This window comes from Rattus rattus, chromosome 8 (assembly GCF_011064425.1).
Source record: "Rattus rattus isolate New Zealand chromosome 8, Rrattus_CSIRO_v1, whole genome shotgun sequence".
NCBI classification, from domain to species: Eukaryota; Metazoa; Chordata; class Mammalia; order Rodentia; family Muridae; genus Rattus; species Rattus rattus.
In genome coordinates this window covers 113488854-113560942 of record NC_046161.1, presented here as the reverse complement: position 1 = coordinate 113560942, position 72089 = coordinate 113488854, and the positions used below count along the sequence as shown (strand labels likewise).

General features: G+C 45.3%; 1 protein-coding gene across 3 annotated transcripts; it reads right to left on the bottom strand.

Moving 5' to 3' along the window:
• Positions 1-34179: 34179 nt before the first annotated feature.
• Abhd5 (abhydrolase domain containing 5, lysophosphatidic acid acyltransferase) lies at positions 34180-66694 on the bottom strand. 3 transcript variants are annotated; one of them, XM_032911249.1, is made up of 7 exons: positions 66575-66694; positions 50768-50853; positions 47065-47437; positions 39555-39709; positions 37702-37813; positions 36668-36854; positions 34180-36183 (listed from the first exon to the last, which is right to left on the bottom strand). In XM_032911249.1, exons 1-7 carry the CDS (start codon positions 66625-66627, stop codon positions 36094-36096), a joined length of 1056 nt encoding a protein of 351 aa, XP_032767140.1. In that variant the 5' UTR covers positions 66628-66694; the 3' UTR covers positions 34180-36093. The 3 variants fall into 3 exon arrangements, with proteins under 3 accessions (XP_032767140.1, XP_032767142.1, XP_032767143.1); XM_032911251.1 differs by lacking the exon at positions 50768-50853 and having other exon boundaries at positions 66575-66644; XM_032911252.1 differs by lacking the exons at positions 50768-50853; positions 66575-66694 and adding an exon at positions 47620-47725.
• Between the last annotated feature and the right edge of the window lie 5395 nt (positions 66695-72089).

The following is a 72089-nucleotide window of genomic DNA, read 5'->3' as shown; positions in this document are numbered from 1 at the left end:
TTATACCATGCACCTTCCTCGAATCTTTCTAAATCTACATGCCATGGAGTTTGCCCTGCTTCGAGTCATTCTAAATCTGTATGCCATGGAGTTTGCCCTACCTCAAGTCATTCTAAATCTGCATGCCATGTAGTTTACCCTACCACCATTTTTGTTTGTTACTGATTTTAGGATAAGGTCCCATGTAGCCCAGGATGGCCTTGAACTCCCAATCCTCTGTCTCTGTCTCCCAAGAGGTGGAGTTACAGGTGCAGTGCTTCTCCCTCAGCTTATGCATCACATGGGGTGGAGCGCAGGATTCAAGCATGCAATTCTCCCAACTGAGCCACATCCCCTAGTCTATCTCATGAGGCTTTAACAAGTACTCCACAGAAGAAACTCTCATTCCCAAATAAAGAGTTTTAATACAAAAGAGTGACTGAAGCCACCCAGCTTCCCTCTCCTATAGCCCTCTGTGGTAATGAAGTTAGTCGGGTAAAAGTGCCGCTGTCCTCCACGAAGCTAACTGTTTTTACCTCAAAGGTAAAAACCTTAAGGATGAAGACCCATCTCACAGGTCAGTGACTAAGGTGCTGGCACAGCTGTCAGAACTAGAATCTGCATCCCCTGAGCCCGTGCAAATTCTCGTTGGATGTTGTAGCCCACCTGTAATTCCAGCCTCTAAAAGGCAGGGCAGGAGATCCCCGGAGCAAGCTGTCTATATAGACCAGTTATGTCAACAAAGCCCTGGGTTTGACTGAGAGAATTTGCCTCAAAGAATAAGAAAGTAGATATGTAGTGATTCCTGACACTGGCTCAGGGTTCCACATGCACATGTATGCACATACATACACACAGGTGGAAAGGCATATACATACACATCACACATCACACATCACACCCATGAAAAGGAGGGATCCTCTCGAAGTATGGACATCAAGAGGTGTAGACTGGAATCCCATCCTTGCTGCTGAATACATGAGCAGACCTGGAAAGGTCGCATTACCTAAATCCCAGTTTTCTTTTAATGAATGAGCTTCAGACAACAGACCTTATGAATAGCCATGGAGCTGTGTGCCTAAAATGGGGACACTTTTCTGTTTGTAAATCATACTCTATTTAAATGTTTCATTTTTAGTTTTCATTCGATAGATATGTATGAATAGGTACGTAGACATGTAGTGCCTCAGGAGGCCAGAAGAGGGTGTTGGATTCCCGAGAGTTGGAGTTGCAGGCAGGTGTGGACTGCTCAATGTGGGCATGGACACCCCACTTGGGAACATTAAGCTTTAATTAAGTGCTGGTATTAAGCTTTACAAGCTCATTCTTGAGACTAGGGTGTGACTCGGTGGTAGAGCACTTACTTGCCTGGCATATACAGAGCCCAGGTCATCTCTAGACATGAAAAAGAATTAAGAGATTAAGTCTGTTTTTCTTCCCCCCTCCGACCACACAGTTAACCCTTGTTCAGGTCTGCCTTTACCTCCGTGTGCTGCAAGAGTCAAATGAGCCAATAGCCTTGAGAACACTCTCTAAGCCGCCGAGTGTCAGGAGAGGACAGCTATCACCATGGAGCCGTCAGCCTCATCCACCCACACCATCAGAATGGGGACTGGCAAAGGCAGTGTGACAGCATTTCGAGAAGATTCTGGAAGAAGGCGTTTCCACTCCATGCCAGCTGGGCCACTGAGGTAGTTATTCTCATTCCCAAGTTTATCTACGTACGAGGTAGGCACCTTTACTTCACCGGGTAAATATGTACAAGAGGCTCACCGCGCTGTCTGTCATAAATACCAGGTCTGTGAATGCTGCCCCCAACCCCACATCTAGCCAAGCCCACGGCCTGTACTACAAGGGCTGAGCTGGAGTTTGTTAGCCCATGCTGGTGATTGTGTCTTGAAGCTGAGCAAGATTGGAGGGGTGCAAGTACCCTTGGAATTTGGGGGTCCATCTGGGGTCCTGGGTCCAGCTTTCCCAGGTCTCTAGTCTCTCCTTGTCTAGAGTCACAGACCCTTCTCTTTCTTCACTAAGGTGCTTTTCCTCCCCAAGCCTCCCAACTCTTGTGTGTGAAATAAAAAGCAACAGGCTCAAGAGAGCAGGCAATAGGGTGAGGACAGAGGCAGGAGGTTCAATGTTGGGAGCATCTTTTCCAGCTCTGGTGTGATACTGTCAGAGTCATAGAGACAGAGCCTAGTGTCCAAGATTTGACCCAAATGGCCTGACCCCAAAATCTTGTCTCTCTCTCTCAGTGTGGGATGAAGAGAGGCCGTGGGAGGATGCCAGACCCAATCACTTTTCTCACCGAGCATCTGGTCCAAGTAACAGCAGAGTGTTTCACACGGCTTCAGAGAATACACCAGGCTTCCCTGAATGGCCACCGCAGCCAGCTCCTTTTCCTCTACCTGGATTCAGAACCAGGAGCTGTGCCAGCCTGGTGATGTCCCAATGGGAAGGTGTGGGAGGTAGAACTCACAGTTTTCCCGGTCCTGATATATAGGCCACCCCCCAATCTCTGGTGATGACTCACTCCACCCCTCCATCGTGGTCTGATGAACAACTTGAGCCATTAAGAAATGGAACAAATTACTAAATGGGTACACGAGAAAAACCCAGGATAAATCTTAAATGATGCGCTCGCTCTCCCCACCCCCCCTCAATCATATCTTACTCACTGGACTTGAAAAAGCAATAGGCTACCATGGCAGAAGTACAGGGGCTTAAGAGGCCCTTTTCTGAGGACCCCAGGGATGGAGAGTACAAGAGCTAAGCTGCTTTCAGCAATGTCTTGGAACTAATTCAGTGGCTTGAAGGTAGGTGCTGTAGGACATGCTTGACACCCGAAGGCTGGGTATAAATGAGCCTCGATTCATATACCACCTCTGTGAATTATATCGCCTCTGTGAGTGTATGTTATCTCTGTAGCTCATAGACTCTGTGGAGCGTGTTGCCTTGGTGAGCCAGGTCACCTCTGTGGCACATGTTACCTACCGCTGAGCCACATCTACGCAACTGTGACATTAGCCATCACAGAGCCAAGGACACTAGGACCCTTGTTCCCCAGCCTAGAAGGAAACCTTGCCTTGCTCTTGGCCATGATGTCCTCTTGCATGTATCTAAAACCTTGACCGATGGAAGGAGAAAGCACCATGAAGGTCTGACAGGGTGGGGAGTCAGGGAGCCTTGTCAGTATTGTAGGAAAGGACACAAGAGGAGGTCTCCCCCTGCTGGTCACAGCTGGGAAAGGCATATCAACAATCCTATCCCAGGTAGGGCATCAAGGGAGAGAGAGGGATTGCAGGGGTTGTAGGCAGGCATCTGCTTGCCGCTTCGAGAGTCAACCAGCTGCATGATTCTGTGTGACCCTGCATAATTTATAAGCTCTGGGTCAGGAAGTTCCAGACAAACAGCAGTGTTATTCTGGAACTGGGGTTATGGGGGGCGAAGGAGGGGGGATTTCCTAAGCAAAGTTTACAAATTGTGCAAACGTTCAGAAGTAGTGTCACTAATATCTTCCCTGCCTCCAAGGCACCAGCTGTGAGCCAAGACAAGAGCGGGAACTGGAGAGGGGGAGGGGAGGGGCAGTGCCCAGAGTCTCATTTACGTCATAGCAGCAAGTGACACACCCGGTAGGGTGGCCATGTATGGGTGGCACCCATAGCCTCTACATCAAGCAATGACCCTGAGCTCATCTGACAGACGAGGAAATGGAGTCTTGGGGAGTGATCTGTCAAAGCAAGTTCTGAGGCAGGATTTTAACCAGAGTCTAAAGGTGGTGCTTTATTCACAGTGCCTAGCTACCTCTGAGTCTGGGCCTATTGTATGTGATGGCCGCGGGCCTGGTATCTTACCTGAAGCCAAAGTAGGCTTTGGTGGTGCCCCCACAGCCTTGTTACACTGCCTTGGCTCCTCTCACGTTCAAATGGGGAGCAAGGTCAGATTTTTCCACATTCTCACTATTCCGGCTCATCTTGTGCATTTGTATTCTGGGATTTGATCTCTCCTCACCCCTGCCTCTTGCTTAACTGTTCCCTAGATGAAATTTTAGTCTTAGCCAAAAGGGCACAGCTCCTAGTGCAGCCAGAAGTCAGAGCCTCCTCCCTTGCAGCCTCAGTGCGTTCCTTCACAGCCTTCACAGACGGCTTGCTGCCAACACCGCCCTGGCCTGTCAGCAGGGCTCACTGGGACTCCACAAGCCACCCAAAGTGACACTGATCTTCACAGCTTTTCTGCATGCTCCCTTGTTCCCTTCCCTGCATGCATTAGAAAGTTAACAGAAGAACAAGAAGACTTAAGAAACCCCCAGCCATCGTAATTAACATGCAGAATGCTTTTCTGGCAGTGCACAGGCTGTGGTAAATCGGGAAACTTCTTAGCACAACATATATTTAATCTGTGGCACTCGCTTTCACATGAAAGTCAATCAGATATTTTAAGGGAGCTAACGAGGACTCTCAGATTGAACTAAGAACAAACACAGGTGCAACAAACTCACCTGGATCTATTTTTCTAGGATTTTTTAAAAAAAGATATGTCTTCTGCATGCCAGGCTGGTCTTGAACCCATGTAGCTGAGGATGACCTTGCATTTCCAATCTTGCATCTACCTCTCTCCCTAACACTGGGATTTCAGGTGTGCACCATAACCCCCAGGTTTATGCAGTGCTGCAGGTTAGGAACCCAGGGTTTCATGAACTCTAGCAACTGAGCTACATCCCCAGCCCTCCTGGAAATGCTGTGTGCCAGGCACTGGGAAGTGACTGGCTGTCTAGTAATAGAGTTTGCATGAGCATTTCCCAGTCTACTGTGGAACTCACATCCCGTAGGGGGAGAGGGAGTGGGCAAGGAAAAAACAGGGAAACTAATAAATTCCCCAGTTGTGTGAAGTGATAGGGAAGAAGGTTCAGGCAAGTCATTTATGAGGAGTGGCTGTTGAGGTGAGGCTTGAAGCTCCAGGAAACAGAGGTGAGAGGGTCCCACCCACGCCCAGGCAGGTGACTCGGAAGCCTCCAGCAGCGTGGATTGCTGATGCAAACCTTCCAAAAGATTATTTTTCTAGAATGAAAGATTCCATTAACTACAAGCTTGGGAGGAAAGGTTTGGTTGGTTGCTGGGTGAGAAAAATAGCTCACTACAGGGAAAAGAAGCAAGCTGCACCTCACATCACAGACAAGTGGAAAGATCCGAGACCTCACAGCATGAAAGCCAAAAGAAATCAGAAGCTAATCAGAAAAAAGAGGGGGGAAGAGCAAAGGATCATCACATAATCTGAAAGCCACAAATCACAATCTCAGACGAAAGTCAGATGAATTGTGCTACATTGAAATGAAGGATTTTAGCCAAAACAATGCTGCTGACAAATAGAGCTAATGTGTAAGCTCAGGGAGACCGCTTTACATTGCATAAAGCAAGAGATTACGGTGTAGATTAAGGGCAGATGGCAGGACCCAGGGACAAATCCAGCTGGTTGTTTGTCTTTATAAATACAATTTTATTGGATCACAATTGCATTAATCCATGTCCCTGCTACCTCTGCAAAGCTGCAGGGGTGTGATATAGACCCACAAAGCCTACAATATTTACTATGTAGCCTTTTATGAAAAAAAAAAACATTGTATCACCCCCACCGGATACTAGAGAGTAATGAGTAGGAGATACACCATAAAAATTAACAGCCAAGGGCTGAAGAGATGGCTCAGTTGTTAAGAAAACTTGTTACTCTTCTAGAGTTTGGGAATCTCTTCAAGATTCAGTTCCCAGGACCCACATGGGAACGTCTGGCCTCCATGAGCACCAGGCACGCATGTGGTACTTGTGCATATACACGTAGGCAAAATGCTCATACACACAAAGTAATAAAATAAAATATATGAAAAACAAATTTTGATCGGCAACTATATCCTGGTGGTGTAGGGCAAGGGCAGCTCATTGAGGATGTTGCTGACAATGAACTCAAGTCCCTCAGAAGTTGGCTGTGTGCTCCCCACCCCAGGCAACTGATCAGGGAAGTCAGACCAAGCAGGTTTTAGAGCTTGCTCCACTCTGCTGGAAGTTTTGAAACTCATATAGAAGCATTCTGATCGTTCCCTCGAGCCAGCGCTGCAGCTAGGGGTGAGACAACACCTAAGCCTTGTCCGTTTTGACAGAAAATGGCACTAATACTTGGGAGACCATAAAATGGAGGGGTTGCTGGGGAAGCACAGAGTGGCTGGCATCTAACTTGGCCCCGAAGTCACCCAATCCCTGGGCTCCCAGTTGACCTATTTGAGGCTGCTTGAGTTTTAGTGGATAAGTCAAGGCAGTGGGAAAGCATGGGGGCAAACAAGCTTTGGGGCAGAAGTGGTGTGAAAGGGAAGGGCAGAGTAGTCTCTTGTCCATTTCTCTGCGGACAAGAAAAGAGGTCGGACAGGAAATGAAACAGGTTATAAACCTCGGCATGGCACCTCTGCAGAGATCCACTGCCCCATGGGGATTCACTGGATCCTTAGCTCCTAACCTTCCAAGACGATACCATCAGCTGTGTGTAGGGACAACACAGTTGCTCACTGTTAAAGCTGGGGAGTGATCTTTATATACTACCCAAGACGGTTGTTAGCCCTGGGCAACCCTAGGGGAGATCAACTTGCCTTCCTCCCATGGAAAGTTGGCATCTCCCACTGACCAGAACAGTTGTTGACAGAGTAAGCAACATCCAGAGACCCAGAGAAAGGATATGGGGAGCAGGGGTTGGGGGGGACAATGTCCTTTGCCCCCTCTATTAAGGCAAGGAAGGAAGTGGCAGCACACCATAAAGTATAAAGACAGACCGGCAGGATGTCAGCAAACCCATCAGAAGCCCAGTATGGGCGGAGGCAACAGGAACCAGATGCCCTACTAAGCACCACTGACACCTGGACCCTGAACATCCTCTTCCCCACAGACATGGGGAAAGAATAAAACCTAGAGCTAACTGGGATTGAGCTTTCCACCGTCCAGCAGAGAATGAGATCCAGAAAGGAAAGGTCCCATGGTCCCACTCCACTAGTTTGCCATCACTGCACAAGCTCCCACCCAAGGCATAAAAGAACGCCATTAACAGGACAGACTGTTAACAAGTTCATTAATCATGGGCCTTTTCACACTTCCACAATCCTGGTGGTTTAAAGGGAGGCCTCCCCACTTAATTACAGTGTTTAGCAATTAACAGTCCATCAGCTACCACAGCCCATCCCTGGCTTTCAATAAAAGACAAAGGGCTTGAATTCCACAAGCGTTCCCTGCAGGGGTCTTCAGCTCGGGCAGAGAGCCTGGCTTGGTGTGAACAAGATAATTATATTTGGTGTCAGCAGAGCAGTTAGGCCAAGGCAGCACTCTTGGTTCGAGCAGGGGTGCTCCTCGGGGGTGCTTCTCCCCTCCCTGACAACACTGAACTGGATTTGAAGGTTTATTCTGCAGCACCCCATGTCCTGCCTGCGGCTGGATGGACAGGTCCATTTTTGTGGGTGCTGGTAATGGCTCAGACCCAACCTCAAGGTGATAAAGACCATTTGCTCATGATTTCCAGGCTTCAACCAGGGCAGCTGGGTAACCCTATAAAATGCCTCACACCTTCAGCTTTCTCGCCTGCACAGTATCAGACGTCTCAAAAACAAAGAACAACCAAAAAAAAAAAAAAAATCCAAGGACACGCTGCATGTTAGGTGCCATGGGGACCCCGGTCTGTAACACTCAGAACAACAATACATGCGCTGGACACTTTGAGAAAGCCTTACAGAGGTGGGAATGAAGGCTCAGTCAGCAAGGTGGACCCAGTCTGATATCCCAGATCCACATAAAAACCACACTCACACAAAAAAGTAGGGGTGGTGGTCCAGCTTGTAGCTCCACTTCTGGGCATACAGAGACAAAAGGGTCCCTGGGGTTTGCTGGTCAGGTCAGTCAGACTAGCCAAGTGGGTGAGTTTTGATTTCGTGGGAGGCCCTGTCTCAAAAAGTAAGGTGGAGAAATGGCTCGGTGGTAAGAGCTCTTCTAGAGGACCTGAGCTTGGCACTCAAAACATCCTCAAATATACAACACACACACACACACACACACACACACACACACACACACACACCAATGAATGTAAACAAACCAGATAGAGGCCCTCAACACTGAGCACGCTGTACTCATGTTGGTGTACACATGAACACGCATACACACACATACAAAGCTTTCATCGAGCACCTGTGTACAAAAGAGCCCACACTATCACAGTGCACTCGATGTATTTCCTGACCAGGACATACTTCTCTAAACAAGACTAAGGGGGACCTAACCAGGGCTCCAAAGTACCTGTGTATCTGTACCGGTGGCAGCCTTGCAGCTGCTGGGCCTCCTGCTTGGTGTTCTAGGGCCACTCTTGTGCCTGTCGTTCACCCAACATCGCACAAATGAGATTCCCTCACAGTGCATGTAGATGCGCTCTCTCCCCGCTCTCAGTGTGAACCAATCACTGTGCAAGCATACGGAGTTTCCTTTCCCATGCTTCTGCTCTATGGGCCCAAAGGTGGTTTATAGAGTAATTAGGAGTAGAGATGCTGTGAACAGTCGTGTTACAATCCTTTTCAAAACTTAAACTTTCAATTTTGAGATAATTGTAAGTGTTTCTGTGATTGTGAGGAAAGGTGTGGATCTGCTGTGTATGCACAGTCCCCTTGAATGGACATCTTACTAAACTATAGTAAAACGTTACACAGACAGACCGTATTGACATGGACCACAGGTGCTCCTCGGATTTCCTTTACACTATGTGTGTGTGCGCGTGTGTGTATGTGTGTGTATGTATATGTGTATATGCATTTATGTGTATATATGTGTGTGCATGCATTTATGTGTGTATATGTGTGCATGCATTTATGTGTGTATATGTGTGTATGCATTTATGTGTGTATATGTGTATGTGTATATGCATTTATGTGTGTATATATGTGTGTGCATTTATGTGTATATGCATGTATGTGTTTATGTGTATATGTGTGTATGCATTTATGTGTGTATGTGTATATGCATTTATGTGTATGTATATGTGTATGTGCATGCATTTATGTGTGTCTATATGTGTATGCATTTATATGTGTATATGTGTGTATATGCGTTTATGTGTGTATATGCGTGTGTATGTGTTTATATGTGTATATATGTATGTATGTGTATGTGTGTATATATGTATATATGCATGTGTGTATATATGGGCATGTGTGTGTGTGCATTTATGTGTGTATATATGTGTGTGTGCATTTATGTGTGTATATATGTGTATATATGTATGTGTGTGTGTTTATGTGTGTATATTTGTGTGCATTTATGTGTGTATATATGTGTATGTGTATGCATATGTGTATGTGTGTATATGTGTGTATATGCATGTGTATATATATGCATATATGTATGTGCACGTGTTTATGTGTATATATATGTTTATATGTGCGTATGCATATATATGTGGGGGAGTGTGTATGTATGTGTGTCCGTGTGTGTGTGTGTGTGTGTGTGTGTGTGATTCTATTCTTTCTGCTATCTGTACAGGATCATACAGCCTCACCACAGTCAACCACTCGACAGTTTCATCCCTAACAGTAAGGGAGGAACTTACACAGGAACCTGAAAAAGGATTGGGCAGCTGTGTGATTCCTGACCCTCACTTACTATGTGAAGTAATAGTTTTTGTTTTAAGCTAATACATATGAATATTTTACATTTTTTGTGTATGTGTGTTTTGCCTGAATGTTATGTCTGTGTGTCACACGTGTGCCTTTTGACTGTTGGAGGTCAGAAGAGAGTGTTTGGAGTTACGGACAGTAATAAGCTGCCACATGGGTGCTGGGAATTGAACCCCCGTCTTCTGGAAAAGCAGCCAATGCTCTTAGCTGCTGAGCCATCTGTCAGGGCCCTGGAGGGTTTTTTTGTTTGTTTGTTTGTTTGTTTGTTTGTTTGGGGTTTTTGTTTTTGCTTTTATTTGGATGGGTGTTTTGCTTCCGTGTATGTGTATAAACTGTGTGCATGCAGTGCCCACGGAGGCCAGATGAAAGCCATCAGATCTTCAGCAACTGGAGTTAAAAACAGCTGTGAGCTACTTTGTGGGTTCTGGGAATCAAACCTTGGAGCTCTGGAAGAGCAGCGAGTGCTTTTAGCTGCTGAGCTGTTTCTCTAGCCTCAGCCCTGAGATACTTGTATAATGGGATATTTGGGTATGGCCCTCAAGCCTATCTGCTTACTTGTGTTTCAGACATAACCTGCACATGTAGTCTGCAGTTTTATCTTATAGTCTGTGTGTGCTTGCATCCTGACTTGTCTCGTGAGGCCACGGATGAAATTTTCCACTTGTGACACCAGGTTAGTGCTTACAAGCTTTGGAATCTTTGGGATTTTCAGATTTGGGATGTCCAAGCTGTGCCTCTATCAAACCCTTGATTTAAAACTAGACAGATATCTAGTTTGGAGAGACTCGCTGGTCAAGGGTGTTTCTGGTCTTTTGTAAGATTTGAGTTTAGGTCTCAGCTTCCACATCAGGGGGCTCACAGCTGCCTGTTAAATTCCAACTCCAGGGAATCTCTTCTAGCTTCTAGGAGTACCAGCACACACAGGCACATGCACAAATACATAAAATCAAGGTAAAACCTTTTAAAAATATGTTTAATTAAAAAGAAATGCAAGTCTCAGGGTCTCCTTCAGACCTGTGCTGGGCTGTTAAAGTCTCCATGACCTCCCCACCCCAGACAGCTCAACTGTACATTTTTTTTATTTTTGATTCCCTGCTGTATTACTAACGTGACATGGCCCCTTTGAAATGGACATAGCCATATGGGCTCATTACATTTCTCATCGCTGCAACTAAATACAGGACAGAAGAAACTTGAGGGAAAGGAGAATTCATTTTGGCTCATGGCTTTAATGGTTACAGTTCACTATGAGGAAACCTGTGTCCTAGTTAGGTTTCCATTGCTATAACAAATACCAGGACTAAAAGCAACTTAGAAAAAAGGGAAAGGGTCTGTTTGTCTTACATATCCAGGGTCACAGTCAGAAACCAAGGCAAGAACTGAAGCAGAGGCCATGGAGGAGTGCTGCTCACTGGCTGCTCTCCATAGCTTGCTCAACCTGCTTTCATACACCACCCAGGGCTGCCGCCAGCCCACAGTGGCAACACCTACAGTGAGCTGGGCCCTCCCATGTGAATTATTAATCAAGAATTTATCTCTTGCCTACAGACAATTCAATGAAAACATTTTCTCAGCTGCAGCTCTTCTCAGATAACTCTTGCTTATGTCAAGTTGACGGAAGGCTAACCAGGATTCGTGGCAGCCAAAAGGTGTAACTGGGACCCTCACATCTGAGCAGAGTCAGAGAGCAGAGAGAAGTGAATGCTGGCACTTGGTGACCTTTCTCCCTTTTCTCTCTTTATTAAGTTGGGGGCCCCCAGCTCATGTGGTGATACCATCTACATACAGGGAGGGTACTACCTCCTTGATTAAACTTTTCTGGAAATGCCCACGTGCACACCCACAGGTGTGTCTCCTAGGTGATTTCAAGTCCAGTCAGGTTGACTACTAAGGGATTTGACTTCTGGATTTATGATAACGTGCATGACACAATAAAGCGAGCATGCATTCCCCACCTCTACTTGTCTGAGTCTGGCTCCCCCTGAAGCTGATCCTGACACTAGGATAAGGGCACGAGCAATTTATTTGGTTAGTGAAAGTAATAAGTTATGGTCCTGGGGGAGTGACCTGAGGAAGGGGGCCAAGCTAACGAACGTCATGCTATCAATCAAATGAGGTACCTTGCTAGCTACTTGAACCCTAATACTGTAACTTTGCAGGGAATTCTGGGATATGCAAGGTGGGAGAGGGGGTTAAATACCCAGCACTTCTCACTTATGCCAAGGCAAAGGAAGTTCTCCAGGAAAGCAAGATGGGTGTGGGCAGCCTCCAGCACCCTAGCCTTCATGCGGGCGCTGACACGATGGAGGTCGAACGAGCCAACTAGAGGCAGGAAATGCATGCCTTCAGCTAACATTTACACTGTGGGTGCATGCACATGTGCACACATACACTGCCTTGCTTTAGTAAAGGCTACAGGGAAAAATACTAACCTCCTGGGAGAAGACATCTGTGGTATCAAAAATCCAAGGATGACTGCTTCTGTTCTCAACTAGACAAATCTATCAAATTAACCACTTCCAACAGGAAACAAGTAGAAGGTGATCATGAGGCAGTCTGCAGAGGAAGAGGCTCTCCAGTCAAAGGCATGGACAAAAGTAACCGAGGGGCTCCACTTCCTTTCCTTTTAATTAATTTATTTATTCACTTTACATCCCAGTACCAGCCTCTCTCTCCTCCAAGTCCCATCCCCCAGTTCCCACCTCCCTTCTTCTCTGAGAAGGGATAGTTCCACCCCCATAACATACACACACACACACACACACACACACACACACACACACACACACACACACACACACCAGCCACTGCAGGACCAGGAACATCCTCTCTTACTGAGGACAGACAAGGTCCAGTTAGAGGAATGGGATCCACAAGCAAGCATCAGATTCAGGGACATGCCCCACTCCAGTTGTTGGAAAAACATGCATGAAGACCAAGCTGCATATCTGCTACATATGTGTGGGAGCCTAGGTGCAGCCCATGCTTGCTCTCTGGTTGGTGGCTCCGTTTCGGAGAGCCCCGAAGGGTCCAGATTAGTTGACTCTGCTGGTCTTCCTGAGGACTCCACTTTAAACACCCACCCTCCAGAGGACAACAGGAGACGTGTGAGGGGGTGGGACCCATGCACTGCTGTCGGGTGTAAGCTGAAACCAAGCCTCTGGAAAGGTTCCTGGTGGCATTAAGCTATATTCAGAAGCCATTGGCCCCCACTGCCCACACAAATACCCACAAGCACCAGGAGTTCACTTCGTGGTTTTATCCTGGGAAGCTACATTGGCGTGTTTCCCTAGGAAGTAGATGCAGATGCTAAGACAGTGCCGTCTGAATAACAGAGTCCACCGCACAAGATGCAGAGTGGGAAAAACAGGAGCTGTAGCCGGAATGAGATTTACAGAAAAATCCCATTATGTAAAGCGAAAACAGACGCAAGGCAGAGCATGCGTGAGAGTGTAGAGCAAACAGATTTGAGAGAGCTGTGGGCAGTGGGGTGGGAGCGTGCTATAGAACTTAAGGGAATTACAACCTGTGCCCCAAATCAGCTCTGGTTACCTGTCCTCAAGAAACCAATTTTAAAAAAAGAGCCTAATTTTTAATAGCAGAAAAAGATTTATTCAATATGGCCACACTGAGAAGAGGGATAAAGAGATTCAGCAAACCCCCAAGTCCATCTTCAGGGTCGTGAAGGGAGATCAAAGTTTAAATTGAGGGACTAAGACAGGTTCATCTAAGCCGTCCTGGTCATGGTGCAATCCCGCCCACATGAGTCTACCTGTCACTCTCGGCTCATCTGTTAGAACTGTGTGAAATGTCTTCAGGAGACACGCTCCCACTCGAGCTAGCACACTTTCCTTCTCACGGCATGAGTTTCCTGGGGAAATTCTCATTTGGGGGCTGGGGGTGGGGTCCAATGTTTCAATAGTCTGATAGTATCATTAGAATCTCTTCTTTACTACAAGGACACTCAGAGCAGCTCCGAAAACGTGATTGGCGGAAATGAATGGCCATTGGGTGGGAACGTTTTCTTAACTGTTTCTAACCATCTCTGGCCCAGATCTTACACATGAGGGGGGTATATTACTTGTGGACAACAGGGGGCTCTACAGGCTTTAAAAGACAGCAGCTGTCATGACATAGGCACACCTACACCTACCTCTCACATACCACATACACATACATACCACATACATACCATATGTATACATGCCATAAACACGCCACACATACGTGTACATCCATATCTACACATGTACATACATATCACACACATACATACATTCCACACACACCCCTACACACTACAAAACACAAACACATGCATCACTACTACAAAATCCCCACCACACACACACACATATACACCCCACAAACCACACTCATAGATCACAAACCACATTAACACACACACACACACACACACACACACACACACACACACACACACACACACACACTTGCATGTCAGGCAAGACGGCCCTGGACTCTGCTCCGGTGGCAGCAGCTGAGTCACAGGTGGAGTGATATGTTCTAACTTGCCTCACCTTTCCCCTGGAGTTGCCAGCAAGGAAGATGTGGGGTATGGGATGTTCAGGCACTAAGCTCAGCTTCACCGGTTTGTGGAGATACAAGGCCAGCTGCCCGAGGTGTCTCCTCATGAGAGTCTTCGAGGGGATCCAGGGAGAAGGGGCTGGTCAGGGCAGACAGGAGCACAATGAGGGCAGTCCTCCGGGCCTGTGGGGCAAGAGCAGCTCAGGAAGCCAGCTCTTGTCTTCCTCTCCCTCTGCCCACCTGCCCTGCAGGCTGACCTGACTGCTGTCCCCTTATCCTGGCCACCCATCCTGCATCCTTGGCTCAGTCTTGACTGACTGGCATGTTCTTGTTCAGTGGGCGAGGTGACTGCGTTAGTAGTGACTGAGACGAGTCAGGAAAACCTGTGGATTCTGTTCGTCTGCTTTTGCTGCCAAGCACCTCGTCCTTCTTTTTATCTGAAAGCCTTTAAAGCCTCTCCCATTTATCAAGATCTAAAAGGGCCAAAATGGCTAACATGCAAATGCTCCCCAACTCAGCACACCAGTGAGAAGCGCACAGGTGACAGCACACCCTTCTCCTCAGCCATTTCTCTGTATCCACAGTCCCCGGTGAGATCTGTGTCTCCTCAACTTCGGTCAAGCAAGGTGTTAACATCTCCCACTGAGGCCTCGGTTCTCAGCAACACCTTAACAACAGGGAAATGTATGTGGAGGGGACAAATCTAAGCCAGTTTCCCTTGGGGAGAGGCAGATAAAGCTAGATTTGAGCAATGTAATCCAGAGGGAATGTAGCAATTTCATCCAGTGGCAGTGCTGGATCCAAAGGGAGTTTTTGTGAATATTCAGCCGTGGGACAGGCCCAGAGGACTCCATGACTATCACTAGGGATCCAGGGCTTGGGAGCAGAGAGAGCTCTCAGGTGGGCAAGGCCTGTGCATCCGTTATCTTCACCTTGTCAAGATGCTTGTTGAGATAGTGGTGCATGCTAAAAATATTTTGTGTTTTGGAACAGGTTCTCATCCTGCTAGAATGTTTAAGTGGTGGTACCTAGCTCTCACACTGCTGTGAGCATTAAGCAGTTAATGCCTGTCACGCCCTTAGCAGAACGTGCGGCACACGGTACACGCTCAACAAGCCATGACTATGCTGTGGGCATTCGTGAGCTAAGTGGGCCCTGACGGAAAACGAGGAGTTTTTCAAAAGACAGTTGCTTGTTTAACACAGGGTCTCCCTGTGAAGCTCTGGCTGACCTTGGACTCACGGTTATCCAACTATCCTCTGCCTCTCGGATGCTGGAATTAAAGATGTATCCTGCCTCGCCCAGCTCAAAAATATTTTCTTTTCTTTCTTTTTTTTAAAAATGTATTTATTTATTTTATGCATATGAGCACACTGTAGCTGTCTTCAGACACACCAGAAGAGGGCATCGGATCCCGCCCATTACAGATGGTTGTGGGCCACTGTGGGGTTGCTGGGAGTTGAACTCACGACCAATGGAAGAGCAGTCAGTGCTCTTAACCGCTGAGCCATCTCTCCAGACCCTCAAAAATCTTTTGAGCACTGTCCATATCTTCAAAGTAAGCAACTGGTCTCTCAGCATAGAGCATCTAAAAATAGGCACACTTGTGGGCAGAAGGGGGAGCACTCACAGGGGACCTGCCTTGCCTCTGAGGGGTTTCTGTCTCTTTAGAGCCAGAAAACAATGTCACCACCCACCCAGCCCTGGATGGCTGAACACAGCTGCCAAGATTTCAGCTCTAACAGGGTAGGGAGGGTCAGGATCGTTCTGTACTAAGATGCATTCCAAGGGGCAAGAGGGAGGAAAGGACTCACGCCCACCTCCAGAATTCCAACACTGACAGAGGAGAGCAGGAGTCAAGCAGACCCCCGAATCTGGGTCGAATGGCATAGCCAAGAGCCTTGACCCACTGAGCCATCTTTCTGTCCCTGCTGAAATACGTTTACGCAAATAATAATGACCTCCAGTCTCCAGGGCTGCTTCTGGTCCCCAGACCCAGAGCATCCCTTGGCTGTCAGCAGCAGGGCCTGCCTTCAAATTCAAAGTCAGTAATTTGCAGTATCAATGTCCTCCAGAAGTAAAGAGTCCCTGCACTCCGGCAGTAAAGGCTTAAGGATAGGCAGGAGACCTGGCCTGAACCCCCACCAACCCGCCACTCTCCCACTCCTGCTAGGGGATCCGGTACTCAGGCCCAAAAATGTCTGGCTCTGACACCTGGGGACCGACCACCAGGGATTTCAGGAACCTTCGGAGAAGGTCCTTTGAATCACAGAAGCTCCTGGGAGGGTTTTCTTAAGTCTGGTGATTTTCTTCTTTTTCTTCTTCTTCTTTTCAAACCCCTCTGAGAAGGAAGTAAGTTAATTGATCAAGCTAAAGCTGTGTGAGTTCCCTTGTTCCCTTTTCTGCAGCCAGATGAAAGTGTGCATCTTTGATGTGTGTGAATTAACACCTTCTTTGGCTCCTCCCTCTCACTGCCACAGCACTTTCAGTGAGAACTGCCTGGGGGTGCATGGCGGTGAGGCGAGCGGAGCAGGAGGAGGAGGGCAGGAGGAGAGCTCTCTTCCTTTTCTACTATTTTGAGGAATTCATCCCAGAATAGGTAAAGCAAAATAGCATCCTAATTAATATGCGGCCTTTTGGAAACAGGAAGCAGCACTCAGCTCCGTGTTACCCTGCAGGGCTGAACCCCACGATCGGCCCCAGCCCACTCTTCTCCATCCTGTAACCTCCTCAGCCCAGCATCAGGGCTTCCTAACAACGCCACACACAGCTGGAGAGGGTCAGTGAGGAGGATTTGACTTTTGTCCTGGGTGCGTGAATGAGACGGACCAAGGATCCAGGGATGAGGAGGAGCTGGGGAGAGACTACAACAAACCTGGCAAACAGGGAGAAGGGTTTTGAATTTGAAGGCATTTTGTTTGGGGGAAGTTCCTCTGCTGAGCCAATGCTGGGCTGCTTTGCACTTGCTACCCTGGAAGCTGGAGCTTTCCAGAGACAACGTGGCTCTGTCAAGAGGGGCCATCTCCAAGTTGCTGAGGGCTCTCTGCAGTGTCAGAGCTGAATTCTGAGCTACTTAGGCCCAAGGTTCTTTATCCAACCCACTCTTGCCTAAGCCGTCCGCCCAGGTTCCTCACTCAACCAAATCTCCTCGGTGTAAAGCTTCTCCTTCCTTGGGGATCCTGAGTCCACAGATGGCGTGCTCCACCCCCTACCTTCATCTCGCCTGTTCTGACCCTCAGACCACAGATGGTAAGTGAAAGAAGTCAGTCAACCTCCATCCGGGCGGAAGTGACACTTCTGGTGGGTCCCCTCCCACCATCTCCCACAGGATTATCTGTCCCAGGGGCACGCACATGCACAGTCATTCACGTGTCCACACTCGCATATGTACAGTCACTCACACGTCCACACTCACACATGTACAGTCACTCACACGTCCACACTCACACGTGTGCATGCCTGCACCACCTGAATAATTCTTTCTCACATGTTTGCACATTTTTGTAGAACCAATAGCACTTTTGACAGTTGGAATACGAGAGAATTCTACTCTGGAGAAGCCGTAAACCTTGGCCATACTAGAAGTAACAGGACCCCTCGGTTCGTGCTGATTGAACTCAGAGTCTGCCCTGGATGGTGCGTTCAAGGCATCTACTATTTCCTCTCTTGGTACCCCCTAAGAGGAGGCAGAGATGTTGGAGTCATCCTTTCCTCCTGACAGTAGGAAACCAAGGCAAAGGCAAGTGGTTTACTCCAGAGTCCTTCCCAATACAGTGTGGGCTCCCTCAGGGCTCCTGTTCAGTACTGATTTCCCTGGAGCCAGGGTCTTCGCACCACAGCTCCAGTCTCCCCAAGACCGTCTAGCGCAGGAGGCAACTTTAGCTGTCACAGTAGAAGTTCTGGAGATCGCAGGGAGTGACTGTCTAGGTGGCTGCTCTGCCCCAGACCTGGGGGTAGAGGCAGTCATGAGAACGAGGAGGAACAACTCCTGGGAGCTCGCAAGGTGCTGACCATCTCTTAGTCACAGGAGCAGAACCAAGGCTATCTGATTTATACACCAACACCAACAGGCAGCCTCCCTCCAGCCCTGACGTGGACAGGCCAAAAGCTAGTCTTCAACATGGTAAAAGATTTAGGGCACTTGCAAGGGAGTCAAGAGCCCTAGAAATCACCACAACGTGAGAACTAAGCTGCACTCGGAGTCCCTAGCACAACAGCCTGCTCTGCAGCACCCTGAACACAGCCAGGAAGGCGGGTTTGGAATGAAGACTCCTTTATTCAAGCAGTCAGTGATGATGCTGCCCGTGGGAGAGCACCACTTCCTGAAGATGCCCTGACGCTTGTCTAGGGCTGGAAAGATGGCTTCCTAAAAGCTGTTGAAAGCCCTGGTTGCTCTTACAGAGGACCTAAGTTTGGTTCCCAGAACCAACATGGTGGCTCACAACCAATTGCACCTCCAGTTCAAGCAGATCTGACACCCTCTTGTGACCTCTGCAGGTACCATACACACACAGGGCACGTGAATATATGCAGCACTCATAAAATGAAAATAAATACATCTTTAAAAGGAAAAAACCCATCTTTATCTTTCTTTGTCCATGTCTGTCTGTCTGTCTGTCTCTATCTCTTTGTATTCTCTCTCTCTCTCACTCTCTCTCTCTCTCTCTCTTACACACACACTCTCTCTCTCTCACATACACACACACTCTCACACATAACACACACACTCACACATAAATATACACAAACACACACACACACACACACACACACTGGTTCTACATGGGCTAATTCTCCACCCCCATTGCTTTTCCTCTCATTAAAACTAATAATTTTCTCTGCATACAGAACATTCATAGTAGCCTTAGTGCTTTTTAAAAATTCAATGGCTTTTCTTATCAATTTAATTATTTCAACACATTGTTCAAGTTAATTAACTTTTCAGAGTTGATTTAATTTTGTAGTCACAAAGGGTTTTTAAGCTCAAGAAAACTGTTTTTTAAAGTCAATAATACAAAATGAGTGTGTTTGTTATTGAAGTTTGAGCTGTAAAAAAAAAAAAAAAAAAGGACATCTGCATTTTCCAATCAGTAGGCCAGCCACCACCCACATGTCGATCTCTTAATATTTTGTGCATTTCTTTTTGTGATTTATGCAAATTCACATCCTTTTTCTCCCCTGACATCGTGAATATTTTACAATACCATTACAAACCCTAAGTGTAATTTCAATGGCTCCTTAGCATTCATTTTCCTACTCCGTGGGTTGTTTAGGCAGAGCCTAACTTGCCAGCATTTAGCATATTCTGTTCCTTCCTTATCGTTGGGGCACAGAGGCAAACACGTCTGTGTGAACCTTTGACCCCGATGCGTCTGTTTTCTCTGGCAACCTCTTAGAATGGAGGTTCCTGGGTGAAAGGGCACAAGCTCACATTCTGGAGTTTCTTGATACCAGTTGCTAAGTTGCCTTCCGAAAAGGGTGGAAGAGTACAGTAGCCACCATGGTGGCCGCACAGACGGATGAGAGCTGGATGAGAGCTTCTTTTGGTAATCTGAAAACCATTCCACGGCTGCTATAAGTGTGTCGCTGGTCTGTCCCCACACACGTTGTGAGCTTAGGCGTAACCCTGCTTCCCTGGTGGTAAACTGTTCAGCAGTTACTAGGCATCCTTTCATCTGCTACAGCTCTTATAATGTTTTATTTATTCAATTTTACTGTTTATGTGTGTGAGGGTGTATGTAAGCGCTCCACCAAGCATGCACACGTAGATGCTGGGACTCAGGCTTGCATCCTCTGCAACAAGTGCTCTTAGCCTTACAGAGCCATCTCTACAGACATCTGTCACATCTCCGACAAACATTTCTCTGCCATTGACTCTAGGCCTCTTAACTTTGGCTTATGAAGTTTTTGGAAAATCGATCTTTTCCTTTTAAATGAACCAAACATCGAAGATCAATACAAAAACACGCATCGAAGCTTCGGTTAAAACATACAGAGCACAGGAAGGTGCAGGTGAGCATTTTACTCTGGTTTGTCTGAAAGGCATTTGGACATCCGGCTGCACATGTAGCTCTTCCTGGGGCTTTTCTTCTTAAATAGTGGGGTTTTTTGTTGTTGTTGTTGTTGTTTGTTCTTTTTTTAAATCCCAGCAGTAGTGGTCTTCATTTTTACATTTGATGAGTGCTGGAGTCCAGCCTGGCCACCAGGTCTCTGAGGAAGGCAGTGAGGGGTATGGGATCAGCAGTCGAGGCCAAAGTTTATTGATCTTTGGCAATTCGTCTGTCTCTAACTCTTTAATATTCTAAGGCCAAAAGCTATGGCTTCTGGTAATAAACTCTTTTTTTGTTAGCAAGGAGATTAAAAAAAAAAAAGCTTAATTGTTAGGGCTCCCTTCTCTCTGGTCTGAGGACCTCTTGCTGGCCAGGCAAGAAGGTAGTTTGAAGCTCGTTAACTCTTCATGAACCAGAGAAAAAAGAAAAAGAAAATCATTTACACAGGCAAGACACATAGATATGCACATTCATATATGCGTACGTTCTAGTCCAGCCCAACAACCTGTCTTATAAGCCACACAAGTGTTCATAAATATTTACACACACACACACACACGCACACACACACACACACACACATCTTCTTAGACAAAAGTTCTTTAGAAAATTACCTCACAGATAAAATGTTACACCAAAGGGAATTATAGAAGGATGTTGATATTAAGTTCAAAGCAGTGTTTCATTCTGTAAGCTCAGTATAAGTTCAGAGCAACAGTTGCACACGGCCTTGCTTTATCATAGTGCACACCTGTGGCCTCATCCTTGGACCTGACCTAGAATGAATGTTTTTCCTTGATCACAAATCTGTCCCAAGCCTATCTCTCTTTTTTAGTATAGTTGTGAAAGGGCATTGTATTCTTCATTATACAGCCCTTATTTACTCTTCTACGAGGAGAGGGCACATTCTAGTCTTGATTCTGACTTTATTACATCTTTCTGCCAAAACAGCTAAAACTGTCTCCAAAAACCTTTCTAGAATTATTTGAATCAAATCATGAACACTATAATTAATTCATCCAGCATTAACTCATGAAAGTCCACTTTCATGCTGTTTTGCAGGAAATTTGTTCGGTAGGATGGGCTGGTGCCCAGGAATCATTAAGTTGTGCAATGTGGTAGGGAAAAGCGTATCGGCGGCAAGAAGCAATCCTGGGATGAATTGTCTTCCTGCTTTGCCTCTCAGAGACTGCCCGTTGTAGGCCACGAAAAATGGGTGGGCCATCTCCAGAAAACTTACTTACCTTTAGCCATTCCTAGACGGCTCCTGGCAGATGTGATGAGATTTGCATGGGTTATATTCTGCTGTGCACTGAAGCTGTCCTATTAAGTGTCTGAATTTCTTTCCAGTCACCATGATAGAGTACGTGACAAAGGTAACCCAACAGGGAAAGGGCTTATTCTGACTTAGCACTCTAGAGGCTAGGGAGATATGGCTAGGGAGATATGGCAACAGACACGGTAGGCATGGTGTCAGGAGAAGGAAGCTGGCTGGTCACATTGCATCTGCACTCCCCAAGCAAGGAGGAGTGGGGAATGGACCAGGCTATAAAGCCTCCTGACCCACCCCTGGCGACACTCTTCCTTCAGTGAGGCTCCATCTCACTGAAGGTTTCACAACCTTCCCAAACAGTGCTACCAGCTAGGGACCAAGTAGTCAAGCGTATGTGCTAATGGGACATTTCACCTTCGAACAGTAGAAAGTGTTTCCCCTCTCAAAAATCCTATACCCGAGAGTCCCTCTTCCCTGAATCTCAGGGAGGAGTGGCCCAGTCCTGTCTGTGTTGCCCTCAACATTTTGCAATGCTGGCTGTTGGATGTGCATGCTTCCCAAGGCTCTAGCCTGAGTCTGGATTCCCTCCACCCACTTCCCTTACTAACAGCCCTACCGCTGGATTTGTAACTGGCTCCCTCTTCCTAACGGATCTGTTTTTATTTTGGTTGTGTCGGGCGTTGAACCCAAAGCCTTACAACATACTAGGCAAGCTTTCTGCCACTGGCCTATACTCCCAGACCGTTTCCCAAGTCTTTACATCCAGCCCACCCTTTCAACCTGTTTTAGATTGATTGCCTCCTGAGGGCCTGTGTGAAGACAGATCTCGGAACCCATCATTCCAAAGCTGAATGAATCACCCATTTCACCACAGCTCCGATGGCTTAGAGGCTGTCTCCTTGGCTTGTGTCTTCTTTATCTATTTGGCAATGCTAGGGATCAAATTTGGGGCCTAATGCCAGCCAGTTTAAGGGTGACTCCTTGTGATAGACTTTTTCCTTCCCAGCGATACAGAGATAGGCCATATTAGACCAGATTAGAAGTAGATAAAGCAGCTTTATTTGAAGGGAGGTCTTGGGTGGGTCCATGGATCTCACACGTGGAGGTCAGAGAAGTCACACAACTGGGTTAAAGCATGGGCGTTTTACAGAGCTAAGCCAAAGAGTGAGGATGTTCCAGCTAGGATTGTGTCCACACACAGTCAGAAACTGAGCCCCTGGGTGGACACTCTTGGGCGGGTTGCTGGAAAGATTGAGACAAGGAGTGATAACATTTTTGCCCAGTGTTTTCTTTACATGGACAGGGTTGAGAAGAGAGGGAAGAGAGGGGTTCCTACCTTTGTGGGGGAGAGTCAGGGACTCCAGCCTGACACTGTGTTTGCTTTTCTCTCTAGATTTTAGGGGTGCTGTTTGCCCTATGAGCTCCGTTCTCCATCAAGGTCTAAAAAAGCTACTGTTTTTCAATTCCTTTTATTCTTTTCCTCTGAGAGAGTAAGAGAGATGCTTTCCAGCTTTTAAATGTCAGATCTAAAATGTCTTAGCTAGGGTTTCCACTACACTGCTATGAAGAGACTCCATGACCAAGACTACTCTTATAAAGGACAAAATTTCATTGGGGCTGGCTTACAGTTTTAGAGGTTCAGTCCATTATCATCACGGCAAGAAGCATGACAGCATCCAGGCAGACACAGGACTGGAAAAAGCTTGAGCAGAGGAGGAGACCTCCAAAGCCCACCCCTACAGTGACACACTTCCTTCAACATGGCTACACTTCCTCCAATAAGACCCCACCTCCTAATAACGGGCCAAGCATATTCAAACCACCGCATAAAGTTGTAAAAACAATTTATTTTTCAGGAAGCTTTAAAAAAAATCTACATTCAGTTTACTTAATGGTTATGGGACCACCAACCATCAAGGAGGTTGGGTTTTTAATTAAAGTCTCCCAAAACGAAAGCCTCTGGGTCCAGGTAGGGCCCAAAGGATTTTACCAAAGGCTTTGATATGTGTTAAATGTTCATCTGAATGAATTTGAACTGTAATCCCTTTTCCTTTATCATTGTAGCGTAAAATGTACTTCCACTTTGTGTGTCTATTTTTGTGTTCAGTATTGAGTTTTAGAATATTCTAGGCATGTATGGTCCTTAAACAGAGTATAGCATTCACTTCATATTTCAATTCATTTTCTTTTTCCTAAGATTCATTTATTTATTTAATGCATGTGAGTACACTGTAACTGTCTTCAGACACAACACAAGAGGGCATCAGATCCCATTACAGATGGTTGTGAGCCACCATGTGGTTGCTGGGAATTGAACTCAGAACCTCTGGAAGGGCAGTCAGTGCTCTTAACCACTGAGTCATCTCTCCAGCCCCTCAGCTTTCTAATAGTTCCACTTGAAAGTTATCTTCCTCACTCTCATCCTCTCTCTCCCCTCACAGTGGCTCTGTGGATGGATACAGAGTCCTCCGTACCAACTGCCTCTGAGAATAGCAGAGCATGTCAGATTTCTAACGACAACAAATGAAGTCGAGAGAGTAGAGTAGGCTGGTACGAGCAGCGTACTTTGCCATCCCAGCTTGGGAAAGGCAGAGAGAAGCAGGGAGATTGAGACTTCCAGACCAAGTTTGTGATACACAGTGTGTTCAAGAACAGACTGATGTGACAAGTCTGATTTTACCTAATGAGAAAGAAAAGAGACAGGACAACTTTTAACACTTTTTATTATACCTTTCTTCAGTGGTTGGTGGTGGTGGTGGTGGTGGTGGTGGTGGTGGTGGTGGTGTGTGTGTGTGTGTGTGTGTGTGTGTGTGCACGTGCGCGCGCACACGCGCGCGCACGTGCACACATAGGGCACATGTAGAAGTCAGAGGACAGTTTGTGGGAATCAGCTCTCTCCTTCCACCATGCTGGTCCCAGGGGTTTAACTCAGTTATTGGACTTGTCATCAGTTGTCTTTACCCTCCCTCTCTCCCCTCCTCCCTCTCCCTCTCCCTCTCCCTCTCCCTCCCTCCCTCTCCATCTCCCTCTCCCTCTCCCTCTCCCCCCCTCCCCCCCCCCCTCCCCCCCTCTCCGTGTCTCTCTCTCTCCTCTCTCTCTCTCTCTCTCTCTCTCTCTCTCTCACACACACACACACACACACACACACACACACACAGAGTCATGTTCACCCCCACCAAGGCTTCCTACATAACTGGCAAAGACATTAACTTTGCACCAAGGGTGTGGGGTCAGCACCAGCCTTCACTCCTGAACTCCTCCTCTTCCTCTCAGCCATAACAGAGCAAGGCAGAGGTCTGGATGCAGCAGCTTTGCTCTAGGACAGTAGAAGTCTCTGGTGGATCCCAGGGCAATGCTATCCTCTCAGGCTGCAAGTCCACAACACCCAGGAGATGTTCTCCTGCATCCCAGGGAAGTGTAACTCATGAGGTTGGGACCAGGTGTTGCTCCTGCGTGGAAGGAATCCTGTCATCTGTGGCATCTCTGATCTCCAAGAACAGGCTTCCTAAGACAAGTCTAAAAGCCATGGTAAGGCTGCTGCTGCTTCTTTCCTCCTCCTCCTCCTCCTCCTCCTCCTCCTCCTCCTCCTCCTCCTCCTCTTCCTCCTCTTCCTCCTCTTCCTCCTCCTCTTCCTCCTCTCTTTCCTCCTCCTCCTCTCTCTGCTCTTTCCATTTCTCCTCCTCTTCCTCATCCTCATCCTCTTCTTCCTCATCATCTTCCTCCTCTCTTTCCTCCTCCTCCTCTTTCTGCTCTTCCCCCTTTCTCCTCTTCTTCCCCATCATCTTCCTTCTCTTTCTCCTCCTCCTCCCCTTCTTTCTCCTTTTATTCTTTTCTTCTCTCCCTTCTTCCTCCTCCTCTCCCTCTTCTTCTTTCTCTTTTCTTCTCTTCTCCTCCTCTTCCTCTCCTTCTTCTTCCTCTTCTTGAGTGAGCCATCATGTGGGGTACTGAAAACTAAGTGAGTTCTGTAAGAGCAATGAGTTTCTTAGCCTCTGAGCCAACTGTCCAGCTCTCTTCACCTTATCTTTTTGAGACAGGATCTCCTGCTGAATGCAGAGCCCACTAAACAAACTAAGCTAGCTGACCAATGTGCTCTAGGCATCTGAATGTCTCTCACCCCTCCGCACTTCCCAGAAGATGGTTTGTATGTGGGGGTTAGGGGATTGAACCCAGCCCCTCAGAAGTGTATGGCAAGCACTTTACTGAGCCCCAGACCTGGAAATGCCTTTTCTGTCTCTGTGTGGCATGTCCCTGGGCTCTCCCTGGCCTGTCCCCTCGTGTCTCCAAGTCTGTTTAGCCACCTTTGTCTCCTTTACCTCCTGGTTCATGTGCAGAGGATTCTGCTTATGAGCCTTTGCTAAATAAGACTCCCTGTCCAAAGAAGACCCTCCACGGATGGTCTCTGACAATAGTTTGGGCACATCTGGGGAACGAAGAGCTGTCTTATCTAATTTTGACAGCTAGAGCACATGTCAACTCTCACCCACCCTTTGTTCAGTCCTGGATCTGTTGAAGCAGCCTGTGGTGAGACAGTGGTCAAAGGTTAACTGACTTTATCGTGGAATTGCACTCCCAGCAGCTCAGGAAACCCAGGAATGGAGTTTGAAGCAGACAAGGCCTAATTGCCACGTCCATTCTTAAATAGACCATTCTTCTTTCTTTGCCCCGTGAGGGCTTGTGATGTAATACTGACCTGGCTAAGTACCATGAGATAAGGTGGATAAATTCCAGAGAGGCAGATCACCAGGTAGTAGGTCCACCTCCCTCCCCTTCTGGAAAACAGGATATCACGAGACCCTGTAATCTCCTGATGACCACAGAAGCCCAGTTGTCCAGGAAGTGAGTGCTCCTCCCACCTTCTTTTCCCAGGCTCGTTTACAACCAGGATTCTTTCTGGGTTCCAGGTTAGCCCTACTCCCAGAGAGAACATTCTAGATCATAGTCTGTTTTTTTTTTTTTTTTCTTTTGGTCACGGTAGTCTGAAGACCAGCACACAGGTTGTACACAGCACCATGAGGAGGCAGGGGTGCCGTTACACAGCAAGAGATGAATGCAATGTTTTTTATGGTTCAGGGATCAGCTTCCTAGGCATATGACCCGTGCATGCCTAGACCACTGACCCACTTTCAGGAGGGCTCCACACTCACCCCATGCTCTGCAGCGGCTGTCTGAGTGCTCCGTATACGTCCTGAACAGGGCTCTCCCATCTTCATTGGGTACTGAGCTCCACGACTTCATTACCACACTGAGTTTTTGTATGTCCAACAATACCCACTCTTTTATGTATTATTTTGCTTTTTCTGTAACTAAACACTCTACACAGACAGTTTATGGGAGAAGAGGCTTATTTTTGGATACGTCAATCTGCGGCTGAGGGGAAAGGCCAGGTGGACCATCCTTCTCCACGGCTGCATGAGTGTGGGACAGAACTGTTCACACGGTGACCAGGAAGCAGAGAAGCCTGACCATGACCGTGACCCCACCTCTGCCAGTTAGGTCCCCACAGCACCCCCAATTCACACCACCCACTGGAGACCAAGCGCCCAAGACATGAACCTGTGGTGGAGAGTTCAGTTTCCAACTATCACGTGTAGAAAACCCCGAGTGAAATTCCAAGTTCAAATCGTCCTCATTGAAAAGAATTTCAAATTTTTTAGATAATCCCCGTTTTAAAGACGAAATGCCAGGCTTCCCATTCGGACTGCTGAAAGGGTGTGTGGCCTCTCCTTTCTGGAAATCTCTAGAGAGTTCATTAGGTCTAATCAAAGACCCTGGTGCCCTTGCTAGGTGGTAGTCTCACTGGGCGATTCCCTCTACCATTACTGTTCATCGTGCAAGAGCATCTCAAAGTTATTTGTTGTAAAAGTGGATAGGTTTCTATTCCCCACTTAAATAAGAGTGCTCACCCTCTCTGTTCAGAATGCATGGTGCAAACCTGGGCAGCCATTATTCATGTCTCTTCTTGATGAACCAGCCTGCCTCCATTGTAGGCTTAAAAGCCACCTTATAGTAAGGACAGATTTGGTTCATTCCTGTTTATGATCAGACCTCTGTCTCAGAGACTGGGCTATGCCCCACCAGTAACCTTAAGTCCAAATGGTTCTGTACTTCCTGTTCCAGGAAACTGTGTCTTTGTTTCAAAAAGTTATGAACATCTTGCAACTCTGCCTTTGTTTCAAAGGTTGCTACTGCTACTCTATGGCCAACCACCTTGTAACTAACTTGTTGTGCTTACGGTCTGCTTCTGTGACTTTACCCAAACCCCTGACTTGAAAACTCCTTATTCTGAGTTTAATCTTTCTCAGGTCCAATGCTGATCTCTTGAACTCCACCTTAGGAGGAGGCAGCCAGCTCACATGAATAAAAAAAAAAAAAGCCAACTTTAATTAATTAATTTGGCCATGATAATTCAGATCAGTGGTCTTTCTCTCTCTCCTCCAATCTTTGGAATTAACATCACCTCTTGTCAGTTGCTTTTGACCTTCTGCCTCTGTCAGGGAGGAGATTTCCTTGATGTTGTCATCCAGATTACATCTGCAGGCAAGACTCTTGGAAGGAAGGCGTGTGGAAGTCAAGAGGCAGCTGCCACCTGCAGGAGCTGGCCCAGGAAAGACCATCCAACCCCACCCACCTCCACCAACATCTGCTCCTGTGCCCCTGGGTCCTCTACTGAAATAAGCTTACCTTGCCTTCCAGGTTGCTCCAAGGGTTAATGGAAACAATGTGGGAGGTTTGAAGGTGTGTCTCCCATGATGTTGCTTCTTACTCACAGTGAGTAGTCAGTCTTCTGTTTTGATGGCACCTCTTGCCTCAGTTTTGCTAATCACCAGGTCAAGATGCAATCTTAGCTCCTCTACACTGGAGTTCGTCTGTCTTGTGGTTGACAGGAAGCGCACAAGGGAATTAGGGGCAGCTGTTTGCTTGCAGATAGGCTGTGATCCTGCAGGGAAGTGTCCACATCTTACTCACTCTCTTGAGTAAAGTCTGTGGCATAGACTACTGGATGTGCCGCCCTCAGGGTTCCAAATGCAGAGCACCTGCCCCCATTCTGAACAAACCCGCTCCTCTTGCCACAGCAAGATCTTGATCAAAACCTGGCTCAATGGTGAAGCTGTCCGCCTTGGTCATGTCCATAATTTTCTGCTTGATTTAACCCATGGCACACCAACCTGACCCTGCTGTCTGTAATATCTGGTGATACCACACAGAAGGGAATTTTAAAGGGAGTGAGAAGATTTCTGGCCATGGGTTTCATCTCCCTCTGAGATGGAAGTGGTCTGCAGGAGGAGCTCTCCTGTCCTGATTTATCCATAAACGCACGTCATGCCTAGGATGAAATCCAAAATTTGTGAGTTCTCAAGCTGGATGGTAAGAAAGAAGAGAGGCAGCAACGGTACCTGTTCCTTCATTGTGAGGATGCCCCCCCCGCCCCCATCCATCATCTCACATGACCTGACCACTCCTCACAGCCCAGCCATGTATTCTGGGCTTCTCTCATTCTGAGGTCATTCCGAGGACACTGCTATTACTTCAGTGGTGCACATCTGGAAAGCAACCAGCTTGTTCTGACCACTGTTTCCCCCATAAAAGAGTCCCATGTCCTTAGCAAAGGGATTCTAACCCACCACACAGACTACAAAGCATTTCAGAAGAGCCAGGAGAGTCCAGGTCATCACAGGCTGGGGTGGGGTCTCTTGGCTCACTGTGGATAGGTTCTTACTGGATGGCTGTTGAGCCTACACTGGGCCCCAAGGCTCCTTCGTTCTTACTGCCTCGGTTCCCAGATAAGTCTGCTGACCAAAGCTGCTGGACAGGTCTGCATGTGGTGTGTGGATGACTTAATGACTGGCTTCTGACGCCGCCATAGGTCAGAAAGGAATGATGAGGTGGCAGTTAGTGGGTCACGGGGTGTTGGTGTTCAGATGACAGATCCTGCTTCACCCACTTCTAAGCATCAAGGAAACCTGGCACTCATCCCATTTGGTTCAGCTGTGGAGGAATCCTTTCAGGAGCATCATCTCTTGGGTTTATGAGTGGGATGAGGGGCTCGGGGCACTGGGTCAGGTAAAATGGCAGCTACCTGTAACCTGAGGACTCTCCTCCTCAGAGACTACCACTCGTGTCAAACTGGGAGCTTGGTTTTACTACAGAAAAGTTTCAGAGGACTGAGTGAAGCAGACATAAACTCATGAGACAGTAATGAGACAGACCATCCTTTAGAGCACAGGGCCCCTGTGAGAGTCTGGTCTATAGTGTCCTGTAGTATCTATAGGATTTGTGGTTTAAAGTTCTCAGAGGATGCACCATTTACAACCAGGTTCAAAGACTGTGCAAAGTTTAAATATTAAGTAAAAATGTATGAGCTGGCTTATTACTTCTCTCGGATAATTCTCTTTTGTAAAGGAACTGTGAGGCACATTGTTCGAACTGGGGGAAGAAAGGCTATTGATTCTGATGAACACAACCGTTTGTGTGTCTGTTCCAGCCCCAATGAACATTATCTGCTGGTTCAACCTAAGTCTGAGGTCTCTGTAGCCAGCCATGATCTTGTCAGCTGTGTGGAAGTTCTGACTCGATCAGAAATGTAAGCCACATTCCAGATTCCGGGGTGAGGTGGCTCAATCCCCCTTGCCTGTCCCTTTAATTTTATGTCATCCTAGCCTGTCTTATTTTTTTTTCCATCAGCAATACAGAGGTTTAAAAATCACCCATTGGTCAACATTGCTGACTTCTTGGCATGTTCATGGTTACAGTTATCCCTGTTTTGAGTGATACATGAGGTACATTGTAATCTAAAGTTGTCAGGAACATCCAAATCCCCCCTCCCCCAATTTGCAAGAATTTGGCATTGTCTAAGATTGTAACCATTTGCTTTTGTTCGCATAGTTTAACTGAAAGTACAAGTACTGTCAGATAACAATGAAACACAGAGCTCTGGCCAAGGTCATGCCAAGGTGAACAGAACCCCAGGGACATCAGGCCACCAGATGCTACAATCTCTGGAGGCCTGTGAGGCCAAAGCCTCAAATGGATGCTACTTTGGAATGAAGCAGAAATGGTGACTTCCAGACAGTAAATCACCCTTTGACGTCAACGCTGTTGTCTAAAAGCAATGCAAAACCATAGTTCTCCCCACACTGTTAGTTCTTGCTTCCATGTCTAGAGCATAGTTGGAGTAGCCACAGCTTGCTAGATGTGTCACAGCCAGAAGGTAAGTGCAGAGAAAGGGTACAAGCATATCCTTCAGTATGTCTCAGCCAGTACATCTCGGCCAGTACGTCTCAGCCAGGAATTATGGGACCCTAGCAGAGAGAGATTCGGGAATCCATCTTCCAAGACAGTCAATGAGATCCTATTGGGGCCAAATCAGCCACCCATAACAGAATCAGGAAATGATACAGGAAGGTACTGGAAAATGGACAAAGTGAGGCGCTTCAGGGAAGGACCAACACTTGGAAGACAAAAGGGCATTTTTACATATACCTTTTATCCACAACTCTGTCAACTGAGGAGGGACCCCAAACTCTAGAAATAAACCAGAAACCCTCTGACTCCAGGAGCCAAAGGACACAGTAAGGGGCAGCTCCCAGTGAAATGAAGCGGGATCATGGAGAGAACATGATAGAAGTCTGAGGTCTCGATAGAATTCTTACCTATCTCTGTGGGGTCCTGGGCTAAGGGGAACATCCTGGAAAACTTTGAGTTAGCTACAAGAACTGACTGAAATGAGAACATTCCCATGTTCCATGGCATGGGGAATGTGCCTGCTAAAATGCTTCAGAATGACACCCTCTTGGGAGCAGCACCCCGGCTCTGCATCTGTAGCCGACAGCAGTGAGGACTCTGAAGTGCCTGAGTTCACACTCTGTTGCTCTGAGTGGGCGTTGTCTCCACCCATGCCATGCTCAGACTTCTACCGAGGAAGCTTATGCATGAGAATGAGACTCTGGTATCAGCTGCCATGAAACCGTGATATGGAAGGGTCACACAGGGACCAGACATTTGTCCCCAGCTATCTCCTATAGTCAATATGTAGCCCTTTCATGTTGCCCTGGCCTCTCTTCACCGCCTTCAACTCTCCACATGCCTTGGCCTTACCAGCACCGTCAAGCCTTGAACAGGTATCTGTGAAAGGTCTGTTGGGATTTTAGGCAGCAGAACCGTGTTGAGCTGGCTAGTACCTGAGAGGGGGATAACTTTAGCCACTGGTGTCTGGCATCCTAGATACCCAGTTGTTTTTGTTGCTGTAACATCTAACTGTGAAAACTGGCAAACAGTTTCACCATGAGCGCTGTAACACTGCAGTAGTGTGGGGGGCACTACAGCCCCACTTCCTCCCTCTATGGAAGAAATGGGTTGCTCAGCTGGCCTTTCACACCCAGGACCAGACAATGTGACAAAGAATGTTCTGCCTTCTCATCTTGCCAGCCAAGCAACTCTTCCCACAAAAATGAATACAGTATATTGAAAGAACAAAGGTAGGCCTGATTTATTCTAAATCTTCAATTACTAGGCACTTATTGGAGACATTTTAACTCCAAAGTGAATTCACAAGTCTTTAAGGATTAAAAACGTTCAGTGATAAAACTTATCTAAGTCACTTAGGAAAAAAAAAAACTGATAAAGAAATTCTTAACTTAGCTTCCAGATTTAAAGCCAGGCCATTGCAATGTAACTGGGCAAATAAATTCAGTCAGTTCTAAGTTAATGTAATGTTAAAAAAAGACTATTGAGAATTTTCAGGTAAAAGAGCATGAGAGATAGGCTAGCTTACATGAGATGAAGAAAGAAATGTGCTTTTGTTCTTTCCTGAGACAGGTTCTCATACAGCCCTGGCTGATCTCAGACTTACTACACAGCTGAGGATGATCTTGAAATTCTGACCCTCCTTCGTCCACCTCCCGAGTGCTGGGATTGACGACACCTGCCATCACGTCTGGTTTGATGTGGTGCTGGAAATAAGCAAATGCTGGGCAGGCGTTCTCCCGAAGTGAGCTACACCTCCCAGCTCGAGAGAAATCATAAAAGAGAGAAATGTGTGTTCTAGCGCCAGGGACCCGTTTGACCAGTCTAAGTCACAAAAAGAGGGCCAGGTGTGCTAGCACATGCTTACAATCCCAACATCTGGGAGGCAGAGGGATCATGAGTTTGAGTTTAGCCTGGGTGACATAACGAGATCCCGTTTCAAAACAGATCCTGTGCTTCCAAGTTAGACTTTACAGCTCAGGTTCTTTCTTTTTTTTCTTTTTTTTCGGAGCTGGGGACCGAACCCAGGGCCTTGCGCTTGCTAGGCAAGCGCTCTACCACTGAGCTAAATCCCCAACCCCCTACAGCTCAGGTTCTAAGTGGCAGGCAGCCTTCCACACACGGAGTCTGACCCCCAGCCCCAGTGTGGATCTACACGGCCACGCGGAAGTCAGTGCCGCCAGTGAAGTCCTACAGTTACTTCCTACCTACTTTACAGTAAGCAAGACTTCTCCTCTGTTTTCCATGTGGCTTTCATTAAGACGCCATGAAGGTACAAGGCCCCAACGTTTATATGTATAAACAGAAGCGTCTCTCTTCATAGTTAACCACTGTTAACAAACTCAGGTTTTTCTTCCAAAAACTGCCTATCCATATCTATGAGCATATGTGTGTTAAGCATAACTTCAAAAACCTTCAGGCACACACTGCATGCATTCACATATTTCTGCGTGCCTGCATACATATACATGGAATATTCTGCATCTTTCTGGTTTTTAAAATTTGATGTTTTTGAAAAAAAAAAATCCAAACATTACAGAGCTACCTCATTTGTAAGGCTGTATTTGTAGTCCAGGGTATGGCTGCTATTGATACAGATGTCACATGGGGCCAGATGAAGGGCTAGGGTAAGTGATGAGAGCCGGCCTCGATTCCTGCCTGAGCACTCTGCTTCACGGTTGTCCAGTGATGGGATATGAACAAGTAGGCTGCTGCTCCTGCCGCCCCGACACCCGAGTGTCGTCACGCCTGCCTACGACAAAGCTGAGTATGTAATTCCTTCTTCCAGCTGCTTCTGTCCCATACTTTGCCCCAGCAACAGGGAAATTAATACAATGGTAGTGTTATAGCCCAACCACCATGTTTGGTTCCAGACTTAATTCCACAGAGCTTAGAAGCTTTCACTCCTCTGATTGGGTCGTTGATGCCTTCAGATTTTACTCCTGCACACAGGGCGATGCAGCTGGCTTTACTTCTCACATGACCATCTGCACTGGTACCATTTCACGTGTTTCCCCATCAGTGAGGGGCCTCCTTTATCAACTCTCTGGACTTCTGCTGTAGCTGTTACTGAGTCTGTCTCCCCTCCTCCCTACTCTCTAGGCCTCCTAAGTCCTGTACTTGGTACATGTGCTGGGACCTGGCATGGCTGCTTAATCAAAGACACACATGAATGATGAGTTCTGACACTGTGGGATGAACCCTGCTGTGAAGAGAGCAGGAAGCGTCTCAAGGACCAGCGTGGCCATGACTGAAGCTGCGCCAACTGCCACAAAATTTGCACAGCACAGAGCAGCCATCCTCAGGACCACAGTGTCCATGGGAACTCACTGGACCCTGGCCCTGCCGTGGCCATTCTCACAGAAGGGTCCTTGCCAAAGACTCAAGAAAACACACAGCTGACCCACGGGTGCTAGCACTGTTGAGTTTATTCTGTACAATAACTTAGCAAAGACCAAAGATAGTTAAGAGACCTTTTACAAGAAAAGATATTTATCAACCACTGTTCTCAAGAATTCGCAGGTTATAAACTTCACTACTTCAACCTTTACAAAAATCACATACACCACAGAAAATTTCACGTTTAAGAAGCTTCACAACATGTTTCCAATAAAGCAAAGCAAGTCAGTGAGGAAGTCAGTCTCTCTGGGTGGGCCGGATTCTTGTGCAGAAACTTTTCCCTCAGCAAACTATGACTGACTGAGGCTGGTGAGTGTCAAACAAGAGTCCAGCCCAAACGTTATACCACTCTCAAGTTTGAGTCTGGCCATCAAAAACACTAACTATGAAGGGGGAAGGCCATTTTTATTCTCAAGGTGGCAGAAGCAAGCACTTTTGGTCTCATGGTGGCTTCTTGTACTAGCCTAAAGCATTTAATGAGTCAGATAAAGGTCACTGGGAAGCTGTTTGTCACGATTCAATATGATTTACATGTTCTCCTATAGTGTAGAGTTAATCTTTCTGGCAGTTAATTAACTGTGATATAATTTTATATTTTCAAAAAAATCCTGATTAGCCACTAAAAACGTAATAGCCCAAATCATCAAGTCATGATTTGTGAGGTTTAGTTTTTATTTGTGTAATCTGCCTTTCTTTTGGACAAACAATGTTGGTAACAATCCTCTTTGTTCTTTGTTATTTGTACAGAAGGCTTTCTCAGCATCCAGCTACTACATGGATAATTTCATAGTTTCAAATTTCCTTTCATTTTAAAAACTGTCAGAAAGTTATAAATTCAATGGTGGTTTCTGCCAAACAGTTCAAACAACATTATAGATTTTTTCATAATTTTACTTCAAGTATGTAAGTGATTAGATTAACATAATATTCAATAAAAAATAAACACAAGTTCTATCTCATTTCTGGTGCCATGAGACGTAACAGCACCACATATTTTTAATGTTAGTGGCAAACTGTAATCCAGTTTAAGCACCATTTAAGTTGGCTGTCCTTGAGAACACAGTGTGACTCAGTTTACTGAGAGGCAACAGTTGGAATAACCCTGTAGGTGATGAGACCTGTTCCTTCACTAGATCCTGGTTCATGGGAGCACTGGGAAGGACAGGGACAGGTTTCGGGTTCAGTACTCGGTACTTGAACTGCTGAGTCTACACGTATGTTCTCAGAGAACCCTGCAGATCTCACACAGAAGGTTCCCGAGCTGTGCTGCTGTGAGCTGTAGGTCACCACGGAACACATTTAAAATGCTGAAAATGGCTTTGCAGCCTTGATCATAAAACAGGAAAACAAGGAACGTTAACACTAGTGATCGACTCCCATCTTTTACATCAAACCTATCCTTTCATTCCATTTCAAAATGAAATATTCTAAACTCCATCTCAAAATGAAGTATTCTAAATTGAAATCTTTTTACATAAAAATACTTGGGTTAACTATGTTAGTTGTTAAAAGATGGTAAATACATGCAAAGAAAATAAAGTGCAGCTTCACAGCATCTGACGTAGCAGACCCTGAAGTCGCTAGTCAAACCAGCATACAGACTGCAGTACGAGAAGCACCTAACCAGCAGTTAGGTGAAAATGAGAAAGTCTCAGCTGAAAAATCACAATTTTTCAGTACGTCAGAAGGACAACCTTTATTTAAGGCTACTATTAAATTGAGAGAGTCTCGTATATTTTGAATTTTGTGCAGGAGAAAGGAAAGCCATTCTTCTAGAAGGCACTAATTGGTTTAAATATGGAAAACTGCAGAGTCCAGTCCAGGAGGCTCCCTGGTTCTTGGGTTGTACGTCTTACTCTTCCTGTGGCTTGGGTCTTGTCCGAGAACGGCATCAGGTACAGGTGCTCCTACACGGTTCAGTGTGCTCAGTCTACTGTGTGGCAGATCTCCTTGACTTTCTGGTTGAACTCCTCTGGCTGGTCTGCATACACATAATGCCCTGCCCCGAGGATAGCCTGGAAAGGGAGAACCGCCATGCGGGTAAGAAGGCAGCATGGAAACACAGCCGTCCTCAGAGACAAAGAACCACTGCACACGTAAACGATGGTAGAGACTCATCTGAAACCTAATTAGGATTTCTATCAAAAGGCTTTGAGAGCAACAGAAAAACCTCCTGAATCTTAATTTCACCACACAAGAGCCACCAGAAATACCACTCTAGACTGAAGGGCTAACGCAGGACCTGGTAAAAACCTCAACTGTGTGCTGCTCTGGGAAGTGGGTGTGAGCCGATCTGATTCTTAACCAGCCTTTCAGTGTCTGCAGAGAGGCGGGAAGGCCTCGGAAAGGGCATTCACGACAGGGACACTAAGTGTGCACAGCCCAACCTCTGCCCAAAGCCCTGTGACATCTCTGAATGCGGCTGAGTGGAGCCCAGCCAGAGGCCTCAGGGGAGTAACACGCGTCCTGAACAGAAACCACAGCCATCTGTATACTCACGATTGTCTTCACGTATGACTTGGGTCGCAGTGACTGGATGCTGGTGCCAGAGTTGCCATCTATGCAGGACCGGGCACCGAAGATCACTGAAACTGGAATGTCAGGGTGCAAGCCACCTATGCGCTGGAGCATGGGCCGCTTGGCCCACCCGTAAGGAATCGTCATGTTTTTGAAAGCTGTCTCACCACTACAGAGAGGAGGAGAGAACCACACTGAGTGATCTTGGGGACGAGTTTGCACTACAGCCTCACCTGTTAAAACACTCAGATTTGGCTTTCCAGGGATTAAAAATAAATCTGTTTAAACTTGTAAACTATTTACTAGTTAATGAACGGGAGATTCCATACATTATTAATGGATACTCTGCAGAAGGGGCAGAAGCTGTTAACAAGAAGATGAAGACAGAGATCTAAGTGACCAGCTGCCACTCTTAAACTGCAATCTCTCAGGCCCAGCACGCAGCCCCTCTGCTCTGCTCAGTGCCATCTATCCTGTGTTGACAGCTGCTGCAGCTCTACCTACCAGTGATTCTCCTGGGTCCCATCTGCCAGCAGGGAGGCCAGGAAGGAGAAGCCGTGTGTGCACTGCCCTAGGTGCCTGCAGTGAAACATTGCTGCAGTGCACTATGCACCATCCGCGGCCTGGCAGTGCTAGGATGGTCTCAGTATTGGTCAGGGATGCGGCCTAGAAGCACTAGGGCAGAGCCTTAATCTGAGCTTAGGAGTCACTGTGCTTGCTGGCTTCAAACTCCCCATGAAGCAGAGATATCCCTGAATCGCACTCCTCCTTGAGGTTCTTCCTGAGAACTCCAGGCCTTTGCCCTCCCGGTGACCCACGTCGTCAGACTTTGCCCTCCCAGTGCCCCATGTCGTCAGACTTTGCTTTCTACTCTTACCCTGCACAAAGCTGGGGAAGTGGGAAGAGTGGGTAGTCATGGGGCACTTGGGGGAAAATAAGTATGATCGAAATAGTTTGTAAAAATTCTCAAAGGACGAATAAAAATAAGGAAAAAGATTCAGAACCATAAGCCTTACCTTGGGGTTTGTACGTTACAGTGGTAGATGTACTCTGTCACCGTGTCATCTTCAAACATAGAGGAGTACTTCCGCTTGAAGTCCGGCCTCAGGCGCTGCACTAGACTCAACCCTGTTGACAGAAATAAACACACACCCCTCTAAGTTAGAGTTTACTCACAGAACAAGTGTTTGCTTATACACTAAGTGCTATGTAGACACACTATACATGTCTTAAGTATATTCTTAGGTTGGCGAAAGAGTGCATCCCGGCTATTGCTTTTAGGCTCCCTGAGAAGAGGTGGGAGAACTGAAGGCCGTGCTGCACTGGCTTCCAGGAGTGCTTTACCAGCTCACATACATTCACATCCTACAACTTGGTATTGTGAGGACATTGAATAGAGCACCACAAACATGAAAATCATCTTATTAGTTTGTATTCTTTTTCCCTCTATAGTAACATGATAACAAAATGTTAAAGTCTAAGTCAACATACTGGAATATATATAGGATATATAAATTTTTCCCTCTAAGATAAACTCAGAACTTCTGTTTAGGAAGCTCATACTGATAGAACAAGGCCTCAAGGAAAGCAAGAAGGAAGAAGGGCAGAGGCCTCTTGTTGGCACAGTGTTTGTTCCAGGACTCCAGACTATTAAAAGGATCACAGACATACACCAGGATGGTCGTACAGACCTTTAGTCCTACCACTCAGAAGACAGGTGGATCTCTGTGAATTTGAGGTTGACCTAATCTACATTTTGGGTTCCAGGCCAGTTGGGGCTACATAGTGAGACCCTGTGTCAAGCTGAGAATTATCATCATCAGAGGCATAGAAACAGGAGCCAACATCACCAAGAAAGCTACTAGACAAGCTAGAGCTACCCTAGCCCAGACTTTGCATTAGGGAATTAGTTAGGGGCCTTGGTTTAAGCCATGTATCAGAAATTCAGTCTTGTATTGCTAAAAATAAGCCCAACTTGTACACGTTGTATGGAGACAAAGTGAGAGCTCAGATCATCATCTTCAGAGTCCATGAGGGAAGGAAATTCCTGTGGCTGTGGGTAAGATGCTGGAGCTGAGAGTCTAAACACTAACACTCAAAATAAGTAAACACTCAAAGTAAATAAATCAGCCGGAGTCCCAAAATGTTCATGCAAAGGAAGGTTTTACTTTCCATCACACTGACATACAGGAGGAAAGAAGAGATCTGAGTATGGGGACCCTGGTCAGCTCCACAGTCCATCAAGTGGGCTTTGGGATCTTCTGCCTTCCTCTCAGACAATCACCAGAGATCACCAGAGAGGCCAGCAATGCTTTGCTCCTGCCTGTGTTTGCTTGGGTTTTCTGGTGCTGAGACAGACCAACCTTATCCCCAGCATTCCCCTCTGTCTCTACTCGATAATTACCTGTAATGTTTTACAATATAAAAGCTCCCTCTCTAGGACAGTGACCGGCTCCATGCTGTTCCTCAGCCTGACACGAATTAAGGGAGTAGGAGGAAAAGTAAGAGCTTGATTTGTTTTGACTTTAGCTAACAATAGTGAGCAGGAAACTCGGATGATCCCTATTTTATGCTGCTTCAACTTAGGACAGTGGAGAAGCAATAGGTGTTCTGTATTTTGAATCTTGGGTTCCTGAGCTGACATGTGGAACCAGACTCTTGTGCTAATAGGAAGTAACAGTGATCCACTTGAGCAGCCATGCACAAGGGCTCTGACAGCATACTATGCTGCTGCTCTGTGATGTCAGGGAGGCACTTTGAGCTGAGTATGACTTTGGTGGGGGATGCAGCCCTGTGGAGCCTAAGTGGAGGAAGCACTCACTCCTCTACTGTCTATAAACACTGTATTTCCCAGGGCATGAGCACTCACCAAAAGGTCCTGCAATCCTGAGGCCAGCCAGGGGGTTAAAGGGAGTCAATGCTGCCCCTAAGGCTCTGATCCAAACTGGAATTGGTCTCTCTTGATCAGCAAGATCTGGTCGCTCAGGAAAACCCCATGGTTCTACTAAAATGAGGTGACTGACCCTGTTAAGGAAAAAACAGATTTAAGTTCACTTGGCAAATTCACCCTTTATCTGTAAAAGGCTAACAGTAAACAAACTCAAAATAGACTGAACCTTAAAGGGAAGACTAACTGTCAATCAGGAAAAATCATGCTTTTGCTGTGTTAACTCTTAAGACTGGAAGGATTTAAAGGGTTTGTGGTAAAAGAAGGCTTTGCTTCTATGTAAATTCTGGTAACAAAAGAGACCCCAGAGTAAAGTACATAACTATGCTTTCTGAGAAGAGAAAGGAGAGGGGGGTGTGTGTACAAGTGATACCCACCACTGAACACCCACAAAAATGCAGTGGCTCTACACATCCCAAAGCTGACAGAAAAGATGAGAGAGAACTTTAAACTCAGGAAATGGCCTCGAATACCATAGCAGTTAACCTCCTATGAAAATTCTAAAATTTTAGGGCAAATTAGGATTTCGCCACAACCATGACAATAATATAAACTGGGCTAAAAAATACATTTTAGTTTAGGCGCCTGGAATTGGTAAAAGGAACATGTCTATCTACTCCACCCGTGACCCCATGATACACTAGCCATACACCCGTGACACCATGATACACTAGCCATACACCCGTGACACCATGATACACTAGCCATACGCCCGTGACACCATGATACACTAGCCATACACCCGTGACACCATGATACACTAGTCATACACTCTCTTCCTAATCCATTCCCAGATAACTTCTTCATTCCAATTTCATACAAACAGACCCATCACACCATTAATAGGTGTAATTTGGTCTTAGGAAACTTACTAAAGAAAAATCAGAAGTGTGAATTGCTACCATGTGACTGTAGTTTCTTCCATTCATCATAAAGACTGTAACTGAGGAACAAACAGCACCCCTGACACAAAGGCATTTCCAACTGTAAGGAATGCAGTCACTGGACGCCGGGCTAACCCCTAATGAGATGACGACATCTGATGGCCTCCCCAGTCATAACTAAAGCAATGGCAGAGCAACTGGAAACCATCCACGCCCACAGGGTTTTATTCCTGACATAAAAATACCTTGTTACTTTTGTCAGCACATGTGAGGATGAGTAACAGTCCTTACTTGGTATTTTTCCCCAACAGAAAGCTTTAAGACATAGTCCCAAGGAACAGAGCTCAGGACCATGGAGAAAACTCAGTCAACCTCTCATTGCAGATGGAAGGACACTGAGACCACAGATATGCACTGGTGTGCAATGGAGGTCAATGCCAAGTAAGGATGAACCTCCTTTCCCACTCTCAAAAGAGGACAACGACGACTGGGTAGGCTTCCTTCCTGAAGGCACCACAGCAGGAGAACGGTACATCTTAGTGTGCCAACGCAACACTGCCCTCTAAACGGTGGCCCCGAGACCACTCGGGGGATAGAACTGTGGATTTGAGGGCGTTAAATGGCACAGGACAGATGTGCTTACTTAATGTGTTTTCAAACCTAACATTTTAAAAATATTTTTAGTGTATAAGAAAAAGATTAGAAATACATTTTTTTTCTTAAAACAAAATGGAAGACTCCTTTAAATTCAGTGGGTGGGAAAGACATGCCAGAGACAGGAGGAGAATTGATGGACGGGCCATCTTACTGAAAACAGACATTCATGGAAGGAAGCAGCCAGCAATATTCATTGCTGACACACCTCCTAAACAGAGAAACTGATCTCTTAGTCTAAATACCCCATTGTGCTTGGGGCAAGCTGTTTTTGCTTGCCTTGCTCAATTTTCAAGATATCATCCCTCTGCAAAATGTCAGCTTAATATGTTGTGCAAAGTATTTTAAACTAGGATGAAGAACCTTTTTTGTTGTTGTTGTTGTGGTTGTTTTTGAAAAGTAGTAAATTGACCCAGTGTTGTCCAAGCCTGTCTTTGGGACCCAGAGTGGTGAAGGTGGCAGAGGCAGGTCCGGTGTTGGTCCTAAGTAAAAATAGCCAAGTATTTGAAAGCTCCAGCTCAGTCTAGTGAGGGTGCAGTTGTCCTGCAGACGGCCCTTGATCACACTGCTGCTCATAAAACTTCACAAGTCATTGCAGAGGGTCAAAAGCCAATGTGATTTATTTTCAATAAAGTATATTATTTAGAACTAAAACACAACAGGCATGAGCATGGCCCACACACATATAAATTCTTCACCAGACAGATGAAGCAAAAAAGTTTGAAAATAAATTTTCAAAACCTCCAACATCAGAAATGCAGTTAGACTGCATCCACTTTAGGTACATGTAAAAGACCTCACAAAATAATTTCCCTGTTTTTCACTGTAAGCCTTTTGAATACAACAGACCATGCAAAGCACTTGGCTACCAAGGTTAAGTATCCACTAAGCACAACTGTCATAGCATAATCTATTCCACAGAGGATACACTGAAGGATTTTACATTTTTATCTCGTTTACTTTCTTTTGGAGACACTATGTTGCAAATTTGTAGTGCTCTCCCTGCCTTCCTGCCTCCTGAGAGCTGAAATAACAGACATGAGCTAGTATACTAGTCCCACCCTGACAGGACTGTCACCTCACATGTAGATAAGGAATGAGTTTGAGAAGGCAGCACACCTGAGCCATCCTATCTGCGGACATCTTTCTCAAGAACCAGAGAGCGATTAAACTACAGGAATAGCACAGAGCCAGAAGAGCAGAAATAAGAGGGCAGCCCATCAGTTCTGAAACAGGGCTCTCAACACGAGTCACCAGAGTTTGGTTGAGTCTGCAGCAATGAACAGCCTACACCTCTAAAGGCAAAGCAATGGGTCCCATCCTCACTGACAGGCTGGGGCGAGACAGTGCTCTGTCTAATGAGCAGATGACTGCACACACTTGATGTTTATAAGACTCAGTCAGCTGCCAGCTGGAGTGACATAACCAGAACAATCAATCCCAGAACTAAAATGCACCAGGAAATCCATAAGGCCTCCTTGAAACAAGGAAGGAACAAGGAAGATGAATAGGAAGAACTCCAGTCTATACAAAGGAGCATTCTCGCACTGGAGGCAGCCCTAGGAATTCCTGTTAGTGCCACACCACTGGGGAGAATGGGAGGGCCTGGAAATACCAAAGCACTTCCAGTCCCGGGTCAAGTGCAAACACTGTTCTTAAGAGCATTCTGGAGCTGCTCAGCATTGTCAGGAAGCAGTCAGGCAAGGCGGGGGAACTTAACTTGAGATAATATTATCCCCAATCTTTTATTGGTGCAGACAATTTATAGCTTCTTTGTCATAACCTCGAATGGACCTCTTCGCTGCTCCTTTCTACTTCCTTCTTTTCTGAGACAGGATCTATGTGCTGCAAAGTGACCTCCAATTTTGCCCTCCCTGCCTCTGTCACCCAAGTGCTGGGACAGCAGGTTTGTACCATAGTACATAGCTCATGAACCACTGTCTAAGTTTTGATCATATGTTCTTTAGTATAGCAGATACCTGTAACATAGATGTGTCTTTGCAAAGGGAGGAAATATCAAAGGAAAATCCAACTGAGGGGAAGGGGCAAGGATCTTGGCTACCAACACTGGCTGGCTTTGCTCTCCACATGGGGAAGCAGCTCAAGACTCTTCAAGCAGCAAACAGTTCTGTTTTTTGTGACCCTGAATGTTAATCTACTAATGCGATTACAGGAGGCGTCCCCACTCATCACACTGTGGTAAAACACTGACAAGAACTGAGGTTGTTGTGAACAAGGACCTGTGGCTACATTTGGAGCCATCTACTAACCAGTTCACATTTTTTTCTGCCCATTGGCTGTTTCCTAAACAGCCCAGGTGCCTGCCTAGCACAAGCCTTGGTAATGTATACCTTATTGCCTATAATAATCTCCAGCCACCAGCTTCCTCTTTTAGATCTCAGCTCCAGAGACGTTTCTTTAGACCATGACTGGACCAGAGCCAGATCAGATTCTCACAGCACTACCCACCTCCCAGGCAGAGCACTTATCCCAGCTGCCCTGCACTCCTGATACATCATAAGTCTCATGCTCACGTGGTCCTGAGCCACGTCCCCTCCTGCACACAGCACATCTGCACATGCATCTGACATACCAATAAGGTGTGATGAGTTTTGAAGCATTCCTTCAGATAGTATATAATTAATACCATCCAGGAAAAATGCAGCTGTGACTCAAAGCCTTTCCAGATATGTTAAAAAGGAAAATTTTTAACAAAATGTGCCCCCAAACACACGTCAAACACACAATTACTAAATGTCAGTAAATAACCAATCTTCTAGAACGCACTACTGCAACATTCCATTCATTTTCTGATCTTTTGTTTGTTTACTTGGATTTTTCAGACAGGGTCTCTCTATGTAGCTTGGGCCATCCTGAAACTCACTCTGTAGATCAGACTGGCCTTGAACTCACAGAGATCCACCTGCCTTGGCCTCCTGAGTGCTGGGATTAAAGGCCTTTTCTTTGCCTGTTTGGGTATGACAAATAGTCTTTAAAAAAAATTTAAGTAAAAGAATGTAATTTTTAAAAGTTTTAGGTAAAAACATGGGGGTAGCAGTGAACACATTTTGTCTAAGGGGCCGAGTGACCCCATTCTATCTGTTCCTATCTGTGCCTTATACAGGCTGTCTCACTATTTTTGAGGTACAGTTTGAAAAGAGTGAAAACCCCCAGTTAAATGTGTTTACTTAAAGATCATTCTTACAGAAAACAGTATCAGTTTGTTCTGTTCGGTTTTGGTGCATTAGGTCAATATAAGTGGTGCATTTCTAAGGGCCCTGCCTTAAATCCCAGCACTCAGGAGGCCACGGCAAGTGGATCTCTCTAAGTTCAAGGCCAGTCTAGTCTACAGAGTAAGTTCCAGGACAGTCAGAACTACATACAGTCCCCATCTCAAAATATAAACCAAACCCAAATAAAGTAACATAAAGCTAGAAAGGAAAAAACAAAACAAAATAATACAGTCTTGAGTGTTCAACACTGTGGAGTATATATAATCCATAGTGGATAGTAAGAGGAGGCATTTAGACAAATGAGTCTACACGCCCTTGCACCCACTCATGACCACTGTTTAGTGGTTCTCTCTGTGTCCCCACAGAGCTAGGCACAAACACTCAAAACAACATTTCTGATCAGCTTCACAGGGGTTGGTTGTTGCTCTTCTCTCCTACGGATGGTTCTGAAGCATTCGCCAAGCTCTACCTCTTCAGAGCATTTCAACACTGCAAAGGAAACACTCACCCACTCCTCTCATCAGCAGCCAGCCCAGTTATGAAGGGTTACAAGCTTACGGTGTAAAGTTTGAAGATCAGTCTAGCCCACAGCCTCAGCCAGAGACGCCATAACACAAATGACAGCAGACTAAAACCAAGAGAGTCAACCCTCCTCACAAACAGTGCTGTTGTCTTAACTATGCTTTTCTTCTCTTTTCCACCAATAACACTAAGTTTTGTCACTATGAGCATGATACAATCACAGGCCAGCTTTAAAACGCCTAGTAAGAAAAGAAAGTGTAGTGGGTTTCATTGTTTTGTTGGTGGTTGGTTGGTTTTGTTTTGTTTTATGAACAGGTCTTCTGGTTGACAAGACTGTCACTGTCAAGCATATAAGGAACTCTGAGTCCACCAAAACTCTGGTATGAAGGCTGAGGTTTGCACACCAATCTGTGGAGAAAAGACGCTGTAGCTGGCCTTTGCTGCTTTGTCAGTTCTTCCTTCTTCTACCCTTCTCTACCCTTTCAACCTCCTGACACGAGATAAGAGAGAAAAAAGGATAGAGAGGAAAGAACAGAGATCCTGGATAAAGTGAGGGGTCAGCATGGGCCAACACTATTGTTAGATTACTTCCTGCTGATTAGGGGGTGTTGAGTTCCTTGGGGCAAGTTCTATCTTTGCTGTCAGGATACCTAATTTCTTCTTGTTTCTTCTTTGTGCACAACTAACTTAAAACTTGCAACCAACAGCTAATTACCAACCAGCAACCCCCCATGCCTCTCGGGCCCTACCATTTACATACCCTCTGAAACGTCCCCAGAATTCCAATGTCACACTCACAGAACTATCTGCAGCTGCAAAGCCTCGCCTCTACTAGAGCATGAGTCAAATCATAGTCAGCTGCTGTGAACAGTCTGAAGCAGCCCCATATCCCACACAGGATTAAAAAGGAAAAACCACATTCTTAATAATATGTCTATGTTTTTTAAAAAGAAGACAAAATTCTCACTATGAGGAGCTGTGCCAGAGAAAACACAGCACACTGTTTCACATGTCCAATGCTGTGCAGACCACACGCTTACAGCTGTGCAATAGGTGGCCTCATGGTGGGTTCAGACACTCAGAAAATGGCCATCCCATGCCTCACCCACAATCTTCAATGTCCATGGTTTCTGTAATTCTAGATTTAAAACACAGTTCAATGTGAAAAAAATACATCAGCAACACAAAAACACTGATATCCCCCTTGTATAAAGAAGGCTAAAAACAAAGCTAACTTTCTTTTCTTTTCTTTGGACTTCCATGTGACTCCTGCTAAAACAGCAGTATCAGAGGAAACTACAAAAAATAATAATAAAGAGTCTGAAGCAAATGCCCACTGACTCAAGACTGAAAAACAGTTCTAGCTGAGCACAGTGGGTAAGTCTATAATACCACTCAGGGAGAAAGGGGAAGGAGGTTCAAGCTTCAGGTCAACATGGGTTACAGTGAGTTAGAGGTCAGCCTAGTATCCTGCAAGATCCTGTCTCACAAAGAATTACTCCGTTAAGATCTGCAGTAAAAAACGTTTAGGGAATTATATAGTCAAAACCCATAGAAGATGCACTATGAAGATAACTGAAATTCAGAGCTTATAGATTTGTTCAGTCACAGAGACCTAGCCGGCTCTCAGGACAACTTAACTATACTTTAGTGGAAAGTCTAGAAAAGACTGATGGATCCAAAGATTTAATTGTGATAGTAAAAATAAGCAATGACACCACGATATTTTTGCTGGTGGCTTAAAGTTATACATTAGGTAAGTATTATGCCCTTAATCCCAGCACTTGGGGCATAGTGGCAAGCAGATCTCTGTGAACTGGAGGCCAACATGGTCTACATACTGAGTTCTAAGCCAGTCAGAGCTACACAATGAGACTCTGTCTCAGAAAAGCTTATACATTAGATTTTGTATAATTATAAATAACACATATAATATCTTTTGTCAAGTTTATCAACAGAGTACACGTAATAGAAAATCTGATTTCATTCTTTTAGCTATACACGTGGTTGCCAGTTGTGGCATTTGTTTATTGGGTCTTGTAAAAGAACGTCTACCTTGTGAGGCTCATCAGTAACTACCAAGCATGGGAACCGCAGACTAACACTTGGGTGGCCGTCCCCTCTGCTGCTGGCACTTACCTTGACGGGTACTTCAGTGAGTAGGCAGCAGCCAAGAACCCTCCCAGGTTGTGTCCAAGCAAGATCATTTTGTCCAACCTGAGGGCACATCTCCACTCTTCAATGGATTCCACAAACTGATTCTCCACTTCTTCCGCATCACTGTCAAACCTAGGTCTACTACTTCTTCCAAAGCCCAGTAGGTCAAAGGCATAGACAGGCCTATCAGTGCTTAGATCTTCAAAATTCAGGGCCCAAAGTCCAAGACCTCCTCCAAAACCATGCAGGAGGACAAGTGGTGTCTTACTAGACATGTTGTGTGAGAACATCAGTGTCCATATGCTGTTTCCATTGGATATGCGCACAGGCTCTTTCTTGTAAGTGCAGGGGACACCTGGTGACGACAGAGGGAATCTGCTCAGTTCCATTGCTTGAGTACTCTCAAAGCAAAACCAGTGAAGAACCGTTAATTCTGTTATTTTAGCTCTTATCATATCAACCCCTAAAGGAGTATATACCTGACTGAAGCAAACAAATCTAAATGATTATGTTTTATAACTACGTGGGAAGACTTACCTTAGATAAGCCTCAAGTATCTGTGGTCAAAGTCTTTGGCAAGTCATATGACCTCCTGACTTCTTTCCACTCTAGCATACTGAGGGTATTACATGCCTAGAACTGAGAAGAACTCAGTGGTCACTAAACCCATTATTTTAAGGTCTCTAGCTTTGCAGACAACAACAAAAGAATTCCATCGTGAATTTGCAGAGCACTTGACAGATAAGCATCTGAGACGGAGGTCAAACTTGAAAGGACCATGGAAAGTTATCAGTAAGTTGGAGAAGGATTAATTGTATCTATAGTAAACACACACCTGGAGAGTTAGGTCATTTTAAAGCTTAGTGGAAGAGGGATCACAGGCCATGACATGAATGAACACCTCTTCATGAGGTAACCAGAGTTCAAGTGATTGACCAGAAAATAAAAATATAGTTCTGTAGATCAAAACTCTTCTGTTCAAAATCCCATATAATTAAATACTTTAAACCCTACAAATTGACCAAAGATAAAACTAAAGTTGATTTATATTAAAAATAGCTACTCCAGGAATATCCTTAATTATGTGCATATTCATGGATATCTCTTCCCTTCAGTCAAAGAGCCAACCTTAGGTTCTATGTCCACTGTGCACATGGAAAGGCAGCATTCATTTGAGTTTTAATAGATACTTTGCCCTTAACTGGGAAGAAATTCCCTCACTTAGAAAAGGAGATGACCCGGGATTTCCAAGAAGCCAGATCTCTTCAGCTTTTGAAACAGGACTGAGAAATTCCATAAAAATCGTCTGTACCAACTGGTAGAGAGCTCATTCCAGTGTTTAGCCACTTATGTCCCTGTTGGACGTCAGAGCAAGGCCAATTCTCAGTCAGACACTAGCACACACGTTGGGCATCTGGCAATTTTAATAAACCTAACAAAAGGTTTTTTGTGGTTAGGCAAACCACAGTTAAAATTCCAATAGTTCTGTATATAGCAACATTATCCAGGTACATGGAACAGAAATTCATTTTTTATTTAAAACCCACACAAAAGGACTAATTACCCATTTGTAATAATGGAACCAGTCATGGTCACTTACTCTGGAATTGCGAAATGTACAAAAGAGAAGGTAAAGAGGGCGATAGACAGGCCTAGACTGACAGCATAAACATTCCGAACGATCACATATCGGAGTCTTTGCTTTATCAGCTCCTGCAGACTCCATTAGCAGAAAGAAACCATATAATCAATACCACAAGTTGGGATCAATTCCAGTGCTCATAAGAGAAAGCAACAGGCTCCCGGGCCAATATGAATGTGGATTTACAGAACAGTGCAGTCAAAAGGAACATAAAGGAATGCCCGACCCTCATTTCATAGTTGAGGAAGGAGAAGTTGAGCAAGGTTACTTGCCCAAGAGCTGGTAACACTTCTCAGCAGTCTGGGCCAGACTTGGTTCCAGTCTAGAATATGTTCCACTAATAAGACTTTGGAATCCTAAGCATCTGCTCTCAAATACATAGTTTGGGCACATTGGGAAGGTCTTGGAAAGTATTAAAGCTTTGTTTGCCATTCTTTTAAAAATACTTTATTTTGGGGTTGGGGATTTAGCTCCGTGGTAGAGCACTTGCCTAGAAAGTGCAAGACCCCGAGTTCAGTCCTCAGCTCTGAAAAAAAATATTTTTTAATTATGTGAGTAAACACATGCATACTCAAGTACACATATGAGTGCAGGTGTGGAAGACAAGTATCAAATTCCCTGGAGCTGAAGTCACAAGTGGTTATGATACATGTGGCATAAATGCTGAGGCTAAACTCTGGTCCTCTGCAAAAGTACTACATGATCTAAGCCATCACAGTACATGGTGTGAGCCATCACAACACATGGTCTGAGCCATCACAGTAACATGGTGTGAACCACCACAGTACATGGTCTGAGACATCACAACACATGGTCTGAGCCATCACGGTATATGGTCTGAGCCATCACAGTACATGGTGTGAGCCTTCACAGTACATGGTCTGAGCCATCACAACACATGGTCTGAGCCATCACAGTACATGGTGTGAGCTATCACAATACATGGTGTGAGCCATCACAACACATGGTGTGAGCCATCACGGTACATGGTCTGAGCCATCACAGTACATGGTGTGAGCTATCACAATACATGGTCTGAGCCATCACAACACATGGTCTGAGCCATCACAACACATGGTCTGAGCCATCACAACACATGGTCTGAGCCATCACAACACATGGTCTGAGCCATCACAACACATGGTCTGAGCCATCACAACACATGATCTGAGCCATCACAGTACATGGTCTGAGCCATCACAGTACATGGTCTGAGCCATCACATCACATGGTGTGAGCCATCACAGTACATGGTCTGAGCCATCACAGTACATGGTGTGAGCCATCACAGTACATGGTGTGAGCCATCGCAACACATGGTCTGAGCCATCGCAACACATGGTGTGAGCCATCACATCACATGGTGTGAGCCATCACAGTACATGGTGTGAGCCATCACAGTACATGGTGTGAGCCATCACAGTACATGGTGTGAGCTATCACAATACATCGTCTGAGTCATCACAACACATGGTGTGAGCCATCACAGTACATGGTCAGAGTCATCAGATCTCTCTCCCTCACCCCTCCTCTCCCCATCTGCCCTTCTACTCTTATTCTTGAGTGTTACAGGGGTGGTTTTCAAGTCACGTTTACAAGTGAGTACACAGAAACAAATGTACAAATCCAGCTCATTATGGAGATCTTTGATCCTGAAAACAATGCCACTCCTCTAATAACATTTTTTGGGAAGTATGCAATGCTTTTACAAACATTCTTTTAACATAGAATAGTTTATTACTATGATTTTCAAACAATTAACAAATTTTTTAATTCAAACTTAATTTTACTAATAAATATCAATAATTATATTTCATAAACAATGCTCCTTGGGATCTTTACTACTTAAATAGTTTAACAGGGACTTAAGACACAAGAAATTGACAATCACTGCCCCACCCTCACCCCATGCCACATGCTGAAACAGAAGAAGAAGAAGAAGGCTCTTAGCCCACCTCAGGATCTTATCTTCAGCTTCTGGACAACGCACTATGGTAGATCTATTTTAGTAAATGGTTTAAACTTATAAGAGAAAAACCTTACATTTTAGCATTTTCTCTTCAGCTTCTTTAAGGTGTGATGTAGACGTGGGACACCAGGTAGGAAGCCACCCTGTCAGCCATCCTGACCTAAAACACCAAAAACAAATACAAATAAGTAAGGCCATGCTCTTGCCAACTATCAGCTACCACGTCCTGGAATTCTTAGGGAACCCCCACCAGTGCGAGGGCAAGCTACAAGTAACAGGTCAATGGGACAGGCACTGGGTACCTACAGGTAGTGACAAAGGCTATATCACCCTGTAGGATAGTCAAATTCCAAATAATCACAGAAAGGCTAAAAATAAGGGAGGGAAGAAAGGAGGGACACCGCTCCCAAAGTAAGGCCTTCTCTTAATAGATAGAAGTGCAAAAAGTTAAAAACTATGTATGAATATGTTCACCTCACCTGAACAACAGGTTTAAAGTGAGAAGAAAAATTCTACTAGAAATTCTCATTTAAAAAAATGAAAAAAGTTTTAGACATCAGGAAAAAGTGCAAAGAGCTGCTGGCCTGGGTGCAACCTGCCTAGAGCAGCTAGCTGACTGACTGATAGAACATCCTTGGCACCACACCTGTCTGAAAGCAGCAGCACCAAGAGAACAAGGAGAGCAGGTCTGACACAACAGATGATGTGGAGAGGCGGTGACTGACTCCTGCTAAGAGTCAACTCCAAACCGGGTGAGCTTTCAGTGTTAGGCCAGCCAGCCGACCAAACCCCAGTGCAGTACTTAGATGCAATACAGAGGTCAGCAGCCACCTGCAGCTGGCCAGGCTTCAGTGAGGTAATGAGACATTCTTGAGGAATGAAGAATGAATTTGAAAAGTGATGGATTCCATATGGAAGTTCAGGGCCTGAACCAAAGCACTGGCAAGAGGGACAAAGACATGAAGACTTAGCCAAAGAATGTTTAAAACTGAAACAGTGGTTGGAAGGTATAATAAAGATTCCTTGTGTTTGCCTCAGTACCACCATCATGATAGAGAACACACTAAATTCAAACAGGGGCTGGGTACAGTTTGTGGTGATTGCTAGTCTAGCATGCTGGAGGCCCTGGATTTGATTCCTGTGCTTCAAATAGAAAAAAAGCAAGAAACAAGAGAAATGAAAAAGTCGGTGTGAGTAGAGAAGTAGGCTGTTTGGGAAGGGATACTCAGCCTCTGGGCTTTCTCTAAACTTTGTAGGCTCTCCCTACAGTTCCTGTAAAATGCCTTTCTATATAGCAGGTACTCAGTAACTAATGTCTCATGAATTACTAGGTCACTTACAATTTAGGGTAGTCTTAGTCCAAATTAAGCCCAGTTCACAGATGTGAAAGCTGAAGTTTGGTTCACACCAGAATAAAGGATACACAGCTAGTGGGGTTGGGGATTTAGCTCAGTGGTAGAGCACTTGCCTAGCAAGTGCAAGGCCCTGGGTTCGGTCCCCAGCTCCGAAAAATAGAAAAGAAAAAAAAAAAGGATACACAGCTAGTAACAAAAGTAGATACTCTTCAGTTCTGAAAGACCCCCAAATCCCTATTGTCAATGGGAGATTACCCCCCTGAAACTGCTGAGAAGTTGCCTGTTGTGTACAGATGACCCACACACCTCGGTTCTGTGAAGCAGGGACTTTACAACCTGTCCAGTGCTCCTACCCAGCTTTTCTCTTGCTTTGCTTCACCCCTCTCAAAACTTTATACTGCATATCTCTGGGGTTCACCCAGCTCTTCCTTTGGTCTAATGCCTCACTTTTTCAGAGAAACTATTCCTGATGCGATGCCAGGGTGTAGCGGTGTGCTTGGCCCCTGCTACAGTTACAGTTACTGTAGTTAGTTACTGTAGTTACAGTTACTGTAGTTATAGTTCCTGTAGTTACAGTTACTGTAGTTACAGTTACTGTAGTTAGTGGCTATTTTTTTTTACATGTTTATCTGCCTACTGCATGGCGAATAGACCAAAAGTTAAATCCATCTCAAAAGCTGACCTTATGTCCAGTGCTAAATACACCAACTGGCTGGTGGGCAAGTGAGCACTTGAGAGCTGTGACTGGGAGCTAGAGGCCGCAGTCACCAGCCTAAGAGAAGTGAGATGAAGAAGGGCAGATGGGCTCTCCAGAGGCAAAGAGCACGAGTATGCTGCAGGTTCTTGTAACAACAAAGTACATGGGTAGGGCAAAGGCCTGAAGCTTCAAAACAAAAGATAGCTAAATATTGACACAAAGAAGAGACTCCAGGAAAGAGTCCTCAGCATGCAGCAGACAATGCTTGGAGGCATGATGCCCTAGTAGCTACACTCTAATATGAGCCAATCCCTTTATTTCTATAATTATCCTTCTTCTTTAGGCAAAATGTCATAATAGGTTCAGTAGTATTACCAGTGAGTGAGTGAGTGTGTGTGAGTGTGTGTGTGTGTGTGTGTGTGTGTGTGTGTGTGTGTGTGTGTGTGCGTGTAGACAAACAGAAAAAATCAAGACAAGAATATTAGCAGATACATCTGGCCAGGTTTTCCTGTTTGATATACAATGGCCTGCATTAAAATGCCAGTTTCATACTTGCGCACTGACAAGACAGGAAGACCATGGGCACCCCTCAAAAGTGCTACACTGACCAACTGTTGAGGTAAGAAGATGTCAGCACTAGTCCACTCCTGAGTTTGCAAATCTATCTACAAACTAACTAGGGAATGATAAGGGTTAAGCAACTTTTAAATTTATTAACAATTTTTTAACTTTTAAATTTATTAACAATTTTTTAATATTCAAAAAAGAAGGTAATGCGGTTTTGCTTGTTTTTAAATTATCATTAAATTGAAGCTCTTTTGTCTTGGACTGGTGTAGGGAGCGGCTAAAGATGGCGCCGACATCCGGTGGTCGTTTGTGGTAAACACCTACAGCGCATGTGTTGGCATACCCCCAGCACCTACTAGGCCAGGGTGATATTCATGCTAAATAGGTTATTTCATACTCCACCAATCCCCAGTGGACAAATTTACAGCTACAGTCTGTTTTGTATATAAGGCAAGTGTTTTGTTCCTGGGTCCCCGTGATCATCAATGAGGTGTCCTGCAATAAAGGCTGATTGAAAAGGATCCAACGGTGTTGCGCCTTCCTTGCCGGTCGAGGTGGGGCGCGACAACTGGTGGCCCGACGGGACCCGAGAAAATCTTTTTCGTCTGGATCCAGAACTTTTCAGCCACAGGACGGTCGGGCCGGTAAGTTCCCAAGGGGTGGCAGTTTGATTGCCGGAATTGGGACAATAGAGTTCTAGAAGTGGAACAGTAAAGTTCCTGAAATTGGGACTGTAAAGCTCCGGGATAAGGGATTGTAAAACTTCCCTGGTAGGACAATAAAGTTCTCTGGAAAAGCAGAGGCAATGATAGCCTTGGTTTAGAGGCGAAAAGGGGTTTGTGGAGCAAGGTAATGTTGTCTTTTCCATTTGATCCTTTGTGGGTTGGACTAGCACTTTTGCCTTATACTCCTTTTGTGTTGTGGTGTTGCTACTGTTAATTGCCATCGTCCAGGGCACGAATGCATTTGTTGGGAAGAGTCCACTGATGAGCCACAAGATCGTGTAAATAAAACATGCCAGCTCGCCTTGCTCGTAAATCGATCGTAAATAAAGGTCGTAAAAGCATGGGAAGCTCACACTCCACCCTGCTCCTGTCAGCTCTTCAGGAGCTTCTTGGTCAGCGTAAGCTTAAAATTGAAAAGAAAATCCTGTTGTGTTTTTTCTTGATGAGTGTAACTGTTGTGCCCGTGGTTTATAGTGTCAGGATCGCTTACTTTGAGAGCATGGGAGAGGCTGGGAAAAGATCTGGATAAGGAGACTACAGTGGGCAAGCTTAAACCAGGGACAAGGCCACTTTGGCGTATGATCCGTGCCTGCTTGGAAGATAAACGATGTGAAGAAGCTGTTAGGACAGGTCAGAGAATCCTTACAGAGCAACAGGAGAGTATGTCAGAAGGAGAGAAAGTTTTGAAGGAAAGAAAGAAAAGAAAAGGAGGAAAAGAGATAAAAGAAAAGGCAGAAAAGATCAAGGAGAGGACAGACAAAGGCGGGAATAGTAATCAAGATCAAGGAACAAAGAAAATTTATCCCTCATTAAAGACATTGACCTTGGAGATGTCTAGTGACTCAGAGTTTAGTGATAGTGACTTAGCTGACCTTGAGGAGGAGGTAGCTCATTATGAGAAAGAAGTTTATCATTCTGACTGGCCAAACACTTATGCTGTGCAGAAACAAGCCAAGGACTTAAATAAGAAGACAATTATCCCAACAGCACCTCCTGCACCATCGTATAACTTTCAAAGGAAAACAATAGTGAAGTCTGCAAGAGGTACTTCTTTTTGCCCAGAAGTGTGGAAAGAGTTAGGATTGAGTTTTCCAGTTTTTCTGGATGCAAATGGGCAGCAACATCATGAACCTGTTGACTTTAAGACAATAAAACAATTAACAGAGTCAGTCAAAACCTATGGAGTCAACTCAGCTTTTGTTATCGCTCAAATTGAGGCTCTTGGCAGATATTGTCTCACCCCTGGAGACTGGGGGAGTTTAACCAGAGCCTGCCTCTCTCTGGCTATGGAGCAAGTGTAGTGAGTAGGAAACTTAATTTTATGGACCCCACTCTAGTGGCGGTGTGTTGGTTGATAGCCAACGTTAATTTTTGAAGCATAGTGTTTTATCTGTGCTTGTGCTCCCAGCCCACACAGTAGTGGAGAGCGAAACTAGCTGCGGAGCTGCTGCAGCGAGCAAGGAGACTTCTCAGTCTCATCCAATTTTTCTGGCTCTTCAGGAGCTGTTTGAAAGAAAAGGCTTAGGATAAAAGAAGCACTATAGAGAGATTTCCTTAGTGAGTGTGATGCTATTGCACCTGGTTCAGTCTCTGGGAATCTCAGGTAGACAGCTGAGATAAGCTGGGAGAGATTTACATTTTGCTTGGGAACAAGGAACCTTAAAGGGACAGACTGCGTTAGGAAATGCTACAGGAGAAATGATCTAAAAAGGCTGAGAGTGAGGGGGGAGGACTCTAAGGAAAAAAAAACAAGAAAGGAATTTCTGCCAGTTGAAGGCCTGACCTTCAACTTTTGCTCACAGAAAGAGAGTGCTCATTAGAGAAGCTCTTTTAAGGAGCCTACCTTATCTGTTGGTTTTATTCCAAGAGAGGAGTCATCTCCAACATTAAGTTATTTTTCTCCGGTCATCATTAATATGGAGAGTGCCTTTGATCCTATCCCCACAACAGCCAATTCCTGCCCCTATGGTCAAAATGCCCCAGGTTGGGGGACAGAGAAGCCCCACGGACCGAAAAACTGCCAACAGCCAAAGGCGAAAGTTATAACAGAGAGCATTCCAGGAAACCGGTTGGCCCAAGCCTAACCAGATGTGTTTCAAATACAGATGCTTCATCAACTCTGACAAACTTTTACTCCGACAGGACGAGATAAAAATAAAGAGGACCTGAAGATCCGATCCTTCTCCTGATTTAGTAGCTCTGTTCCAAGAACCAGGGGCCATAAAACCTTTTGGCATCCCTTATCTCCTGGAGCCATAAAACAGGGACATATTGGGGTAAGATGGGCTAGAAAAGGCCTCGATGATTTGGGCTAGCATGAGTAAAACTTGTAATAAAAAAGAGACAAGGTAATGATAAAGTGTTTTTGTGTATACATTCTTTTAGAGTTATGTTTTAATCTTTGGACCCTGATTAGAGATAGTTTACACCCTAGACATGAGAGAGAATGGGTTTGGGAAAAACAGTCCTCCCAGACTCTCCACAGATGCTTTGGAGAAAGAGAAAAACTTTCAGAGCTCTCCTGGGAACAGAAGAAAGGCAGGAGACGCCCTGCCTCTCTGCTGGCAGTCCATTGAGAAATGCTTATTTCTGGTTCTGGGTTCCATAGGCAGGATATCTGGGTCCTTTCAGTGGGACACCATCTAGTTTTTTCCCTTTATGTCTATTGTCTGTCCTTGGTGCAACCAAGGCTGTCCATGTCTGTCATTTTATGTCTGTGGTTTTGTTTCTCGTTGTTTAAATGTTTTATGTTTCATGTTCAAAAGAAAATGGTAAAAACTTTTATCTGCCGGTCATTCACACCTTGATTTGGTCTTAACTCGTTTCTAAAAGGAACAAACTAATAAAAAACAATTTCAATCGGCCTTTGAGCCCCTGCACCTACAGAAAGGGAGCCCAGGTCAGCTAGAAGCTGCCTGGAGCAGAGCATCTACAGGAGCTGATCTTAAAAGTGCCAACAGCTCTCAGCTTCTTGGTATGGGAGCTGATGGCTGTTTCTCTTAGTAAAAATCTTGACTTGTTATTAGACTTAACAGGTGACAAGGTGCTTCTTTTTAAATCACAGCTAGAAAACAAAAAATGGTGCTTGGTCTAAATATTAAAGACATGTGTTAATCCTTCCAATTTTGTTTGACTGGTTTTAAATGTATAAATGCTCCTACACAGCTTGCCTTGGTCATAGATTATTGGCCTTTAAGTTATTGGATATGGTTAAAAAATTATAACATCTATAACAAGAAGTTGACATAAACTGATAATTTTGATGAACTATTCTAGACAATATATGACATAACCAACCTAGAGAAACAGGTCTAAATTGAGATAATATTTTATAGAACTTTATCCTAGGAGCCAGGCACCCCCAAATTACAGAATGTAAAATTGTGTTAGAAGTTTTTAAAAGATTTCACTTGATTCTTTTCAATTTAATTTCTGATTCTGCTTATGTGGTTAATGCTGTGCTCACTTGAAATTACAGGGCCAATTAGGTTTCCACTAGTACTATATGTCAAATTCTTTTAGAATTGCAAAAAATTAATTTGGGCCAGGAAAAATAAGTTTTTCATACAAATATTCGAGCTCATACTAATTTGCCTGGTCCCATGGCCAGTAATAATCTCTGGTGGATGCTAGTACCTGCAGAGAATTTATTTTTCATAGCCCCAGTTGATCTCGCCAGAGAATTTCATCAAAAGTTCCATGTTCCTGCTTTCACTTCTTCAACAAAAATTTAAAATCTCTAGAGCTACAGCTCGTGATGTAGTGTTACGTTGCCAGAATTGTGTTCAGTTTCACCACCTCCCAGGTAGGAAATTAACCTTCGTGGCCTGATTCCATTAAAGCTCTGACATAGATGGATGTTACAACACATATCTCAATTTGGAAATTTAAAATATATACACATGTTTTCTTTTTGATACCTGTTCTGGCATTATACATGCCACACTGATGACTGGTGAAAGGCTCGTAATGCCATTAGTCATTGCTTAGAGGCGTGACAGCCTGGGGAAAGCCTGACAGTCTCAAGACAGACAACGGACCTGCCTACACTACAAAGTCTTTTCAGGCATTTTGCCAAACAATGCAGGTCAAACATACTACAGGATTGCCATACAATCCCCAAGGTCAAGAAATTGTAAAAAGAACACATCATACTTTAAAAGAGCTCTTACAAAAACAAAAAGGGGGAATTGCCTATAGCAAAACACCAAGAGAACAGTTGTCTTTAGCTCTTTTTACTCTAAATTTCTTAATTTTGGATACGCATGGCCGCTCTGCTGCGGATCGCCATGCTGCTACTAAACCTATGACTAATCAAATACAGACGGCTGAGACTATCAATCAGATTGTAGAAAGAACCACAGTGACATTGGAGATACAAAAAAAATTTAATGCCCACTTGACATCTGGCTTTCTATTAGCTATACCAAAGAATAGATTTGCTTCAGGAACAAATTGAGGCATTATATCATATGACACAGCTGTCCTGCGTTTCCTCTCTTAGAGGCTTATGTGTTACTCCATTGAAAGCTAACTTTTCTCAGTATTCTCAACAGAGCAAAGAAATCTCAAATTATTTGAAAGGAAACTGGTCCATGGAAGGAACAATTATCAAGACAATTGCTGATACAGATTGCTGTCCTCAATAACACCAAAATGGAACCCATCTCGATTGGGGATTTCACCCCGTGGATCACCAATGCTTTCTCATTTTCAAAGAATGGCATGTTTGCCTGGGGGGCTATTGTGTCTTTGGGATGTGGAGTATGTCTATGGCTTTTTTTGTCGTTTATAACGAGAGCATGCCAGACACAAAGCGATTGTTTACCAGGCTATGGCGGCCATTAAAAGTGGTGCTTCTCCCAGTGTATGGCTGGCCTCTCTGAGAGATTGAGAGTTCGCCCTAGATCATGTTTTGTCACTGTCATGTGAAGTCATTGTATCCAGAGACGGGCAACTTTCCTCAGGCTCGGACCAACCTAAGACAGGAGCCCGGTGGCGATAGGGTTAATTTCCAGTGACGGGTAAGGCCGAGTTTTTGAGAGGAACGACCTAAGACAGGAACAATGACATGTATTGACGTGACACCCAGATCTAGACCAGTCATGGACAGAGGTGGCCCTGCCCTGTTTGTACATTCGGGCTGGTCCCATGCCCCTCTGCTCTGTCTCTCCCCTAATATTAAGCACACACCAATAGCCCAGAACGGTGTGTTATACATCTCAGTCATCTCTAGCCATTGGGGTGCAGTCCTAACTGCAAGAGTGGCTCGCCATGGCCGAGCTGGGCACTCTGTGAGGCATGTCTGACCTCTCTCAGACCACTACCTCCACCTAATGGGTTCATTTTTAAATAAAACAAAAAAGAGGGAGATGTAGGGAGCGGCTAAAGATGGCGCCGACATCCGGTGGTCGTTTGTGGTAAACACCTACAGCGCATGTGTTGGCATACCCCCAGCACCTACTAGGCCAGGGTGATATTCATGCTAAATAGGTTATTTCATACTCCACCAATCCCCAGTGGACAAATTTACAGCTACAGTCTGTTTTGTATATAAGGCAAGTGCCTTTGTTCCTCGGGGTCCCCGTATCATCAATGAGGTGTCCTGCAATAAAGGCTGATTGAAAAGGATCCAACGGTGTTGCGTCTTCCTTGCCGGTCGAGGTGGGCGCGACAGACTGGGTATCGTGCCTTTATTTGATCATAAAGTTATGAACAGGAATTTTTTATAACTGAATCTCCTCACCTTCTATCACTGTTCTTAAAGAGATACGCTTCAGATCCTAGCACAGTTATTTGCCAGAGGTCAGTACAAAAAAACTGAAAAAAAGTGAAATATAATTTACTGTTGCTCCAAATAACTGAGTTGGGGCAAAGAAAGCACAAATGCAGTATTTGGTTCAATCACTTAAAAAAATTTTTTAGACTGAAACTTTCTTTGTATGGGGATTAGAAATTTAAAAGTTATGAAGCAAACTCAGACAGAGGTCCTCCTCCACTGACTCACTACTGCACAAAGCAAACATTTCTCTTTGTGAGGTAGGTTCTCAGCAAACCCAAGTTTGTGTTGCTAAGCAGCTGAGAGTGGTCTTGAACTTCTGACTCACTTGCCTCCACCACCCAGGTGGTACAGGTAAGAACTACTCCATCTGACCTACAAGAGCAACCTTTCCTTAAAGGCTAGAATTGTCTATGATTTTTTTGCCTCCTAATGAACAGTTCAATTTAGTGTCTGTAAACCTGGTGGGTTACATTAAAGATGAAGGGACAACAACAAACCTCTTATCTTCATAGCTATCTTCTCATCAATGCAGGGCCATTTTTATACAAGTGAGCCTTTGCTATAGCATATTTGATATATATATGTGTGTGTGTGTGTGTGTGTGTGTGTGTATACATATACAAATATATATGTGTATATATACATACACACACTATATATATATAAACTGTGAAGAAAGAATTTCCCCTAAGCCCGAACAGAACTCCTATCCAGGTTTGCTTTAACCAGGTTACTGGTAAGATGGGGTACAGAGGCTGACTTCTAATTCTGTCTCTGTAAGACAGAGTACTAAACATACACCAGCTCCCAAGGAACACCTATAGAGAGTGAAAAGCTGTATCTGTCTACCCTTCAGGAGTCCTCATGCATTTTTTGCTATCTCTGCTATTATTTGGCTAATCCTCTCTTCTGTCTGTGGGGTAACTTTCCTGCATCTCCAAGGAGACTGACTGTGTGTGTCTTTCCGCTGGTCTCTGAGGCCATCCAGTTGTCTGGCATTTCCTGGGTTTAGCATTCGGAGACTGGAACTAAGCCTGTCAGACTCAGAGCCATTCTTCTGAGGTCATAGAGTCAAGGTAAAAATCCACAAGGCCCATCTGTAGACCAGTAAGCAGAGATAGCCATCTCCACGGTTTTGGAAAAAGAAAAGTATGACCTATTTAAGCAACAATCAGTAAGCACTGTTATCCACTGCCAAGGCCTGATGTCAGAGGAGATGGAAGTATCAACTGCAGTACAAAGAAACGCCATTCACTGGGAAGATTGTAACTGTTTGTAACTGTCCCAAAGTAAACACACACAACACCCAGAAGATTTGCCAGTGTGTGCCAAAGGGTTTTCTCTAAAAGTCGGGTGACCTGGGCACTGACTTTCTTGGGAAAGAAGTTACAAGTCCTGAAGCATCTAATTTAAAAAAAAAAAATAATTAAGATTCTTGATCTAGATCTATAGCCACTCAAGTGAAAATAAAAAAAAAAAAGGAAAATTATAGAAAACCACACTAAAAGTGATAACTCTTAGGAAAGCTACATAGTTGTGATTAACATATTAGAGTATATTTAAAAAAAAGTTTGATTTTAATTATTCTGCATTTCCCCCTGAACTTTCTATCTCATTTTATGTAACTATCACTAACAATGTATTTGTTCATTATGCGGTAAACACTTAAGTTCCTGGTAATTCCTGTTTTGTTCTCTGAGACATTTGACTATCTATAGTGTTACTAAACCTGAATTGCACAATCTATAAATATTGTGAAATGGTGAAAGAGATTTCAAAGTATCCTGAAGAAAATATACAGAAGCCTGGCCAATTTCCACACACTCTTTTGGCCACTTAACGTAACATTTCTAATTAGGTTATAAGTAAAGAGGATTTCATTATGTTACAATTTTGCTTAAAATAGCCTCCATCCCTCTACTGATACAATGAAGAGCAGAAAATGTGCTTTACTATTGTTCTCTGTTAAGTGATCTAAGCAAAGAATTGGATCTGATTTAAAGAAACCATGAAGCTTTGGGTTTTTTAAAATAAATATACAAGTCAGAGGTATATACATATCCATCTAAAATAATTTTTCAAAGAATGAAACACTTCCAAATTGGAAATGCAACACAACTAAAGGGATCCTTTCTTGGAAACAGAAATCTAAAACTCTGTTGTTGTGAAAGAGGGAGCAAGAATATGTCCCATATAAGTATGATTTAAGTGGTGAACACATCGTTAGATACATGAAGCTTAAACAATCCAAGTTATCGATGGCCGTTACATCCATGACAGCACTTGCCCTCTAATGCACCTATATGTTAATTTAGAATCTTTTAAAAGCTGAGTGGTGTGACTCAGGCCTGTAATGCCAGCACTCTGTAGGCACAAGTAGAAAAATTGAGATTTTGAAAGCAGTCAAGGCACTACAGAGATACATTCTTATAAAACCAAGAGTTTGCAAACCCACAAGCATAGGCATACACGCATATCCTCTCTGTAGCATTTCCCACTATCCCTCACACAGGAGAGTCAAGCACACGTGAGGCAGTTCTGTGTGGGCATTCATACTTACTACTCTACAGTCGGAGAAACATCTCCTTAAGTCAGTTCCAAAGAGAGCTTATCCACATTCTCTCTAACTCAATCAGGGCATTATGTTTAACACAACACTTAACAATTAGTCAAGGCTGCTCTTGAAGCACATGAAGCTTCAGGACAGGTGTTAAGTAGTATGGATCAATCTGGGTCCTGAAGCACACATTCTGATTGTGTGGCCCACCATGATTTTTATAAACGTTTTTTGTCACAGGATTGATATCTGCATTTGCTGGTCTGTGACTGCAGACCCACTCTGGGGTGCAGGAACAGAGGGGCAGGGGTTGGTTCATGTTAGGTCAAGAAATAGAATCCTGTTTCCAATATCCCCGGGAAGTTTAGATGTGTGATTCTAATTGTTGACCTATTCCAACACAAACATTCCCGAACGCCAAAGGTTTAATAAGAAATTGAGGATTACCATTTATAAAGCCCCTTTGGACTCTGCCAAACATTTGAATAAACAAAAGCTTTGTTCTGATCTGACAAAAATAAGTATATAAATAAGTGTATTATTAAATAGAATCTATGTGAGACAAAGCAGCTTCAGAGCTGGTTGTGGTGGTGCACGGCCGCGATCCTGGCACTTGGGAAGTAGAGGCAGAAAGCTCAAAAGTCCAAGGCCACAACTTCAAAAAACTTAAATGCCATGCGGGCTGAGGAGATCACTCAATGGGTAAAAAACACTTGCTGTACAAACATGAGGCCCTGAGTTCAGATCCTAGTACCCATGTGAGGAGACACGTCCTAGCATCCCAGGAGCCTGACTCTCCAGAACAGCAAGCTTCAGGTCTAGTGAGAGACCTGTGTCTCAGGAGTAAGGCAGAGAATAACCTGCCTAAGTAAGAGTGGCACCGGCTGCCCTTCCTCATCTGGCTTCCACATGCAGCACGCACGCACGCACGCACGCACGCACACACGTGCACACACACACGCACACGCACACACACACACACACACACACACATGCGTGCATCACACCAACATACAAAATACCATGACCTTATAGAAAGAAGATAACAACCAATGTTGGGTTACAGAAAACAAAGGAAAACAAAGGGAAGCAAGGAATGTGTTTAGTAAGCATGAGAATATGGCTTTCCAGAGTTAGAGTCAGGTGCACAGACACAGATTCCAAATGGCTTTGCAGTCAGGCTGGGGACAAATCGTAACTAACAAAGGAAGTAAAAAAATGAGCTACGGGCAATGGTGTTACCAACCCTACAAATGCCCTAGGAAAGAACAAGAGTGTTTGAAGTAGGTGGCTCCTGGGTAGTAGTGGAACGAGAAAGGGCAGGTTGTTAGACTCTATGGGGACTTGATAGTTGATTTGTTATCCAGAGGCAACAAAGGGAACAAATCTGACAGAAGCCAGTTCTAAGAGTGTAGATAACCAGAAGAATGCAACTGCCTTCAAAAAAGAGTAGAGGAGTGAGCTGTGCACTTTACACTGATTAAAGGAAGACATAAGTAAGGTATGGCCTAAACATGTTGAATGTGAAAAAGTAGATACAAACAGCTGGCAAACACAAACAGTACCCTTACTCCAGTCCAGAAGAGAATGAGATCTCAGTTCTTCAAAGAAAAGATAGTTCAAGAACTGTTCATAAATTAAAAAAATAAAAAGACTATAATACGCTCATAGGGAATTCTTGTATTTAGAAAATAATTAAAAGAATAGAACCTAATAAAACTAATTACCGGTCTCGGTTAAGAGAGTAAACAAGTATGAGTTAGCTGTCTAAATAAGAGATTCTCTATAGTACTGATCACTGAAGAGGACACAAGAGGGCTGGGGGATGTAGCTCAGTGGCACAATGCTCGCATGAGGTCTTGAGGTCAGGGTGTGTGTGTGTGTGCGTGTGTGTGTGTGTGTGCGTGTGTGTGTGTGTGCGTGTGTGTGTGCGTGTGCGTGTGTGTGTGTGTGTGCGTGTGTGTGTGTGTGTATGAGAGTATGAGAGGTGTGTTTCTGTGTGTGTGTGAAAGACAAGTCAAATAAGCACAGGCATTGGGATTAGTATTGAAGAATTTCATGATTTTTAAAGTCTCGGGGCAAGGATTACAGAGCAGTAGCAGCAGGAAGAAATGTATAAATCTTAGTGTTTTAGGAGGTACAATAGAGAAGTTCATCTTTAATCTCCAAAGCACAGGAACATACAGAGACTTTAACACATATCCAGCAGGATGCTGGAAAATCAACTGAGGCAGTAGAGAGAAATCGGTCTTATTTAATAAAGTATGATTTTCCATGGTATAAATACTCCCACTGTGGCTGGTTTCAGGATGCTGGTGCTGTAGAATTCCTGAACATTCAGCAATGGTACAGATCAACTCCAGCATGCCCTGAAAACCACAAAGGTTCTTGGTCTACTCTGCAATGGTGAATTTCTGTGATGGTGTTTTCCCCCACACTCTACCAGTACGTAACTCTCTGGGATATCATTAAAGCAATCCCCAGAAATCTACCCTATTCTTGTTATATTTGGCTTTCTCAACTGTATTGCAACTGAAAGGGATAGGATTTTGAAAGCTTCCCAGTAAACTTGTCTCCACGAAGAGCCACAAAGGGGAAGAATTATATGCTCCAAAACGCTGTAAGCTGGCAGCTTATAATGGCTTGCTTTATTAACATCATCTCCCCATCTGTATAAAGTTACAAAGAAATGTGAGGGAAACACCTTAAAGCTCAATACAGACACCTGAAGGAGCAGGTAGGTTCCAATTAGCTCTGCTACTCGGAGGTGGCAACTCCAAATGAAAATGGGAGTGGTCAGATTCCCCACACCGGGGAGACTCTAGGACTATCATGACCACACTGAGGGAGCACCCAACAGGAACCTAGCCTTCTCTCTGCTTGCTTGGTTGTGCAGCACTGCTCCAGGGTCCTGCCAAAAATACCAGGGAGGTCTACCTCTGTCTAGGGACTGTGGCCAGTCTTGCCCTCAGTGACCTCCAGCCATCACCCATGCTCTGTCACTCTTACTGTCGTGCTACAGATTCCTGAGCCTCACGATTCCTGAGCCTCACGGTATCAAGACCAAAAGGGCCCACAAGTTAGAATTCTCGGAGCCAGAAAATGTCCTGGCAAATTTAATAGAAACACAGGTCCTGGTTGTACCACACGACACTCTGTATTTCATATCAATGTAATTAGGAAGTTCAACAACAGACCAAAGCAGTGAGCTCCACCTGTTAGTTATCACTTAAACAAAACTTGGAGAGTGTAGTTTCTAATGTTTCAAAATATTCCTCCCCTAACATCTTTCCAAAATACTTGGCTTTCACATTACCAGAATCTATTTTCCCTATGCAAATGTCTCCAACTAGCTGAAGTAGAACTTGTGAAAGTATTTAATTTATAAGTATAGTCCTGTCCATACAAAACAAGTAGCCTTCTGAGGATCATAGTGAAATAACTTCCATAGTAATTTAACTTTTAAATAACAAGCATTATTCTACTCACAAGGACACGTTATATCAAAGACAGACAGAAAAGAATAACTTAATATGTCTATCAAAAAGTTGGGTGTGGTGGTTCCCACCTGTGATCCCAGCACTGGGCAGCTGAGGCAAAGGGATTGGGTCTCTAGATCTGAAACAAGCCTGGTCTACAGATTTCCAGGCCAGCCAGGGCAAACACTGAGCGACCCCGGTTTTCAAACAAACAAACAAACAAACAAAAAAAAACCAAACAAACAAAACAAAACAAAACAAACTTAAAGGGCTTCCTGTTAGGCATCTGCCCTTCAACTTTCACAAAGTTTGCTGCCGAGAAGACTCCAGCCGACTTCTCTAATGAAGCCAGACCGCCGGGTCACGGGAGCGCACAAGGCAGCGGGAGGTGTGACGCGAGCGCCCCGGGTCCCGAGCTCCCGCACCGCCGACGGACGGCCGTCCCGAGGGACTCCGCGTCCGACGCCTCTCCCACCCTGGCGACGCCCCGCTCACGCGTCCAGGGAAGGCGGCCGGGACCCGGCGCGGAGTTCCGAGCTCCGCCGAGCTCCGGACCGCCCGGACGGCCGCCCTCCCTCCCCGTAGCCCCGCGGCCCGGGCGCGGCCTGTCAGCCCCGACGGACCGGGAGAGCGGACGCCCGCGCCTTCCCTCGGCTGGCCGCCCGGGGTCGCCAGAGCGCACGAGACCCACGCCGTCCCCCTTCCCGGGTGATCCTCACCCTCCACCGGCGTCTGCCGAGTCCACCTCCTCCTCCGCCGCCATCGCTTTCATCACTGCCGCCGCGCAAGCGCAGGAACGCACCTCGAAGCCGGCTGACAGGCCGACTGGGCGGCCCCCGGCCGCGGCCGCCCTTAAGACCGCGCCGCCCGCGCATGCGTCGGCCTCGCGCCGGGACGATCCGAGGGCGCGGCCGAGCCACGGCAGGCTCGGCGTCCCTGCAGCCGGGCCTCACAGATACGCATGCGCTGCCCGCCTGTCGCCTGTCGCGCGGAGGCGGGGGCACTGGTTAGGAAGGTCAGCCCGACGCCGCGGGAGCCTAGGTAGTCATCCATCAGAATAATGACCATTAATGCGTCATTCCGCCGGGCCGGACTGCCCTGGACGGCGCTCTAGGCAAGCCATCCACAGCCTGAAGTGAGATGCCAGCCAGAGAGAGCCTGAGTCCTAGACACAAGGCAGAGGTGCGCATCCTCAGCGTGGTGGTGGCCCCTCCAGCCCTTCCTTTCAGGAGGTGGCCACTGGGAGAGGGCGGCTCACTGGACCCTACAGTCCAACCGCAGTCTGAGTGGACACTGCTCTGACCCTAACCTGCACTCCCCGCTGCCAGACTCTAGACATGAGAAGTCTGAGAGCATATGTGTGGGTACTAGAATTACACACACACACACACACACATACACTATTACCACCCACCATCGCGGGAGGGGTGCGGGGGGGAGGAGCTTCCTAGAATCCATTCTGAAATGATAGAGGTCTGAGGGCTCATAAAATATTCTCAAATAAATATTCTCGTGAGCTGGACGTGATGGTACATGCCCTTCACAACAACACTTGGGAGTTGGAGGCGAGCACATTTCTGTGAGTTGGACCAACCTGATCTACATAGAGAGTTCCAGGCCATCCAGAGCTACACAGTGAGACCCTGTCTTTAAAATAAATAAATGTAAAGGGGACGGGGCTCGAGGGATGGCTCCGTGGTTGAGGGAGCATACTGTCCTTATAGAGGAGAATGGATTCCATTTCCAGCATCCTTGTGCAGCCCCCACAACTGCTTGTAACACCAGTTCCAGAGGAGCAACACCCTCTTCACCTCGGAGCACCTTAATGTATATGGACATACAGACAAGCAGGCACACACATAAACATAATTCTAAAAAAACAAATCTTTTTAAAACCATAAACCACCACCACCACCCCACATGGGATTATTTTAATTCTTTTCTGGCTCAGGGACATGGGCGAGTGAAAGTGACAGAGAGGGAAGCTCAGTACAGGCAAATAGAAGTCGGCAGCTAGCAAGGCTAGTGTTTAAGTCCAAGGCTGTGTTTTAAAAATAGAATTTGGAACCATAACACTCACTGTGATTAAACAAATATAGGCATCCTAGTGTTGCATAAGGGATGTTTCCCTTGGCTGGGGGCAGGTCCCTCGGGTCAGGAGAAAGTGGTATGAGGTAGCCTAGCTCTTTGTGCTCCTGATGAGCTGCTCAAAGCTAGGGCTGTGTAGCTCAGTGGGCCCTCTATGCATCAGTTCCTAGGTCCAATTCCCATTACTTCCCTTACCCCCGTGCCCCAAAAAATGAACTTCTGAGAATATGTAATAGGTTCCTTAGTTCAGCCACACCTGGGTGCTATTGATGCCTGGGGCTGCTCAGGAGCCTGATGTACGCATGACTGAGTTTTCAAATCATTCTTTTTTAAAGATTTATTTATTTCATATATGAGTACACTGTAGCTGTCTTCAGACACACCAGAGAGGGCGTTGGATCCCATTACAGATGGTTGTCAGCCGCCATGTGGTTGCTGGGAATTGAACTCAGGACCTTGGGAAGATCAGTCAGTGCTCTTAACCACTGAGCCATCACTCCAGCCCCAAATCATTCTAATGAGGCCACAAATGTGTGATGCGCCCCCTTTCACAGAGATCTAACAAAGGGCAGGTGTGCAGATATGGGTTTGAACAGAAACACTCCTGCTATCCTCTGGATTTTTTTTTTTTTTTTGGAGGCAAATGGATGATGTAAATATCAACGTTTTTATTCCCTTCATTACTTTAATTTAAAATTACCTTTCTCCAATCATCAGCTCCTACCTACTTGTGAGGATGTATTCACTCCCACATACTTACTCACAGTTAGCATACCCTTACTCTGTAACCTCAAAGTTGTTGAGGCTGGGATGACAGGACTCTGGCCTTCATGAAGCCCATGCTAATATTCTACCCTTTATTTAAGACCCCATTCATCCTTCTCCATCTTAGACCACGTTTGCTGCTGTAGAGGAACACCTCGTCGAGTCATTTACAACAGACAAGTTTGTCTCTCATGCTGCTGGAGGCTGTGATGACTGCCATGCTTCTGTGGTATACAACGAGGGCCTTTGCTGTTCATCTCATGGCAAATACAGCAAGAAAGGGGCCCAATAAGAAACCTACTCCCCCAAAACTGACTCCCAAGACGAAGTCATTAATTGATGCATGAAAGGAGCATCACTGTGGCCCAAATTCTGCCCTTAGGACTGGCCTTTCAATACCACTACATGGGTTGAGCTTCCAGTATGAGGACGTTGGGGACATATTTAAACTTCTGGCTTTCCTCCCTCACTGCAATCTTTTTTTCCCCTCTCTGAGCCCCACTCCCTGTAGTTCTCAACTTTTTTTTTTTAAGATTTATCTTATGTATGTGAGTACACTGTAGCTGTCTTCAGACACACCAGAAGAAGGTGTCAGATCCAATACAGAGGGTTGTGAGCCACCATGTGGTTGCTGGGAATTGAACTCAGGGCCTCTGGAAGAGCAGCCAGTGCTCTCAACCTCTGAGCCATCTCTCCAGCCCAGTTCTCGGACTTTCTCCAGTGGTGACAGCTTCGTAGAAATCACCACACTGACTTTATGAGCGTGTGTTTGGGTTCGGGGTGCCCATGCTGTGGTTAGTGTGTAGCAGTCAGAGAACGCTGTGCTGGAATTGGTCCTCAGGTGCCAGGCTTGGCAGCAGTCACCTTTCCCCACTGAGCCATCTTGCTGGCCCATGCTTACAGCTTTTTAAACGGATATTACCAGATACCGTTTCCGTGACAGCAAAAGCATTTTGAAGTTGTGGTATTATCTGTGGTTTAAAGGAAGGGGAAGCTACCCATAACCTCTTAAACATGGTGGTAAGTAATATGCCTCATTCTGTCTGATATTTTAGGAAGATGGAGACCTATAAAAAATAGTTTTATAGGAACTCTTGGCTGTTGCCAACAGCTTGTAATGAGTCTTCAAAAACTGATAATCTCCACCTTACAGGTTATAACCAGCCTATAGACCGAAAAGTTAATTTTTTGTGTGAGATGAAACATTTGTCCTGAGGATTTTATTTATATTATTCAGCCTCAGAGAGGAAACAATATGGCTCCAGTCAGACCACTATAAACTTGTGGCGACTTAGTACCTCATGGTGGGAGCTGAGAAGATGTGCTTACCTCATGCCTGCTAGAAAGCAGAGATGAGGGGGGTGGGGCAGACCAAGGGCATGCCCCTAGCAACCTATCTTCCTTCTACTAGGCTTCACCTCTCAGAGGACCAATCTCCCCCAGGTTCCACCTACCAAAGTTCTACCTTCCCAAGAGCCCACCTCCAAGTTGCACCATACCTCAGAAGAGCAGGCTGGAGATTGGGCCTTCAGCCCACCAGCCTTTGGTGGGAACACTTAAAATGCAAACCACAAGATCCCAGTTTATTCCAGATCTAATCTTGATGCCTTAGGGCTAATTTTTCTGAGAAGGAAGCCACATAAGTGACTGTCCAGTTTCAAACCCAGGTGACTGTGGAGGTTTGGCCAGGAGACATGAAGAGGCTAGAAGAGCTAACCTTTAACTTCCTTTTGGTGTCCTCCAAGCCCCGGAAATCTGAAGTCCTGGTGATGGGCAGGAGGCTCTGAATCCCCCTTTCCTCTGCTTCGCATCCCATGAAGCAACAGAAGAGACCGGGTTTTTATTTTCAATGAAATCCATGCTTTTATGTTTTCCCTATTTTAGATCTGTTATCTTTCTTTTTTATTTTTTATTTTTTTGTTCTGACTTTTTTTTTTTTTCCTTTTCTTTTTTTTTTTTTTTTTTTTTTTTTTTTTTTTTTTCAGAGCTGGGGACCGAACCCAGGGCCTTGTGCTTGCTAGGCAAGTGCTCTACCACTGAGCTAAATCCCCCAACCCCTTGTTCTGACTTTTTAATTTCTGGTAAATCCATGCTGAAATAACCAACAATCTAATAATCAGAAAAAAAAGGTGTTGGAAAATGTCGACTGCTTCTCTCATCTGTGCAGACCTTGTGTGCCACCAAACAGTTTTTCGCTGGGATATGTTTATACAGTAGCAAAGAGAAAGTGCTCACACCCATAATCCCCCTGACAATGCTGTCAACTCTTCTCCCTCACCACCTTGGAACCCCATCTTATAGTTTGAAATGGGTCATTGACTATCCATTATATTTAGTCTGCACTTGTGGCAGGAAACAAGCAGGGTTTTTTTGTCTTGACTCCATTACGTTCCCTGACAAGTGGAAAATAATGGGTTGTCAGTGAGGTAAGTACTTGGTTCTAAGTAACTCGGACAACTGGCTTGTTTAGCTTCAGCTCCCACGGGGATGCACATGGAACAGTTTTCACCTGCCATGGATTCCACACGGAAATATTGCCTGCTCCCACAGCTGGAGGTGCTCTGCGGTATCATGAGTGAAGGAGCTGTTCGTGGAGATGCGGTCCTAAGTTGGCGCAGTCTACTGCTGCGTTGTTTGTGTGACTAGAATTGTTCGTTAGGTTTTTTTGGTTTTCTTTGTTCGCTTGCTTGCTTGTCTGTATGTTTGGGAGAGCCAGTTGTTAAATAGTGATAGCGTGAGCTACATGCTGAGCCTTGGAACTTTCAAATTAGATGTATGCATATATGTTCACAGTAATTGTCAATCATTTCAAGCCAGGGCTTCTCTTAAAACATTTCCTCGTGGTCTGATTTCTAAATACCACTGTCTGCTCTGTCTGGATGTAAGATTACCAAGGCCACGGCAGGCAAAGAGCTGAAAGTTTTACAGGGAAAAGTAAATGGCAGAAACTGAAGGTGCAACTTGGTTGTAGGATACAGACCTAGCATGCCTGAGGCCCTGGGTTCCATCCTCAGCAGCACAGGGGTGTGGAGGATGGGGAGGCGACAGGGAGGAGGGAAGAGCACGTGAGTAAACAGAAGATACACAAGAGACAGAGGACCAAGTGTGACATCTTTCTAGGAAGATACGGATTAGCATCCTTCTGCATTCAAAAGACACTGAGACTTTATTACACTACACATTTGTGGAAATAATGTAAAAAAGTCAGCCTCAAGTAAAGCTTCCTTTCATTTTTTTTTATTAAAGAATGAAGTACAAATCATAATGGTCATCACTCAGTGAACACACTCCCTTAAGCACCATCCAGGATGTTTAGCTGGTTTTTAAAGGAGAAAGAGACCGCTGAGAGAAAACACTGGAGTGGCAGCCCAGGCAGCCGTG

Bases quoted from the DNA above. Each gene is read 5' to 3' on its own strand.
- Abhd5 (XM_032911249.1), bottom strand. From the start codon at position 66,627: ATGAAAGCGATGGCGGCGGAGGAGGAGGTGGACTCGGCAGACGCCGGT. The intron at 39,710-47,064 runs GTAAGTGCCAGC...TTTCCTTAACAG, and splicing joins TCACTGAAGTACCCGTCAAG to GGTCAGTCACCTCATTTTAG. The intron at 36,855-37,701 runs GTAAGGCTTATG...TCCTCTCTGTAG, and splicing joins TGTAACGTACAAACCCCAAG to TGGTGAGACAGCTTTCAAAA.